The following is a 72,089-nucleotide window of genomic DNA, read 5'->3' on the forward strand; positions in this document are numbered from 1 at the left end:
TGGTATTATGTGAAATACCAATGTGTGCTGTTATGACTCTAACAGTTAGAGTCCAAGAATTCCTCCTTCTTGATATCAATCCATGACTTAGTACTTACTTCATTTTCAAATAATTATCATGTATACTATTTTAGTCGGTTCCCAAATAAGTCTTACTTTTAATAGAACAAAAAACCATCTTACCGAACTCATCCACATTGTGGGCCCCACTACTAATTATTCTACTCACAACCTCTTTCTTCCTATTTCATATTCACATGGAGAATTTCTCAGCCTCAAGGAACTATAATCTTGGACTCAATTAAGGGTGTAAATGTAATTCTTCCATTTAATAGAAGAGAAAGAGAATAATGGTGGACCCCAATCCTGATTATTGTCGGTTGAACTAAAAAAAAAAATGGGTAAATAAAAAGGCAAAGTTCAAAAGTTAAAAAAGGGGTTGAAACAGGAGAGAGAAAACGAAAAGGAGTGAGAAAGAGAAGTGAGATCAAATAGGAGAGAGAATTGGTGGAAATTCAATGGGAAATTAAATTCTTTTGCAGTATTTTATTTAGTGGAAGAAAGAATAAAAATTTGGAAAAAATAATGCAATGAATTGGTGGGAAGAAAAATGAATCTCCAACTTGAATGAATTTGTCAGAAAAAACAACCGAAGTTAGACAAAAAATGACAAGGGGGCGCAAAAATTTGTCCTCCATTTTATTTAACACATTGATTTTATTTTTTTTAAATTGCTTTTTAATTATGAAGGTTTGTACAAAGGAGGGCCCCAACCCTTACTTGAATCTTGAAGGACTAAACTTCTTTGAGGATGATAATTTCTCCATGTAACAACATAAAATTATACATTAACTCTTACTCTCTTAATAAAATTTTGTATTCGTATTCTTTTTTTCTACGATCTATCAAAAAATATTTTATACTGATATTTACTTAAATATGCGTGCTCAAACCCTTATAACTTTTAGATAATTAACAAAAATGTCGTAAAATGGGCGTCTAACCCCTATTCAATATGCAATTAAAATGTCATTGACCAATTCATTCGGTCATTACTTGTAGGTAGACTTGGCAAACGGGTCGTACGGGTCGGGTCAATCAATAATCAGGTCGGGTCAATTTGGGTTTCGGGTTAATGGTAATTCAAGTCAGGTCAATTCGGGTATCGAATCAACTTTGGGTCGGGTTAATTCGGGTATCGGGTCAAGTTCGGATCAACTCCACTTCGGGTCGGGTATGGGTCGGGTCAATTTTGTGTTCGGGTCAATTTCGAGTCTACGTTTTCGGGTCAATTTCGGGTCACAGGTCGGGTCTCAGGTCAAGATTGCCAGCTCTACTTGAAGGAGTAATGACACTATCCTTTTTAGTGACAAACATTATGCAAGAAGGCAAAAATCTACAAGTAAAACAGTTTTCTCTATTCCAAGATTGATTGTGGAGATAGTTATAATCATAGCTAACCAAGTCGCTGATCCACAGTCAAGACAGTGCAATAGAAATAAAGTTTAAAATGCACGAGACGCCAAGGTGCTATTTTCGCATTAATTGCTACTTCATCAATCTTCGCAAAGCATTGAGAATTTGAGGCATTACCATTATGCTATGGTGCATAATAATGGGGAGGTGATACTTGCAGTTGCAGCTGGCAATAAGGAGCCTTCAAAAGTCAGTGTCTGTTCCATTGTATCTTGTATTCATGAATCCGTTTCAGGTTCTCGGGAAGAAGAGAAGGAAGACGGTGCCAGAGAAGATGCTTATGGAGGAAGAGTAGCTCACTTACGCTGAGATACAATGCACTTAAACAAATCCATCTTAAAAGAGCCTTACCAGCTGTTGTAGAGAGAAAAACTCGTAAAGCCAGCTGAGCTAGAACTCATCAACAAAATTTAAGTTAAAAAAAAAAAAAAAAAAAAAAAAAAAAAAAAAAAAAAAACCTACTGCGGATATGGTAGAAACTTTATTGAAGATGAACCAAATTTTCCAGGCAAACCAGTAAGACAAATCTGATAGTCTTCAAATATGAGGGAAAAGAATTATTGAGTTTCAAAGCCAGTAGGCAGTTAACAGGACGAGACATTTGAAAATACAGATCCTATATTTTCATTTTCAAGTAACAAAAGAGATAAAGATGCTTGATTCAGATGAAAAATAAAAAGGAATTTACAACAAAAACTTGTGAACTGGGTATCTCTATGGTGCAAAGTAAAAGTCTCGAGAAACAGGAGTCGGTGCAACGTTCATTCTTGGACTTGAACAGATTCAGCTTGACTAGAGCCAATTGAACCCTGTTTTCTTTCAGCTTGTAGTGAGCGACATAGTGACTCAAGCTTTTCCTTTTGGTTCTTTGTCTTTTCCAATTGTTTCTTCATACGTTCCCGCTGCACAAAGGAAATAACTTCCATTAGTTATTACCAGAAGATGAAAACTTACAGAGTCAAATAAGTAAAAATCAGCATTATGAAGATCATCATCCAAGTTAGTGGGAATAGCAAATTGCAAAGAGCTGCATATAGATGTAGAATGGCAAAGCATTCTACAGTACATCTCGAAGGAAAACGAAACGCAATCCAGGAAATTCCATACTGCAAATGATTTCATTAGCTATAACCAAAAGATGCAAAAGTTCCACAGCAGAATTTCTTAAGGCATTGTATACTGCAAAACATCATTCACAATGCAGTTTCCAGAATTTGGGAAAGAGTGAAATTCAATCCATGCAATTAGTACAGAATAATTTCAAACATGATGTATCAAATTGTTTGACGTAACAGGGAAATTAATTGATATTACATATAATTTTGCTAGGTTTTGCAGGGTTGCAGCTATTATCAAATACAAGTGTTAAACACCCAGGCTATCCAATAAAAGATAAGTCTATAACTAACATGATGTCCAGGATAGATTGAAGGGGATCAAGAATTCAAGATACAAACATAAGCTTTATTTGGGGCCAATAAATCAATGTAAAATATCCTGATCAGCTAACATGGTTATTAAGAAGAGGAATTCTTCCTTTCTTATCAAGTAAGGAATTTGTAGAAAATAATGCATTCTCACAAATTGCATCCAAAAGTTAATTGAAAATTAAACTGGAGTAAGAGACCATGACAATTAAATTTTACTAATTGGATCAGTAGTCAATTTACACACTTTTTTCCAACTTTTATTCAATCGATTATTATGTTATGCTCTATTATTTCCTTTCCGGACGGTTCCTTATAACGATTCATGTTAGCCGAGCCCAAATCATTTTGGGACTACGACTTTGTTGTTGTTGGATCAGTAGTCATTAGAGGGAAAAAAAAACTTATTATCTGGAGATGACAACACAGTTAATTGGATCAGTACACAGTATTAAAGGGGGAAAAATACTTTTTGTTTTTTTTATCAGGAGATGACAAACTGAAACAGAGGTCAAGATCCTCACAGACACCTTCCAAAGATCCAACATCACCCCCTTCACAACCAAACGGATCTATGGTTCTAATTGAATGCATGCAAGTTAAGAGATCCATGGACAAAGATACGGGGCAAATTACCTCTTCGACGAGTTCTATAAGAGTAAAATCTGATTTCTCACATTTGCTCTTCAAGAAGGTATTTTCCTTTTTCAGGTCTTTTGTCAATTTGGACATCTGATTTTAAACACAACAGAAAGCAGGAATCTGATGAGGAAGCCTCATAATCATTAAAAACAAATGTCAATGACGTTATAAGTTCTGACACAGGCCATGGTTTTCAAAATTATATGCAACAGTGAGATTATAGAATTACCTTTTCAATCTCTTGCTTAAATGTTTCAAAAACCTCATTGCTTTTCAGCAGTGCATCCTGCAAAGAAAGTCATTTACTTTCTATCAGATAGAATTAACGTGTTGCACTCTATTAAACAGGGTCTACAAAATTTAAACACTTCTCAACTACATAGATGTCAACAAAACGGGTTTCTTTTTTTTTTCCCATGACATGATAGAGAGTGATACTCACTTGAAACTGTTGAAATTTTTCTCCATCAGCTGTTAATTGTTGACGTAGACTTTTTTCAGTTTCCAAAAGCTGTGATATTTTCTCGGCATATACCTTTATTTGAGCCTGTTCATGTGCCACTTTTTCCTCATTTTGCTCAACTTTCAGTTCAGCAATCTTAAGCTCTAGTGATTTCTGCTTAAGCTGCACAGCAATATTACCAAATGCCACAGGATCAAAGCGAGTTCCAATTACTTTAAAGTTAAGATTTCCACATGATTTCCAATTACAGATCATTAACCATAAAATTTGCCTATATGGTACCTCCTGGGCATATTGTTGTTGACACTGAGTGTAATGATCAGCAAGCTGCTTCAATTTGTCTCTCAGCCTAAATCCCAAGGGCACAAGCAAAGATGCAAATGACAGTCATGATTTCAAATACTAATACAACAGAAGATTCTAACATATATCTATGTTCTAATACACTACCAACATAAAATAGGTCTAAGAAACATGTAAACACTCCATTTGTCCAGAGCAACATATTCTCAATTGAACAGAAGCTTCACCACCCCAAAAAGAAAAAGAGGGCAAAAGCAGTAAGAATTTTTTAAAAGATAAAATAAAAAGTGTAGCCATATTTGATAACCAGAATACAATCCCAGTTTAAAAAGTTTGAATAGGTAAAAAGGAAATTAAGATGCATGGATACAAGAGTCTGACATGCAGTTTTGCAACAAATTCTAAGTCGCAAAATGGGCATAAGGATGAAGAACATTTACTTTTAGATAAGCTATGTTACAATGACACTTATCTGACTCTTACAAAGGAATAGAATTCTCACCCAACAGTTCAGCAATAAACCAAACTCTTCAATCACTTAGGAACACATATTTGTAGAAAAATTTTAAGAAGAGAGGGAAAGATTAGAGAGGGATTTTGTCAAAATTTTTATTACGTGAAGTTGGAGATGTGTCTCTTCTAAGATGAGGAAATCTGAAGTTGCGGACATCTTAAATTGAATAAGTTGATATAGCATTTTACAATGAAAGGGGCAAGGAGATCAAAGGGAAAAAGGAAGTGGGTAGAAACTCAATGCTTAGATATTGTTGTCATTGGGGAATGAAGTAGGACTTAGGAAGTAGGTAATCGAGGTGAAAAGAGAGACCAAAATGCTAATTTTACAATATTTTTAAGAAAAAATTAAGGGACACTAATCAATTTTATTTCTGCATTATTTACATCAATTATCTGCATTGAAATATACTTGTTGATTGACTATAGGATCACATGGTTTTTCAAAACTTACATTTCATTCTCCTTCAGCTGAGAAATGCATTCTCCTTTCTGCTCTTCTAGCCTGACACTCACATCCTGCAACAAGCACATTAAATATCAGATATGATCAGATGGAAGAATAAAAAAGCATCATCAGTTGCACACTTGCACCTCATAGAAGGAAGGCAACAAGTAAATTCCGCCACTAAAAAATTTTAATTGTTGAATAACTCTAAATGATAATCATTAGAGACAAGACTTAATTTTTTTTTTTTTAAAAAAAACGACATTTATTTTACCATCACAGTAAGTAACAAAACGTTCAATAAATCAATAGCCTGTGGATATACCGATATAATCCAGCTTAGGTGATAGAATACAAAAGAAAAACGCACATGCGCTACAACAAATATACTCCTTATCTTTATAAGCATATGAAAAATGCATGATGAGTATCATAGCTGGTGATTTTAAGTCCTTTGGAATAAAATTGATAATCATCTGGCAGCATTTTAAGGATCTATATGGTTTCAAAAAAAAGAAAAAAAAAAGGATCTATATCTACTTCCTATAGGAAAGAAGGGTACATACAGTATTTTGTAAGCATCTCTAATTTTAAAATATATGTACATATAAAGTTACGAGTCCTTTTGGAACTAGTGGAAAATAACTATGGGCTGATCAGGCTGAATCTATTGTAATATATAAAGTGAAAGGGGATTTTGGGTGATAAATTTTATTTTCCCAAAATACCCCACTCACCTTTTTATTTTATTTTTTTCTTTAAAAAAAACTGTCATTTTTTTGATATAACTACCATCTTTTTTTTTTAAAATAAAAAACAAATAATAAATAAAAACTACCATTGTTTTCTAATTTTTTTTTGGGGAAGTACTATTAATTTTTAAACCCACTAATTTTTTGTTTTTTAATTAGAATAAGGTAGATAATTTTTAAAGAAAAAAAAAAAGGAAGAATTGAGCCATATAGATTTCTTATATTGCACACGCAATGTGCGTGTGTCTCTTAGCTTGTACTAATAAAACCCAAGCCCAGAGGTACCTACAACTTAACCCATAAAGCAGCACACGGCTGGGATAGCTACTATTAAAGATCCCAACATTCTTCCAACCACATAATCAGAGATAGCCAAACCATTATGCAAGAGCATAAGTCTCCCAATCTTCCAAGTACAATAGCATAAGACATATCATAGGATATACACTTAATAATTATCTAGGTTTGGAAGTTGTTATATGTATACAGTATGAGCCTGTCCAAGCAGATTGTAGTATTGTACACAGAAAAGCTTTCTTTTCTATTTTTTTTTATTAATTTTAACACAAGACTTTGGGTTCCCAAAGGAGATTGCGTTTTATCAATTTGCATATTGTATCTCTAGGAGTACAGGAGATGACACCATTAAAAGCTCCAATCTAGAGTCTCAAAAAAATTAACATCCCCCACAAATCGAGAGCTCAACCAAATCCTATTTTCCAGATCCTTTCCCTCAGAGTAAAATGTCATGACGATTTGCTTCAGGCAAATTAAAAAAACACATGATGAAATTACACTCTCTCTGACCAAATAAATTGCAATACTGGGTGATTTTTAAAGTTGACAAAGACAAATGTTGCTCTCCTAGTTAAGTGCGCTTTCAAGTTCTTAAACCATAACATACCATTAGTACCATAGTACCAATATTACTAAGGATAAAAAGCAAGGATACGTCAGAAGTTAATTTCAAAAGAGTATGATAGTATAGGACAGATGGGCATGTAGGGGCATACCGTCCATACTTCTGAAGACCACAGCTCCATTAAATGAGCACTGGACTCGCCTAAATAACACAGACCACGTTTTAAGTTGTTTGAGTCTGCAAGCAGCATAAAGCCAAGCCAATAAAAATATATTGGCCAAAGCTGGTGTTTTCCCTTTCTGTCTATGCTCTGTGGCATGCCCCTTGATATTGGTGAGCATGGTTTGTATCTACCAAGGTCTTGTAAGGCAACCTCATTCAGCACCTTCAGGGGAATAACCATACTCTAAAGGAGCTCTCACTTTGGTTGTATCAGCCATGAGTCCAGTACATGAGGTGAAATTATCTAGATTACTTTATTCCCACAATATATTACTACACGGCACTTTTGTTCAAACCAGATTTACCGCATGATTTCCATATAAGCATTGTATGGCGGCAGCTTCTCCTTAAGAGAGTTGGGGGGGGGGGGGGGGGGGGGAGTAGACAAACCACATGGTTTCCATAATCTCATTTTCACATCATCAAGAACTTCAAACAAAACTTCCTCTGTGAACTTGATTATATCTTCCTCTAAAGCTTCTAAATTAATTACTAGAGTACTGGCCACCCTAAGGATTAATTTAGTTAGTTTCAGAGATGGTCTATGTAAGATAGTTGATGTTTCTACTTGGGGTAGTGTTTTTCACCTAGGGCTGATCCATATGAGACTATACATGAGCCTAGTGCCTTAATAAGCAGCATGGGATCACTTTTCCCATGTTCCATCCAGGTGATAGATTTCACTAGGTTCTCCCACTCTTCTCTACATTACTCCCTCAAACCCTATATAATAGACCACTTTTAAAAAGATACTATGTATAATGTATAAAGCCTTAGTACCATGATTATCCTTGACTATTCAAATTCAAATCCATCATGCTTAAAGTTATCCAAGAATTCTTACTTGATGATAACATTAAGGGTGCCTTCTATTCACTTATATGAACTTAAATGAACTAACCTAAACTTATTAGAGCTTATTACAATTTATATTAGTTGTAAATCAAACTTGGATAGCCCTTATTAACCCTTTTCAAAACCTATTGAACTTGTTTTTCATGATAAAACTTGTTTTTTTCTAGAAATAAGTGAAAATAAGATGAAAAAAGAGCCTAAAGATAACAATAATAATACTCCCTTGAAATTTTTCAAAATGAAAATTATCGAATCCAAAAAAAATGTCCGATCCATCTCTAACATCTCTTTTAATTCCATTTGGCACATTTGCCAATGCAAATATTTAGCTTTTAACAGCTCTCTTTTCATATTTGATATTCTTAAAGTACCCATTGAGAAGAATCAAACAAGAAATGACATGACATTGTTATATGTAATTTCGAAAAAATTTAGACGAGTATATTTACTTATAAATAGTGTCTAGATTCCAATCATGAAGAACAAAAAGAGACAGGCATTAGAAAGTAATCAGCTGTAAAGGATAATTGTCAAACCTTTATAGCATCCTCGAACTTGGTAGATAAATCTGATCTCAAATTCTGCCCTTCCTCTGATACTCTTTTAAATTCATCCTGCATATGTACCATCAGTTCTTTAAATAATTATATTACGTCTCATGTTAGAGCAATGTGTGCATACAAGTATCATATTTTTTCAGATCTTAACAGTTTATATCAATCCCACGAGTTAAGAAAGTTAGTGTATAGATTCAGATACACAGAAAGTTAACATATACTTAAAAAAACATTAAAACATAACTTTGGTTTGAAATACATAGTTATTAACACCTTTTGACAGGAAGAGACAAAAAAATAAAATAAAAATTCAAATTTCATAAACACCAATTTCAGGGTACTTTTGGGATGCACATATTCATAATGATTGATGGGGATACTTCTAAAAACTCAAGGAATAACATACCAATATATGCTATACATCTTTACACTATTCACTTATTTTACAATGACAGTTTCTGTTGATTTAAACTGAATCAATAAAAACAGTCGTGGGTTCATGTAAGATTTGTGTCAATGTATTTTGAAATAATTTTTACATATTGATAATTAAAAAATGTTAATTATTGAATGTATGCATTAGCAAGCATGAATAAAAAAAAGCACTCACAAAGTGATTTTATAGCACACCATGGAACGTCTTCTTAGAGTAACAAGTTTAATAATTGGAAAATTTGTCAGAAGAAACCTTTTAAAGCAACTTCTTTGTCAAACAAAAACATTTAAAAATTTTTTTGGCAAGTTAAAATCTCAAATGTAATTTTTTTGTAAGAAACAACCTAGCCCCACTTTCAGACATCGACCAACCTATTTACGGCCTTGACTTGGAGTATGCCGGTCACATGACCTTATATTTTACTATTTCCACCCTTTTCCCTCTCTTTCCTCTCCCACTAATTCCAATCCGTCCAAAACTGGAGCTGGTCCAATACTGATGCATCCTCTTTCAGATGCTCAAAATCAAAATAGAATCGAAATCTTTCCCTTCCTCATTTTGATCCATCTTCGTTTACATAGATGATAGACATGCTCAGGTCCATGATCAATGTACAGTTCAAATACTGCGCTTCTCCAAGTGCACACAAGAAACTCCAAAGGTAGATTCATGCTCTTACAACGATCTCCACCCCCAGCAATCCAGCATAGTACAAGAATTTCCCAATTCTTGAATGCTGCTTCTGATTCAACAATAGGAAGACTATCGTTTACTATCTCCCCAACAACCAGCAAAGCACCAACTTCACCTTGTAGGTCCTCTTTCTTAAAGACAACTTGTTTCTTTGGCTTCCGCTACCTCGCATTAACTCTACTGTGGTACTCACCAATACCAGTCACACTCAAAGGGCAATTCTCAGCCTTAGAGATTGAAATTAGTATAAAAATTGGGGGAAGAAATTCTAATTTTTTGAAAACCTTCAATTCAATGAATTAAGCACAAATTACACAAGAATTTAGACATTTCCTTGGTCGAATTCAGTAGGGAAAGTCTTCAATCGCTAAAACTAACTATCTTAGGGCTAATTTCGATATTCAATTGCAAGTGAATGAGCAAATGGGGAAGAAATTAGAGGGAGCAGGTTTTAATGGTAAGAAGAGGTGAAAATAGAAAGAAAAAAAGGTCACGTGACCTGCACACCCCAAGTCAATGTTGGAAAGTGGGGTAAGGCTGTCACTTACTAAAAAAGTTTACATTAAGGCCTTTAGTTACTAAAAATATATTAAAATGTTTTTCTAACAAAAATTTGCTTTAAAAGGTTTCTTGACAAATTTACCTTAAAATTTTAATAGCCATTATATGATGGAACTGCCTTGATACGAGTCTATGAGCTTGAGGTCATAAGCTAGGTTATTGAAACAAAATGAGCCTTAATAAATGCTTCTGCTCAATTTCCTAAGAAAGTCGTTAAAATGTAATGCTAAATGGAAACAAAATGTAGCCAAAAAAAAAAAACATCTCAATTATACATTTCGCATATAATGTCATATATCATTGCTTAAACACCATTCACATTTCACATCCACAAGATGTATATTGAGAACCAACAGATGGAGGCAAGAAAGTTGTATACCATTAGCATCTTATTTTGACGCTGTAACTCCCTACACAATGACTCAAGCTTGTCTCGAACAGCAATAGCTACAGCAAGAAAATGGTAAATCGATATTTGCATTTCAAGAAAAAATAAAGGACTAGATTTCATATCAAGTGATTTCAAACTCTAATAATAATTTTTTTTTAAAAAAAAAAAAAAAAGGGACTAAACAATAGGAAATCACAGCAATCCACTCAAAATATTGCTACTCATTTCAGTCTGTGGCAACAATTAACAAATGTTTCACTTAAGACAAATAAAAAATGTCCAACTCTTCCTATATGATATTCCACTGCACCTACATGACCTACTTATATTTCCTTCCTTCTTTTCCAAGATTGTATAGTCCAAAGTGTAGGGAAAGTTCATAAGAGAATTGGAAAGATTGGAGCCACAGCCTTAATTGAATAAGCAGACCACACAAACCTATCCCGTCAATAAACAAGTTCCACGGAAAAAAATTGCAGTTGTGGACTTGCATAAGCAACCACAGTGTGTCATGAAAGCAGCATCTTGCAGGTGTAACATCACATTTCTTAGCCATCATTGTGGGAATTGACAAATTGGTATTTCACTTCACCCTTACAATACAAGAATTTGGGAATATAAATTTATAAATATACCTAATACTATACCTTTTGGTACCACATTTTGTTACCTGAAGAGATCTGAATTGCTAAACATTAGTTGATTGTGGTGGCTAGAATACATTTAAGATTTTCGATTATATGAAGATTAGCTATACACCAAACATATTGACTATGATAATGGAGTTTAATGGCTGATGCAGAAACATAAACAGTCCATATAGAATATTGTAGTATGATTCAAAACACAGGAAATGAAATGGCTTTTCAAAGAAAATCAAGTAGGGAATCCTATCAAAAATGGCTTTGGTGCCTTGGTGGAGCAGCCTTGAATTTATTCCCCATATTTACCTGCATCTCTCTCTGTAAGAACTTGTTTATACTTTAAAGTGAACTCCAAAAATTCCTGCTCAGTTTTGAAGGTACGCTTTGAACTTTTACGCTTCCCTTCAGGTGTTTCCTGTAGCAACAACATAAATTAAAATCTACAAGCAATTGTTGAGAAATTACCTATGCTGTACAAGAGATAGAAATGCAGATGAAGACAAGCATAACACATTACATGTAAAATACTTTGCAATGTCTCAAAAAATTGTCCTTCATCTAAAGCTTTATAATTATGATGAAGATTCATATGATACAGCCTCATACACACCACACAAAATAGACCCTTGTTTGGCATAAAACAAAAGGCTTATAATTTCCATCAAAACCCACCACAACATCGTACAGGGGGATGCTAAAGTCAAAAAGAATATATAAGAAAAACCTGCTCTATTGTCTCACACCAGCACACCAGCAATACCTGGTAGCAATCTTGGTATGGATTCTTAAATTTTGAATGAAGGAATGTCACTTGAGATGGAATGATTGAATAAGTGTAGAGGTGAGTCTCCTATTGCTAATGCTAATTCACAAGATTAAGAGAAATGATATTATGAAAAAAGCTCTCGGCTGTTAAACAGAAAGTGAATGATACTGAATATAATGAATGTTGCAGATCTCCAGGGCTAAAAAGTTGGTTACACTTATCAACTAGAAAGCTAGGATTCCTTATCAGTTGATGTGTTATGGCTTAGTGTTATCGTTGTTTGCTCATTTGCAGCAAATATGAACACTGAGGCTGTATATGTATTGGTTTAGCTTATGCCAGTGATGTGAGTCATCTTGTTGGCATTACTTCCTACAAGGTAGGTAACTAGGTTGTTTGGCACAAGTGTAGCTGACCCGAGATTAAAAGTGTGTTATTGATTATTCTTCATGTAATATCTCAAATTTGGCATTAGTTCAAAATTAACAATTATTAAAAATTAAAGAGAGATCCTCAAACTTAACAAAATAGAGCATATCCTGGGTCTGATGCGTTAAATCTAAAAGTAGATGGATAAGGAATTTATTCATAAACAAGTACCAACACCGTCAAAAGGAGAAATTTCTATGCACATGGATGCTGCCACTAAGCTAAACGACTCCTTCCAGGTAGAATATTACCCATATTTGCTTTACATCAAAAGGAGAAGCAGCCGATGAAACAACGAAAAGGAGGTAAGAAGCAGTCTTGATATGCAATACCACTCCAGTCCTAATTTGTTTCCTATTTAAACCCAAGTCAGTAGGCAAGAAATCAAGATGAGGTTCCATTTGGTTCTAGACGAATTAACTAGACCAATTCAAGATGAGGTTCCATGGTGTATGCTGTTCGCAGATGATATCGTTTTGGTGGATGAGACTAAGGATGGGGTTAATGTCAAGTTGGAGCAATGGAGGCAAAGGTTGGAATCTAGAGGGTTTAAGCTAAGTCGGAGTAAGACTGAATATTTGGTATGTCGTTTTGGCACTCAGAGGGGGACAAGCAATGAAGTGGTGAGTTTGGATGGAAAGGATTTGACCATGAGTGAATGTTTTAAGTACCTAGGGTCGATCATCCAGAAGAATGGTGACATTGATCAAGACGTGACCCACAGGATTAAGTCAGGGTGGCTTAAATGGAGAGCGGCCACGGGAGTGCTATGCGACCGCAGCATTCCCTTAAAGTTGAAGGGAAAATTCTACAGGACTGCCATAAGACCAGTGTTGCTCTATGGTACAGAATGTTGGGCTTCTAAGAAAGAGCATATTAAAAAGATGGAGGTTACGGAAATGCGCATGTTAAGGTGGATGTGTGGAAACACTTTAAGAGATAGAATCAGAAATGAGGTTATTCGCAAGAAAGCAGGTGTGGCGGGCATTGTAGATAAATTAAGGGAAAATCGTCTGCGTTGGTTTGGACATGTAAGACGGAGACCCGAGGGTGCACCGGTGCGAAGAGTGGAAGAGTGGGACCATGGAGGGATTAAACGAGGAAGAGGGAGACCAAAGATGACTTGGTTGGAAGGAGTGAGGAAGGATATGAAGTGCATGGATTTACGTGAGGATGAAGTTTTGGATCGTAAGGGATGGAGGAGAAAGATTTATGTTGATGACTACACGGAATAATCAAATTTGGTTCATGTTAGCCGACCCCACTTTTGGGATTAAGGCTTTGATTGATTGATTGATTGATTGATCAGTAGGCAAGAAATCAGTAAATAAGTTCACATCACAAGAGAACCTTACTAGTTCCAAATTTAGCCGCATAAACACATGAGTGTTTGTTAAGCACACTTGGATCATGCTCTCTTAAACTAAGTCAAAGAAAAATTAGGACAAAGGATCAAAGGTGAGTAGAGATGATTGGCAAGCTGCTTCTGTTCTCATAGCTGAGGGCAATTAGATTTGCATCCATGGTTCATATTGCATAAGGAATGCACGTCCCTATGTCACAAATTCAAAGCCCTTCCTATGCCATGCTAGTCCCATTAGGTTGAGGTAGATTATCAGCTAACCTATCCCTTTCGCAGGGAAAATTAGACAAAAGTATATGATAATGAGGTCCAACAAGGAGTGGCCTCACTTCTTGATGCTTCATAAATTTAATAAATATTAAGCATTGCATTTCAGTCTCTATTGTGCATCAGAAACTTCAAATAAAAAGAGAGGGGGGGGGGGGGGGGGGGGGGGGCAGAAATGATCAGGATTTGCTTACATAACACCATTACAACAAAGTGATGTACAATATCTATTAGCAAGTTCATGATAAGCTTAAATACACAATATTTACCTTTCGGTTTTTCAGATTCTCAGATGACTGTGCTTCTTTTGAATTATTTGGTACATCTGATCCCCCTAGATATGCTGAAGAACAACAACACTTGAACTTAAGGCAGATCTATAGAAAAAGAGTTCAATATAAGCCCACTTCACAATAGAAATTGGCATGTGGTTCAGGAACTCACACTTCAAGCTAGCCAGTGTGTGAAGATGCAACAATCAATAAACAGGAGAATATTCATGGGGAAGAAAAGGTAGAACTGACTCCTATATATTCAGGTAATGAACCTAAACACAACTCTCATGCTCCCTTGTGTGACAACTCCTAAGATAATGTCAGTAGTCAGAAAGAAAACATACTACTCTCTCTCAATGCCAGCAGCTTTCCCCCCTTGAGTGAATTTAGGTAAAGTTATGAGTATAAACTTCTATTAAAACTAAGCTTGATTGACTTAACCTTAAATTTATTATTATTTTATTTGAATCATATTATAGCACCAAGGTGAAAGCGAGACAGGGAGTGACACCAAAATACAAAAAGAGGGTAAGGTAAGGGGAAAAAATCTTGGGCTCTTAAGCTTATCGACAAAATTGGGAAAAGTCAAGCAATGCTCACAAGCTAAAATCTTGACTCCAGCTAAACAAAGGCCTCACAAATTAGAACCTAGAACCTTAAAAGGGAAAGTGCACCAATCAAATCTCTAATCAAACCATTTTCAAAACTTCTTATGTTATTATCTTTTAATTTGAACAATATCTCAATTCCAATAATGGTTTCCTTAATAGTTTGAATCCCTTCAAACCAGTTCACTTTTGCAAAAAGGAGCAACAACAAAACAACAAAGCCTTAGTTCCAAAATGATTTGGGGTCGACTAAGATGAAGCGTAATAAGAAACCATTTGCAAAAAATGGAACAAAGAACGGAAAGTGATAAAATGAAAGTAGATGAAAAAACAAGAAAAAAAAGGAAAAAGGAAATAATAATAATAATAATAATAATAATAATAATTAATTTAAAAAAAAATGAGGGCAGTGTAGAGTGAAAACTCAAAAAAAGGATAAGGGATGATGAAACAGAGGAAAAAAACAACTAAAAAGTATTTAAAAAAACCTTGACATAGGAAAATAACCTTGACATAGGAAAATAAGTAAAGTTTGCAAAAACACAATGAGTTAAGATAAAAGAAAAAGACAAAAAGATAAACAAATATTTTAAGTCGTGATGTGTCCTCAGCGCATATTTTCTCCCTCTAATTCACTGTATTCAATGCCATATTTTTCCTCAATCCCCAAATGGCTTATAACACTCCCAATCACCCTTTAAGTTATCTGATGTCTTCCCCTACCCCTCACAATCCCATCATTTTGCTAATCGGAGCCTCATTCAATTCCGTCTTATTTTAATTCCCTTGCTTTCTTCCTTATTATCGAATTCCTCCCTCATCTTATTCTCAATAGATGTAAACCCTACTTGCTTCCTAATTATCTGATTCCTCAACCGCTTTTTTCTTGTATGGTCACAAAACCAACGTAACAAACGCACCTCCGCCGCATTCATCCTATGAACGTGACAATGCCCCATGTCTTCGCACATAATAATAATTAAAAATAAATAAATAATAAAAAATTTGATATTGGAAGACCTGTCAAGGATTTTACTAGTCAATCATCTCATAGTTCAATAGGATTTATAGATATGGGGAAATCCCAATCAACTAGTTTCTCATTGGACCATGTTAATCTTACCATAGTAAATAAAGCATAAGGGCTGCTATCACAGAGACTATTACCCTAAATAGAGGCAGAGAGTTGCACAGATGTAGGCACCTTACTCATCCTATTAGTATTTGCACCATACATTCATCACAAAGGTTAAATTATTATTTATATCTTCCCCCAGAAGGAACAGCAAAAACCATTATGAAACAAGACTGCTCCTTGGTCTGACAAAAGCTCAGAGTAAGTTCAATTAGATTTGCAACACAAAATTTGACAGAATAATTGTTAAGCCTATAGCACTTATAAAAAATCAGCACATAAAAAATTATCAGGTTTCATGACTGTCAACATGTGAGCACAGAAACAAAAGGGGGAAGTTATAAGTGTACACTACAGCCATTGATATAAACATCTTACCATGATTCACTTGTTAACCTTAAGGTTTCATTTTCATAAATGGTTAGGCAATATCTTATGATCATAATATACATGATTTTAAGTGTAGGAAAACATGCAATAATTCCATTTGGTCTGTATATTAGATCATCTACAAAGCCCCATGAAACTAATAGCATCACTAAGAAACTGAGAAAGAACTTCAGGAAGCATAGATAATTACATTTATCAGCGCTTTGGACTTCTGATTGACCTTTATCTTTCTCAGTACTGCCCATTCTTAAACCAGATCCTCCTGAAGCAGAGGTAGATGATTCAGCTTTGATTGCCAAAGTATCTTCTCTCTGCTCAAAGCAGCCATCATCAGAAACATTGGCAGATTCTCCAGAAGCTTCATAACCATCCTTCTCAGACAATGGAACTGGAAATGTGCGAACTTTGGTCACCTTTTCCCCTTTTCCTTCAACTGAAACAAACCCATTTAGTGATGCATCATAGCTAAAATCACTTGAACTATCCGGTTCCGCTGAATTATTCTCTTTGTAGTCGCATAATGATTTCTCCTTTTCATTCAATGGTGTCACAGGAGCTATGGAGTCTGGAGCACTCTCAACAAAACCATCAGGCAAAGAATCCACTTCCGGAAGCTGGTTTGCAGCTGAATCATCCATTTCGCCTGTGACACCCAAAAGCATTAAAAAATTGTTCCGCTCATTAAAAGGTTTCCCCTTCAGAAGTGTATAATAAACACTCAACGAATTATATCTACACAGCCCAACTACCCCAATTTTCTCAGCCAACTAATATAGATTTCTCAAACAAGGGAATTTAAGAAAAGTAAGGGTCTTGGGCCAATGTTTGTTAGGGCAATGCACTATTGATATACCGGAAAGAATTTCATTAATCACTTCAATTAACATTCTAAAAGGAAGCTCTTTAGTAAGCTTGCATTTAACCAATCTACGCGAAAACACACATTCAAAATATCAACTAATCAAAATCACAACTAGGCCCGCCCCTGAGCCAGGGCACAAGGGGCGGCCGCCCTAGACCGACTAAAGGTTCATTTTCATAGTTCCATCCAACAATAAAGTGTTATAAACAACCGCCTGCAACACATTAGCAACCAAATTTGACTCAACAATCAATTTAGGCTCCAAAAATCACATTAAATTCTTCTCGCTTAAGAATATCAACGTAAATAGCACATAGCAAATTTCTAGCAACAAAATCGATCGATATAATATCTCATAAATTGAATAACAATAACCAAAAGTTCAAATTTTCACCTAAGAAGAACCCTAAAATGAGTATGCTGAGAATTAAATTAACGATAAACCCTAGATTGTGATATTGGTATTTAATGATTCAAAAAAGTAAATAATCCAGCTTACCTAAGAAGTTGCTTCAAATGGAGGAAAGAAAGCTCAAAACCCGCTTCAATGGAGAATATAGAGGGGAAGAAGGGGTGCTGCATAAAAAAAAAATGTAAAAAAAAATTTAAAACGTAGGAGGAAGATTAATTGACACGCATGGAGTAATGTTAACCGTCAGATCTAAAGGGTCTGTTTGTTTCATCTTATTTGTAAATTGTACCCGTGCTAAAGCACGAGATCAAAATCGTTGTCATGGTTCGTCAAAAACACAAAATGGAATAAATTGGTATTGAAAAGTGTAAATCTTGAAGGGAGGAGTGTAGAAATGGTTTTATCATCAAATGAACAAACATATACCCTTTGGTATACTTTACACCAGGGTGTATATAACAATCTCTTGGAGGAGTGAATATCTGATTTTAGAGGAATGAGTAGAGTTAGAGCACTTTTCATCTTTTGGTACTGTATGAGTTTCTTTATGTTAAAAAAAATCACATTAAAAAAAATATGAAGGCTAAGAACAAAAGGGGTCTTAGAGCCTGTTCTGTTTAGCTCAATTTCATTTTAGTTTAGTTTAGTTTAGTTCTGTTTAGTTCATTTTAGATCCTAATTTCCTTCTTTCATAAGCAGTTCAGTTCAACTCTAATCAGTTCAGTTCAGTTGTTTTCAGTAAATTGAAACAGGCCCTTAGTCAACTTTTTGTCTAGGCACACATTATTGAGATTAACACTAGACCTAACAATCCTAACCCATACTTGATTACTCGACCCAGATTACCCGACGACTCGGGACAAAATCTTGTCCCGAAATTTAAAATTTACGGGACCCAACCTAAAGTGGAGTTTAATTGTTTCTGACCTAATTACACCAATTATAATACGAGTAACAATGTTATTGTAATAGTAATGACAACTAGGGGTGCTAATCGAGTTGAGCAACTCGAATTGACTCGATTAAAACTTGACTTGAACTCGACTCGTAACTTGTACAAGGACGATTTGAGCAAGCTATATTTCAACTCGATAATATTAAAATAAATAAATCATAGTAAAAAAAATTAATTAAGGGAAATTTTGACTTTTGCTACCATTAAAATACACTACTTTGACTTTCGCTATTCATTTAAAATTTTATTTTATTTTACTACTGCCTAAAAGCAAAAAACATAGGTTTTGCTACCACTTCACATAATTAGTTACTATTTTCGTTCGTTGGGCCCAACCACCCTCACTACCACCCCTCCCTTCTCAACCACCCACACTGTTAGCCCTTCCCCTCCCCGTGCTGGCGCCCAAATGATCCTTCGGCGCCGGCGACCCCACCCCCTCTCGTTTCCCATTCTTGGCTGCCCCATCAAAACTATCGAAACTGAAGCTTTGGAGAAGGAGAAACTCAATTTGGAGTGAGAAAATTTTAATCAAAGGGTATAATCGGTGAATTACAAACTGAGATCGCGTCATTGAAGGCTGAAAACCTCGAGTCAGAGTATTGTAGAGCGGCGAAATCAAACCGAAGAAATCGAAACCAGATTCGAAACTGAAGATAAAGAAGAAGAAGATCCAATTGATTGAAGAATGAAGAACAAAGGAAGAAGAGAGAGGAGAGAGAAAATGGAAGAAAGTAACAAGGGTGTCAAAACTTAAAGTTGAAGTTGAAGTTGTGGATTTCGGGGATTGGGGAGGAATTCTAGGGGGTTTAGGGGTAGCTGAGAATCAAGAAGGGGGTGTGGTCTCCGACGACGGAGATTATTTGGGCACTACCAACCGACACGGGAAGAGGGGAGAGGTGGCTAACAAACAGGGGGATAGTGGTTGAGATTTTTTTAATTTTTTTAAAGTTTTTTCATTTTTATTAATAAAATAAATTATTATTTAAAAAGATAATGACGAAACTCTAACGAATTTTGTTAAGTGTTAGCAAAAGCCATATTTTGTAACTTTTGGAGGTAGCAAACTAAAATAAAATTTAGGTAGCACAAGTCAAAACATAATGTTTTGGTGGTAGCAAAATTCAAAATTTCCTTAATTAGGTAATTCTTTAGAGAAATTTTGTACTTGTGCCCATAATTCACCTCATTTTAAGTTTAAAAGGAAATTAATTAAATAATGATGAAATACTACTGTACAAAGTAGGCAAGATTAATTAAGATTGAACAAATAAAACAATGTAATGGGAAAAGGAGAGCGAAAGGAAGTGGGTGAGAGAGGATCTCAAGAAAGAACTAGCATAAAGTAGTCTTGTTGAGCAAAGAGATTTCGATTCAATTAAAATTGGCGGAACGGAATTCAAATTTCAGATGTATGCTCTATTTGGCCCTAACAGGATAAATGTATTTACACATTATCAAAACATTATAGAACCAGGTCCTGTAAGATATATTTACACATTCTTTGCCATATTTTTGCCAAGAAATCTCCACCAGTCATCCTCTATCATGGTCAGCTTCCCAAAATAAGAAGCTTGCAAATAAATCAGACTAACCCATGGCCTCTGCAGCACCACCACTAAATCAGTTGTCACCCTTAACTACCTGTTTCGGCTAGGGGGGGGGGGGGTGGGAACCTAATTCTAGCAGATTCACTTATAAAACCACATTCTGTTGCAGCATTAATCCATCTATTCTCAATCAGAAATATGAATAGCAAATTTCATCAGGCTAGACTAGTAGACCTTCGAACATACGTCACTGGACCGTTGGACTGTAGCTCCTGCGGGAAAAATTTCCTTGTTTTAGATCAGCCACTGAGTAATTTAGCTTCTTTAGAATTTAATTGTCAGCTGAACGTGGTTCAGATATGCCAAACTAAAAGCATAACAGTCATCTTGCTAAGTTTCTTCCAGCTTTGCGTAGATTTGCAATTGGCAAGCTTGCTCACTCAGGGCATAGACCCAAAATCTACATGTCAGAAAAATAATTAGCCACCCCAAATTAATAATGCACAGGCAGCATGATACAGTTACACTAGGAAGTAAGAAGTGCAAAAGATGGGGGAGGGGAACACTATGATGTGCAAGAGAACAGAAGTGATGGGGGATTGGGAATGTTTCGGTGCTACCAGTCATGTTATATCTAATATAATCTAAAATTTATATCAAGTAATTCTTTAATAACAAAATTTTACTAATGTGCATGGAACAAGCCACCAGTCTAATATACTGAATTTTACAAAAGAGGAACAAAATTGTGTACATTACCTACCTAAAGTCTATCTACCTACCAGAAATTCAAACTCCCAAGATAGAGATGGTTACATTATTTATTAGGAAAGAAGAAGCATGGACTACATTGTAGAATGGAATATAATGACATTGAGACAATTAGAATAAGATCAAAAGGCCTTCTAGACCCAGCCCCTGTTCCAAGGAAAACTAGTAAATGGACTTCAAAGATAGACATTTTACCAAACTCTAATCTCTCGAATAATGCAAATTCAATGCCAAGCCTTCTATCACTTAATTATACTAAAATACAAAGAAAAACTACTAAAAACAAACACCAAAATAAAGAAATCTTAACAAATTACAAAATTAGAAAACCTGAATAATTACAGCATGCCTTACAACTAAACAATATACCAAAAACTAATAAAAAAACCTAATTACTACCTCCGTTTCATATTATTTGCAACTTGAAAAAAATAGATGCAACACATGATTTGCAACAATTTTTTTTCCCCCTTTTAGGTTGTCATTTATCTCTATCTTTTTTCTCGTCACATGCATCCATATTTTTCTCTCTCCATTTTACTCTGACATGCCTAGGAGTCTGTAGAGTCCTCCAAAGTTGCAAATAATATGAAACAGAGGTAGTATTAATTACAACGGATAAGCAGCATAATAATATAAAACCAGCGGTAAAGGATCAGATTTGGGGACCTCAAAGATTGAAGCAGAGATGATTAGAACAAAAGGCAGCAACACTACAGCAAGAAGCATGATTAGGAAGCAGAGATGACAACGTGCTGTCAATTTGGTCATCAGCTAAACGAACAGTGGATCTGAAACTTAGGAGGCAGAGGCAGAGGGGAAAACAACCAGACCTCACTGAAACAAAACAGATGATGAACTCACTGCTCCAAGTCTCCAACTAAATAAGAGAAGAAACAACTGAGACTAGGCTACATTGGCGATCGATGAAAAATGAAGGCTTGAAAAGACATCACTCGTCGGATAGGGTTAGAGTCTTAGAGATGGACATCACTGGTAGAAAAGGAACAAAGATAGGAAGAGTTAGGTGATGCTATAGAGTTTTGATTACCTAGAAAGAGGTGTGGGCATATCAATTAAGCCTGCAAGAAAGGAAAAGGGCTATGTGATGACGGCTGAGGGGAATGATGACTAGACACATGGTTTCGTTATAGATTTCAAGCTGGGATTTTTTTTGAGAGAAGTCAGAGCTTCTCCCTCTAGAAAAGAACCAAAGTTGAGAGCTTTTGCTTAAGTTGTTTCATCTAATTCAACATGGCAAAACGAGCTAAAAAAAACTCATACCAGTAAGCATGGTTCACAAATTTCCTTTCCCTCGGTTATAGTAGGTATCTCAAAAAAATCCAATCATAGATCAGCACTATATTTAAAAGCAATAATAGAGTATATGCTACTACTATTATTTCTCAAGGGAGAAATGTAGTACCTCCATTTGGATCCAGTTGCCACATAGTTATTTCAGATTACACTACATATTGACAATAATTTTGACATAACTGTAATATTCACAAGGCATTTAGAATAAGTTTTCTCCATTAAACATACCATTGAGTTTTTAGGCAAGTATCTACCACAAATTCATAATGGCCATACTACATACCTGATATGCAGGAGAACACACCCAACTTGACCCATGTGATCTTCCAGCAATGTTAGACAATAATAGCCCTCGTCTTCATTCAACTGACAACAATTCTTCACAGATAATCAAAATTGTGAAAGGTGAAAATCAGCCGTTTCCTAAAAAGCATGATTAAATTGGCTCTGCAAGGTAAACCCCTCCAAGGTTAAAAAGGACAACCACCATAGAAATGGAAAGCCAATTCAATAAATAGCCTCCCACAATGGTCCCATGGAAGGTCTATTACACGTCTGAGTGTGCTACTACTATTTACATTGATTGGATGTGAGGTTCTTAGATGTTTGTATACAAGGCCGTCTTCTTTGAGATCTTTGCTGGCGAGGGAATGTGAAAGGACCATCAGACCTTTTTCTACCAGCAGCAACATCAGATCCACATCCAGATTCACAATGAGTCCTTTGAAGTAAAGAATCTGGAAAGGTTTATTTTAAAACTTTATAATCTACAACAATGAATATCGATAACAAATGGCAGAAACATATTAAAGAATATACATGTTTACATTAAATTAAAAAAAATATAAAAATGGTAATGTTATCCTGGACATTTAAAGTAACATGGAAGCATGTGAAGAAATACATCTCAAATAGCACCACATACTAAGTAGAAGTAATCAAGATTGCAACCCTTCAGATCTTACTCCATGCAGTTTTATCTTTTACAGAATTACAGTAAATATTCAAGCCACATCAAAAACCTCACAGATTGCTAAAGACCATCTAAGGGGAGCCAGTGATAAGGCTATCTCCGCTGATATACACTCCATTAATTTTATCTTCCTTTACATATTACACTTTCCCCAGCTAACTTTTTTAATACACTCACCTCATGAACTATCCCCCCCCCCCCCCCCCCAAAAAAAAAAAAAAAAAAAAGAAAAGAAAAGAAAAAGAAAACTCCAAAGGGAATCCTGCTTGGCAATTGTTACTGTGCTTTGAAAACATGCCTGTGCAGATATGATGTCACGGAGAAGATAGATTATCATCTATCAAAAACAACAACGCAAGAAAGACTGCAATCCTCGTAACTATCACGCCTGATGAACATATATCTCAGGAGGAAAAAAAATCTACAATCACTTGCTTGAATGGGTTAAAGCCCTTAAAGGCACAGTAAAAGTGTAGATGTTGTAGACTACAGGTACCGCCGTACCTCCTTGGTATTACATGAAAAAACAACCTAATTTGCTGATGGGACTAGTCAAAACAACAATCCACAAATTGAGCATTGATAGATTAAAAACAAAACCACCTTTTTTCAGTTGCTTGCATACTTTTAAAATGAAAATTGATCGTGGGGCAATATTGTCAGAATAGGAAATACAAATGGGAAGAAGCCGTCTTCATTATCAGATATCTAATTCACAACGTTATCATGAATTGTTAAAGATACTATTCCAAATCTTCAAAAGTCTAGCTGTTCCATATGAGTTCGTTACAAGTCTTGAATGTTGTCAAAGGATCCTTTCCATGTGGAGGAGATCTTCAACTATATTGATCTAGCCTAATTGCTCTCTTTTTTTATGGAGACACAACAAATTGACAATTACATACAACAAATTGACTAGCACGTGTCAATGTACAATTTTGACCATATGTATATGGAATGATAATAATTATTAAAAAAATAAATAAATAATTCAGAATATACATTGAGACTAACCCAACAATGTATTTCACAATAACATTTGATTTTTATAAATTAGTAATAAACATAGTCAAAGTTAATATATAAATAGTGTTATGTCAAATTATTGGTAGTATTTAGGAACGGAAGTAGTAATATCTATTCAGAGTGCCCACTAGACCACACAAAATCGCAATCCGTTTTTTACAGCTTGTTCTAAAATTGCAGCATGGTTTGGATTTTTCATCAACCTGTGGTTAGCGTTTAAGGTGCAGCTTTCAAAACAAAAAAATCACACCACACCGCAAAGTGCAACTTAATGCAGTTTGTGGTCTGCAAATCACAAACCACTACTATAATTTAATTTTAACAAAACGAAAATGTATACGTTTAAAATATATCACGCAATACAATACAGTTATTAGAATGTTAAATTCCAAACTGCAGTTTTACGGTTTGATAAGGTTTGTGAACCATACTGCACCAAACTGGACCGTGAACACCAACTAGGCATATAGATGCACTAAAGTTATCTAAAAAGGTTATTTTATACTCATCCTTCTGCATAGAGCATCAACGATTTCTTACAAATGACACTCGTCAAATAAGCAATTGAATGGCAAAAAAATAGAAAAAAATAAATAAATAAAAGCTCGACATGAAAAAAAAAAAAAAGAAAGCATGCAGCATCTGAAAAGAATTGCCTTATTGCAATTTAAATTAAAAGAAATATAAATAAAAACCTTGGAGTAAGACATTCCTACCCCCTCATAATATTTAGCTTCAAAAGAAAGCGAAGCAACATTTAAACTGGAATGTATACCTTCTTTGAACCTAAACTGGTTTTGCAAATCCAGCCCATTTTCGCCAGCAGATTCCTGATGAGCCTCCACATTGCTGCTGGAACTCTCATTTCCATTAGCCCCTGTTTTCAAAGAAATCCAATCCTCACCAGGACTGCTATTTAAAACTGGCAGCTCATTTCCGGAAACAATTGGATCTGGAAGGATAACTTCTAGAGGGATGTCCGCATTAGCAGAGGCAAATTGATGGTCAAATGAGTTGTGGGGATCATATGAGGCGATCACATGGGGAACAGGATCCATAGTGGAACCAGAGTTTAGCACACAATTAACAGGTCCTGAGTAGGCAGCAGGATTGGGCTCATTAAGCAAAGCTCCAGAAGTACCAAAGAAATCAAATCCAGAACCTCCTGGCAAACTATTGGGTGTAGGGGACTGAGAAATCAGAAAATCACCAGGATTCACATTGAAAATACCATGGCCCTCATCAGAACCAACAGGATATGAGCTGAGATCTTTTTCAGGCACAGGAATCGAGTATTCTTCATTTTTAGCATGAACCACAGGAAAAGTTTCAGGATAAACCAGACTAACATCATCATCTTCTGAATCGCTGAGAATAATAACATCAGCACATGCATTAGGAAGATTACAATTTTGGCCATTGGATTCATATATTTGGCCAAAGTTAGGCAGGCTTGAGCTAACTTCAGGTTCATTCATATCAGATACACCATCTTGATTGATACTCGGGTCTCCATCATCTTTCAGATCTCCTGTGGTAGTGCTGCTCATTGTAATAATATTCTGGTCAATATTTTCAGCTTCGTCACTCCCTTGTCCAACAGCATGCCAGTTGGCAACATTATTTGGCATGCCTGGATTTGAAGTATTGCACTCTGACACATATTCCCTCGCAGTTTGTGACAGGTTGGACACCTGCACCAAACCATCTGGGCCGTGCCACTGAGCAAGATCCCCAACTTCACGGGCATTCTTTACCCGCCAAGAACCATCAGGCTTCATGTCAATCTCAGTTAACTCTTCTCCACAGCTTCGCATCTAGAGTTCACAAAAAATAGGGTCAAGAATATATATGATGACAATAGAAACAGGATACCTCATGACCAGGGAATACCTTCTTTAGAATAAGATTGAAGAAAGGGTCAACAATAATATCTTCAAGGCAGTAGTTCTTCAAACATATAGGGCATTGCCACTGCAAAAAATAGAAACAGTTTATACATGCATCATTTTTATCGGTAACAAGCAGTCAATTTGTAAATTAAGTATAAATCTTGCCTTCCTAGAGCGTTCATTTAGTCCCACAAAAGTTTCAAGATCAAAGCAACCCATGTGTGCACAAGCTCTGAATCTTCCAGCAGTCCTCATTCTAGAGCCGCTCATCTGTGTTTCATGACCAAATCAACCCCCAACCATAAGAAATAAAACATAAATAAAGATAAAGATACAAACAACGCTTAAAAAGTCACTGTTCTTATAAAGGCAGAATGCCATAACCAGTTGAAAAAGAAAACAAAACATAGTGAGACACTATTTAGCTTCAAAAATACCATCAACATTATCTTGTCACCGCTCAGGAAATGATTTTCAGTTTTTCCTCATTTTTTGTTTTAATTATTATTATGTCATTCTTGTTGGGCAGAGGGGTTAGTGTTTGTACTATTCAGGTGATTTATAGAGCTTGATTGAATAGGTGAATAGTGCCTACTTCACAACTGCTAAGACAAAAAAAGTCAGTAAATATCGAACGTTGTAATCCAGAGCTACATAATAAACATGGATGAAAATGAAAATGAAAATGAAAATGAAAAGAATGTGGCATAGAACTCATTAATAGCATCACTGAAGAATAGCAAATAAGCAACAAAGTTGACTAAAACAAGTCCATGAAAGTTCCACCTTAAAGCTAAATATTGTAAGTCCTAGCTTCAAAGATCTTTGACTGTGATTTGAATAGCAACATGGGCAAATTTTTTCAAAAGAAAACAACACAAAAAAATACTGAAATCTAAACAACTCCAACCATTTCTAAATTTCAAATTGTTAACAAGACTATGTGATCCATATATAATGCCCACGTAATCCACATATATAGTGAATATATTCTTCAGATTTCTTATCAATAAATTAATCTTAAAATTATCAATACTAGGATTTTGTCTTTGAAAAATCAGTGAGGTGGTTACCGGAGATAGCCCCAGCTTTCCAAAATCATAGCTCTTGTTTGGTAATCCATTATTAAAACAAATTTGCTTTAATCTAATTAAAAAGTACATTACTCTTTCATCGATAAATTGAAGTCTGAGCATATAACTCCAATGTTTACATTTAGACAGATGAAGGCCTCAGAATCACGATCTTAAAGTTAGCCAAAGCCCAAAAATTCCACAAATCAAGCCAGGTAGCAACCCACGATTCTATACCCTTTCACACACCACAGCGTATCATGATCTGGGTAAAAATTGACACATTGATCTGCATTATGGTGCTCCGCAATAATTTAATTCAATTTATAAAATTTCAGTACTAATGCAGGACTTAACAAACCCTCATCTGTCAAGAAAATAAAATTGGAGGGCTAATTTACAACCAGGTTCAAGTCAAAAACAATCAACCAGCAAGCAAAAAGCAAGAAAACAAGAAATATGAGCTGATAAACTTTTCTTAATAATAAATTGCTTTTCTTTCTTTTTTTATTTGAACAATTATTTTTCTCTAGGAAGATCCATTTGATGATTTTGTTTGTCAATTTCTATTCTCATCTAACCAAATGGTATCAGGCTGTCAATTGACATATCTGTGAAATTAATGAGATTAGAAGTTAATCAAAGACTGCTATGTATCTACCAACTATCCCTAAACTTCAAACAAATTTTATGCCATGTCGTAGAAACCATCAACCTTATGAAGCAAAAATGGAATAAAGGTGAGGAAAAAGTATTTCCACATGGTTTTCCATAAATCTTAAATAAACTTGTGACAAGATACTGACTGGTGTGCTTTGGTAGACAATGACGAAGAAGGGTATACACGTAAATATATGTACACAGTAAAACATAAGTATAGAGATCTGAGAACAAATGTCAGTAGCGAAAAGTTTCCAGATTAAAATTGGACTGCAAGATCTTTCTGCTTTACAGCTATTTTAAATGAAGTAAGATGACGATGATATTGTATTTGGAACAGCAGGGGTTAGCACTAAATTGTGGCAGCAGAGACAAAAATTAGAATCTAACGGATTTAGGCTAAGATGTAATAAAACTAAAAATATGAAGTGCCATTCTAGTGATGTAAGGTAGCCAAGAGAGGATGTAGTGATATTAGATGGAAGGATCGAAGGATAGCTACGAATCAAAGTTACCCAAAAAATACACGTTTGGAGTATCTTGGATCAATAGAACAAAAAAATGGAGATTAAGACTGAGATGTAACTAGCAAGGGTTATAATACAACCATATCGTGCCATTAAAGTATGAGGATAAATTCTAAAGGATAGCCATCAGACCCCTGCTATTAAATGGATCAAATTAGGTAAAGAAGATGGGTGAAACATAGATATGATTGTTATGAGAGATGTATGGGAAAACATGGAGGGATAAAATTAGAAACAAAGATATTCAGAGGAATTGCTGAAATTGAGGGAAAGATAAGAAAGAACCGGCTATGTTGGCTTTAGCATGTGAGACATCATCGACCAAAAGAAGAAACCATAAGGAAGTAGAGTTTTGAAATGATAGGATATTTAAAAAAAAAGCCAAGATAAACGAAAGATGACTTGGATGGAGGAGTTTAAAATGACATAAAATGGGCATGAAAAAGCATGTAACACTAGATAGAAGTTGAACAGAGGAAGAGGATCTTAGTGGATAATCACGGGAGATAGTTGTTTGGTTCATGCAACCAAACCATACTATAAAAAATAAGGCTTTGGTCTTCTGATCCAGAATCGGACCAGACCGTACCAGACCGATCGATTCCGGTTCAGTCCCCAGTCCTTAAAAACAAGGGTCTCTGGGTAAAAAAACTGGAATTTATTAGTCCAGACCAAAAGCCTGATTTATATGCAAATTTTTTTTATCAGCCTTAATGTTTATCTAACCCTAATAAATCCATTCACTTTCACCATAGCTGCCCACAAACTTCTTATTTCCCCTTTCTCTCTTTCACTCTCACTCTCACTCACACTCTAACTCTCACTCACTGCCTCACCGGTCACCAAAGACCGTCGAAAACTTGGGCCAGATGCCATTGCCACCACTCACCGTCGACCAGTGGCAACCACAATGTCTGGGTCAATTTCTTCCTTCACCTTCCTTTATCTTCAACCTCCATACCACCACCGCTCTTCAGCTTCTTCACATCCTGAACTTCCCGTCGTACTGGATGAATTCAATAAGCTTTAGAGAAGCAGAAATCTGCAGAGATTTAGCAATGGAAACTGTAGCACAATGAACCTTCTCATCATAAATTTGTGACCACTCCTGTACAACTTCTTATGTCCTCCTTTTTGGGCTTTTTTGTTTTTTTTTTTTTTTTACGATTATATGAATATATGTTTTTTAAACTTTCGATTCACAAATCAACATATTGTATTTTCTGAATTTTATTTTGAATAATACTTGTGTTTTGTCATTATCAATAGCTATATACTAAAAGACACACCAACAATGACACGTGTCATCTCTTGGATTCTTGGTGTGTCCTTAGTATATATTTTTTTTTTTTTAGGAAAAAATTCCTATTTAAAAAACAAATTAAATCTTTCTACGTATAAGTAATAATAACATACAAAGTATAATAGAAGATTTGATACAACTTTTTTTTTTTTTTTGAGGGAAAAGATTTGATACAACTTTCCAAAAAAAAAAAAAAAAAAAAAAACATATTGACAACTATAACTTGAGCAAAAAAAATAAAAATAATATTCAACATAATTTGTGACATATGGACTTTTTTTTAGAAAAGACATTATGTATTACATACATTTATTAAAATAAGATTATATATTATTTTCTTGATTTTTTTTTTAATTACTTAATAGAAGCTACAAGCTTAAATAATGAAATGTGAATATCAAATCAACAAATGACACTTTTGTCATTTCCTTGAAAAATTTATGATTAGAATTTCCATCCATTAATACTCTATGGATACTTCAATAAGATTTGTCAAGAACGACACATGTTGATTATTTTTAGTGTGATTTTTCCCGTCATTTTTGTTGTTCAATTGGTATGAATATAACATACAAAAGTCAAAAAATTTAATATAGTTTCAATTTTAAAACAGTTAATGAAAATTACTGTGCATTGTACGGGAACTAACCTAGTATGTTGCTAAGTTTTATTTATAAAGTTCAAAGCATATTGTTTATGTTGATTTTATATGTTGTTTGGAGTTTTAATTTATATAATGAATTTTCAGATTCATATAACTTTGGATTTGATGATTTGGAAGCTTAAATAGTCAGGTAGGTTCATCTTGGGTACGGAGTAGCAAGGACAGCAAAGGAAAAAAAAAATGGCAAAGCCCTTTCCATCATATCCAAAACCGGACCAGAACGGATTTTTCAGATTTGGACCGGAACCAGCCAAAAATCATCTGGCAGTCTACACCCTGCAAAAAGGGATCAATTACAGTTCCAGTCCAAAAAGGTTATGGTCCGGTCCGGTTTTGGACCGGTGCACAATATAAGCTATTGCCATCATGTACATTACTACCAGTATATTCATCTGACAAATTCTTTGATTTTGGGCCAAAACTGAAGTGTTGAACACGTCAATGAGATTGAAATCTGGAGTACTTGACATGAGTTTTACAGAAAAAACCAAATAGCACTTCTTTACCTAGATAAAGAATAGAAATTATCATGTCCAGTAACAACCTTTACTCAAAGATTTTCAATTTTCCATTAGAACACAACGAACCTGGTATATTTCAGCCTTAAATACAATACAACTTGTTTACACCTGTAAAGCTTAACCGAATGCCACCTACATACCAAGACTACTAATTTACCAAAAAGTTCTTGACCCATATTTTCTTAAGCCAATACTCGAAAGTATGTTATCTTGGAGATAGAATGGCTTTTTTCAATTTAATACTCCCTCCGTCCCATAATATAGTTCCTGTTTTCCTATTTTGGAGAACCAAAATGTTGTTCCTGTTTCTATTTTTGGATAGTATGTGAATACCATTATACCCTCACTTTTTTAACTTTATTCATTGTACTTCCTAATTTACCCTTGAATTTTGCACATGCCTTGTACTTTTTTCCTTCTCTCTCTAACTTTTGCCTATGATTGTACTTTTCACTTTAATTAATGTACTTCATCTGCTTTCTCCTTTTATTTCTTATATACCGTGAAAAAATACAAACAAGAAATATATTATGGGACGGAGGAAGTATTAATTAATATTATGGATAGACCACTGGTGCTCTGTTAATGTATAGAACGAAGTAAAAATGAAACATGCAGAGTGTAAGTTGAAATATATCATCAAGTTATCCAACGACAACCACAAATGTCCATGCGATTGATCTTTTTTCAAATGACTCGGTGTATTGTAGCATAAACAAATATTTTCCAATTTCATTACAGAAGACAACAAATAACCTGTTACAGAGTTTTTCGAATGACTCTTTTGGCTTTGCTTTTCTACAGTAGAAATTCTGAGGGAATGAGGTATTATCTCTCCATAATTCAAAATCTATTATAATAATCATGCATCCATCGAAATTTTACTCAACAGCAAGGAAAAACAGCTGAATGATATATTGGAGTAAATAATGCCAGGAATATTCGTTTAAAAAAGATTAACTTACAGGACAGCGGAGATTAACAGGGATTGAATCAGCAATGACCTCCAAATCACTATCACTGTCGTCATTGCCAGTCGTAATACCACCACCAATGCAGCGCTGAACCCGAGCAAGTGCATCCACAAATGATTCACCATCAGATTCCTTGGGAATTATGCTTAGCACCTAGATAAACCATATATACAATGAGTTGATGGTACAACAGAAAAATTAAGTGCATAGTCCAGGCATTCCTGCACTTCGTAGCAGCTAAAATGTACAAGCTGATTTCAAGACCTCATGCAAACAATAAAAAAAATTGAAACATAAAAGATAAGCAACTAGTACAAATTAATGCATTAGCACAAATGGACAATGTTCATACACCAATAAACTAAAGCTAAATACTACTACTTATTCCATCCCATAATGTTTGCCAGGAGATCAATGTTCAATAGTCCCATAAAGGTTTAAGGTAATTCCTCCTTTTTTTAGAAGTACCATTTTGGCATTTGACAGTTCGACACTATTACATAATTCAATCTGACCACCATTGGTTACTAATATGTAAAGAGAAACAAAGTTTAGTTTTTTTTTTTTTTTTTTTTTTTTACATTCGTCTCAATGTATAATTTCAAAATATCAACTTTTTATGCTTTTTTACAACTCCCTTCGTGTTTAAATAAATGAAACATTCCCCTTTTTAATAACTTCTCTCTAATTTAAATAATATTCTCTCTATTTTTAATAATATTCTACTAAATAATGGTCCCCACAAAACCCCTTACTCTCTTCTCTCTCCTCAACTTATATCCCACTACCTATTATTTTAATAAATCCGACTAACCTTCCTAAAACTCCGTGAAAGTCAAAACGTTTCATTTATTTAAACACGGAGGGAGTACTTGACACCTAACAATATTAAGGGTAAAAAAATGTGCACTGGAAAACATGCACTCAAAATGGAAAAACTAAAAAAAAAAGTTTCTTCAAACACTAAGGCTATGTACAAAGCTGGTCTCATCTGACTATTTTCTAATCTGATAATGATTTCCCCCTAAATACAATACAACTTATTTCATAACTAAAACAATTGGATTAATATGCAATGGTATTATAATACTAACAAGTCTTTTAGAGGCATGAGTATCAGTAAGTATTATATAAAGCTTCAAATGAGAATCCAAATTGTAGAAAGAACAGGAGGGAAAAAATAACTATGGACTCTCAGCATGTAATTTATTGGTCAACTGCAAAAATAATTCAGTATAAACATACACATTACATCAGTGAACCAGAACAATAAAATAAAGAAAAAGGAAACAATCGTCAACAATTGCTCAAGCTAACAAGGTCAGCATCAATAATCAGTCGCAAAATACCCATTATAATAGATGTAATCATCAAATGCTTTTTTTAACCCATCATATTAAAATGTAAGATTAATAAAATAAAAACAAAATAAAAAAGAATCTTATCAATTCTTCCTGACAAATTGCTAATTCATCATTTTAATAAAGCACACAAAGTAGAATAGAAAAAAAGAGCATTAGTTCAACAATGTGATAATAAATTAAAGAAAATTCAGACCCAAATTAAAGCAATCAGATTCAACTTTATGGTTTTCCATGATAAGAAAAAAAATGACTTATATTGGCATGGGGAGTGGGAAGGACCAGGGAGCTATAAGAGTTTACAAGCATTGGGAGGAGAAGGGGCTAGGAAACGGCGGTGTAGGGGTGCAGGAAAGCCAGGAAAGGCATTGAATAGGAGGAGCAAAGATGAGAGAGAAAGAGAGGAATTAACATTTTTATAAATAAAGGTAACTGGTACTGTTGGATTGTTTTAAGAAGAAATCCTTAAAATTACTCCGTAGTGATTAGAATTTTTCAGAGATAAGCAGTAGTTGGGATTAATATGAGAAGACCGCATATAGTGGGGTTTTCAGAGTTATTTCTTCGCCCCCCAAAAAATCCTCCTATTCTGTCCCTGTCTTATATACTTAATAAAGAAAGGCATTGGAACAATGGTGGCAGCATGCTACTGCTGAAAAATCAAAATACTAACTTTCCACAAATAGCTCGAAGCCGCCAACCAAGGGGCGAGAAGGAGATGTACAAACCTACAACGCTTTACTAGAATTCCAGGAAACACATATCAGGTACCATATATAGTTGTACAGATCAAATTATCCAAGTAGGCAAGCCTTGAAATAGAAATTTGAAGACAAGCACAACCCCGAAAGAGAAATTTACAAACCCAACCCCAGCTCCATCCCTTCATCCTTCATTCCCTACACCGCACACTGTCAAAATTTCCTCTATTAAAATACCTTGAACAAGCATCACCCATCCATTTTCCCTTCATCCTTCACTCCCTAAACCTGCATACTGTCAAGTTTCCCCCTAATAAATTACCTTGGACAAGCACCACCCATCCATTTCAACCATGATATTAGTATCTTCGTCAAATCTAACATCTAAGGCATGAAAAGAAAATCTAGACATTACTTCAACAGACAAAATAGCAACTTCTCAACAATTAACTCTTACCTTTTTCATGTCAAGTAATATGGAGTAATTGGTAAAGGCAAGGCTTAGAAAGATTCAACATTTCTCAAAGGGTATCTTAATTCAAATAAACTTAATGAGACTAATATTACAGCATGCAAGTCCTAAAACTGAGAGGCCTTTGCCACCCAGCCAAGCTACCAATGGTAATTATAACAAGAAACCATAGTATGTACCTCATAGAAAGGGGGAGACAAAGAGAGAAGGGCGATTTAACCTTAAAAGAGAGAGAGAGAGAGAGGGAGAGAGAGAGAGAGAGAGAGAGAGGGAGAGAGAGAGAGAGAGAGAGAGAGAGAGAGAGAGAGAGAGAGAGAGAGAGAGAGAGAAGATTCAAACTGACAAATCAAACGAGGGGAAGATACCTGCTCAAGCGTGCGCCTTCTCACAAGTTTGACACCAAAACAAAAAGTACGGGCATCGGTGCCAGATAAAGATATCTTGTTAACTCCTTCCACAATGTACAATGTAATCTGCAAAAATTTAATATTCAGTGTGTTTCACACAAGCAAATGCATGAAATATAAAGTGAATATGACAAGTAAAAGACATTCAATGATGAAATATGCTATTTAAGTATATTATCCCCAAGGTGTTCCACCTTCTGTTGTATTAGCTAAGGCCTGGGGTTTGGTACCTGATATTCTCGTGTTAGATAAGTAAGGAAATAAAAATTACAAAGGGACAAGATGCCCTAAAATCCTCAAGCAAAAAAATAAAATTATAAATGGATAGAAATGAAAAGGCGGGGACGCGGGGCCCACTAATGGAGTTATTCAACGGGTTCCCTTTATAGGTGGTTCTAGTCTAAGTTTTTGTATCTATAAGGTAATTATGTTTAGAAAAAAGTTATATAAAGTAGTTGTATTCATACGAACCTAATTAAAGGTAGTTTTCGCCAAAAAAAAATAAATTAAAAAAAAGAGTTTATGAAGATGGTACATAGGTCTAGTTTGCATTCAAATCCAATTCCTTCTCAAATAGGAATGACTTGAGAGTCCCTCCAACAAGGGTGCGGTAAGGCAAGCGGTATTTGGCATGGCTAGAAGTAAGGCAAAATGGATCTTCCAAAACTGTTAAATGTGACTAATAGCCTTTAAACAGAGCATTCTGAAACTGGGATCGCTGATAAGAGAATGAATTCCAATCCCATCACTCCTGTTCCGAACAATGATCATTTACTCAGATTTGGGACCCTTCAATACGCTTCTCGCTTAAGCCTTTAAGAATGTCACAAAAGTATTGGTCAATAATTAGAGCAGGTAATTCCCCTCAAGATTTTGCAGTTCCGTAGTACTTCTACTTAGGCAAAGCAGATCAATGACATAGCTAATAAATCCCATTAAAAGTGAACAAGGGTGTAGTGTTCAGATAAGAATTTGAGAAGGCTCACTATGGAGTAAGTTGGGTTTTAAAATGTGCTAATTGAAAGGAGTATATTCAGTGGGGACATAAGATGGGGATTATTTTCTTATAAGTTGTTTTTCAATATTGGCATAAGGAGCCCCTAAAGAGTGGTTAACTTTATCTTAAGGATTAAAGAAGGGAGAACTTTGATATTCTTATCAATCTTAGTTGCTGACATGCTTAGTAGATTTTTTGAGAGGGGTGTGCAAGTAGGGGCAACTGAATGACTTGGGTAGTGGGAGAAAGTTAAGTTCTCTTTTGCATTAAGGGGATGATAATATGCTACATGCCGCATTCACAATCGTCTTGACACTGGACCATGCGACTTGCATTTTTACCTATCTATCAGCAAGGGTGTAGCGTGGAAATGCTTATGAGCATGTACCAACACAAGCCGACATCTGATTTACAAGGCCTACCTTGACTATTGACGACAAGAGTGCAGGTGTGCAGGATTGGCAGATAATGGCTGAGTGGCCCAAAGACGGCACAAATAGGACCGAATCACTGATAATATGAGATGCTATATTACATGCGATGACACTAAAGCTCTACCAGCAATTCAAGTGTTAAAGCAAAGGCAACAACTTTGGATAGGAAGCTTGGATTCATTTATCACTATTCCCTAGAGAGCTTTACATTGGACTTACATAATCAAAGGTTACATAATGATTGCTTTAAAAAACTAGAAAACTTAATGTATGTCCTAGAAAACATAAAACAACAAAAGGGGTTAGAATCAAACACTACATGTAGTCACTGATTTATAAAGTACAAGTATATACGGACATACTCACGAATTATAGATTTTTGAAATGCCTTTGAGAGGATATGGATTTACTTATGTCATTTATTAATGAAAATGAACCTTGGAGAATCTCTTGCATGAGCAGGGTTTCAAATCCGATGTCCCACTCTAGCACCCAAACCCCCTTCTTTTTTGGAATTGCTAGTCAAATGTAGACCACACTCAAAATTCAGAGTATACTTCAAACACATTAGAGGAATAGAAGGGGGTTTATCTCTTAGGTGGTATTGTGGAAATGTTATCTAGTATCCCCACTCCACTTCTCTTTTCGAAATTCCTTTTTTGAAGATAAAAATATACCTAAATCGAATAAATAAAAAGGTGCATTGTCCCACAATATATATGGAAAAGGTACCAAAAAAACTCACTTTTGCACCATCATCACGTCCATTAGCTCCTAACTGCTGTGAAGCAGCTCTACTCACAGTCCTGACAGGGATACCTGATGATAAATATAACCGACCAATAAGAAAACAAGCGGCAAGATTTAATGAAGCTGTAGAAGTAAGCATTGATCAATATGGGATGAACATCATATTGACAGATAAGGTGAATCAGTTACAAATGGCATCATAATAAATAACTTCTCACTTAGCAAGCAACTTCTCAGTTTGCACATATTAACATACCATTAACCTGCAGATCTGCATATAGCGGCCACTGCATCCGAAATGGAACACCATCATTAAAGAGCATGCACCAAGCCTGCAAAACAAATTAGTACACTTCAAGAGTTATTGAATGATAAAATTTCATGTGCTCACAACAGCCAGAGTGTAGAAGAATAACCTGAACATCATATTCAGCCTTCTGCAACAATTCCCTATCCGCCTTTGTTAATTTGAAGTTCTTCTCCACGGTTACATGTGGGTTTGTACTGAATAACACAGAGAAGTAAATTAATGCAGAAACAAACTGTTATCACAAAAAGGAAAACCTTACCTGAAAAATAGCTACCATATAAAGAGTACGTAACAAACAAAAAATGCTTCTGCAATTAAACCAAAAAGATATTTCCATATAGAATCACGTTTGACCATTACTTTTGTCTCTGGCACTCTAAATGCATAGGTAGCTGTGTGAGGCTGAGGGGTGGATTTTATGATTTTTATAACAAAAAGTTCTCTGCAGTGTAGTACTGTAGCCTTCAAAACCTCTTTCCAACAAAATAAATAATCCAGCTCTTCTCACAGTTTTCTTGAAAAAAACAAGTGAAAGATCAAATCTCAAGGCACGATACTCAAGTTTCTGCTAATGTCAACTCTGATTTAGATCTCATAACAAACTATCAAAACACATCCCCCCCCCCCCCAATGGGCAGATTCTAAAACCAATACCGCTCAGTACTTCACCTCATCTATCTAAACTATATGTTTCCTCTTGCTAGTCAATAAGTATAACATAATCCTTGCATAAACAATTCATAATAAGCCATGATAATGAATATCTCAACCAAAGAACCAATGGGGTGCTCATAAATGGTCAAAGAACTCTCACAGATGGGAGAAACAAATAGTATCACTCATAAAAAGTAAACAGGACATGCCTGTTTCGAATATAAGCTAATAGCTAAAATAACAGCCAAAAAGCAATCCAGCCCGAACCCACCACAATAGATCAAGATACTAACACACAAGTATGTGTGTATACATGCTGACATACATAAATATACAGACACACACATATACAAAGACATACACACAAACCTACGTGGCTACGTGCGTAAATATGTGTACATGTCTGACTTGTGTCTAGTCTGTCTACACACATTGACATAATAATTTACTATAATGAGCCTATAATCCTCTTGATATACTCATGCTATGTTCTCTCATAAAAGAGCATAGTTAAAATGCTTAGATAATACAACAATATTGTTTGTATCATAGAATGCTGAGAAACAGTGCATACCCATCAACAGGAAGTGTGGAAGATGATAGCTTGACAGGATACAGAGGATGTGCCATAGTTGCCCAAAAGCTGCAAACATGTCATAGTTGACCATAAGAAAGAGCATCCCAAAAAATAGAGTTAATACAAAAAAATGGGGGGAAAGAATAGGAGGGGGAGAACAGAACCCACATTTATGTCTTATTTTCCATTAAACCATTCACTTAATTTTTAAGGTGAGATAATAAACTTGTTTCAAAACACAACTATGTAGTTGCCAGGTTCTGTCAACAGGGTTAACCGAACCAAAATTCCTTGTTCTGCCCAATGGCTTCCAACATCCAGATTAAGTCACGGATGATGATAAATTAAAGTAATTGCTATCTAATGCCTTTATTTTGTTTAACGGAGTCTCATAGTCCATCAAATTGCATCAATATCATGCCATTGGATATCAGGCATTTCAGCTCCCTTTGGGGTTCATGTTCAGCTCATGTTTGTTCAAGAGTTTGCATCAGAATATATTATGTCACACTAAATTTTCCTTTAGTTAGAGGAATACAGCTGTCACGTGTAGCAAATAGTGAATCAACAATTTATCAAATTAACTCATATACTACGTGATTAGCCACTCATTTAGAAGACATCTTATCAGGATCAGCAGCCTCATAGCCCAATTATGGACTTAGACAAAACTGAATACCATTATTTTTAAAATAAGGGAGCACATTTTTATGGCTAATTCTAAAGACTAAAGATACAACTTAAAATAACAATTAAGCTCATTTACGAATCCACTGAAACAAAAAAGGGAGCTTAACATAGTACACATTTTAAAATAAAATATCCAAACATTAACTTTATATATCCAATAAATGACTGATAACGTAAAATTGCGTCTAGCAACAGCTATCCCAAATCAACTCCCAGTCAAATCTCGTTTTGATTACTTCTATACTACTAAAGATTCTGACTAATGTCTTTCAAACAGTGTTTGCAATGCTACAGATATAAGCCAAAAGGCCCAAAACAAACAGCATAATACAAAACAGAAAATTGAGCATAGAGGGAAGAAAAATTGTACATACGGATCAGCACGTTTCACTCGACATATTTCACATAAAAACTGAATAGGCATGGAAATCTTCTCTGTTGGCTTCTCAGGAATGATCACACAGCTGCTATGTTGCCATACATTGCAATCTGGATCCTCACACTGCATTGGCAACTATGTTAGTAAAAGATAGTTCACAGAAGATTTGTTTGTATAAAAGATATAGGTAAAAGCAAAATACAAGCGCAAAAGGGTTTTAAGTAAAAAGAACTAGAACTTGGCTCCTGCTGAGTGCTGAGAATTAATAGTGCAGATATGTAGCATCATTTAGGAAATAGAGTGTCAATTAAATATTCCAGTGTTGAGGTGCAATTAATGCAATTGATTTGGAAACAGCAAAGAAAATTGGAAGGGCAGCAGCCAAAAGAAAGTTACTAAAGAGGATCTCCTAAAGTAGAAAGATCAGTCTTTCTGGCAGAAGCAGTTTTTGTGCAGAAACAAAAGCTATTCACCTCCTTGTACTTATTCCTTCTTAAGCGATGGAAAATAATTTTCATTGTTGTTTTTAATACAATAATATCTATGATAACAAACAATCCTCAACAACAGTAAGATTTTAAAGAATTGATACAGAAATCTTCTACCAATACCCCCAATGGACAAACTTGCATTCAGCTACAAAAAGCAGGCATAATTTTGACCATGAACTATATAAATTAATGATAAGGGATGTTTACAGGGATCATTATATCCAAAGAAGTTCTAGGGCGTGTTTGGTGAGACACTGATGACTCTACAGGATATGGATTAATGCACTTCTCTTGTCCTTAAATTTTTGTTGAACTAGCACATACAATTTTAACAATAATGCCAATTGGGCAATTGGATTTCAAAATTTTCAGCCTTTTGAGCACAAAAGACAATAGGGATTAAACATACTCTGACAAATGGAAAATTATTCAAGCCAGTCTGACCATCACCAATACTCTAAAAAAATAAATTCAAAATAAAATAAAATAAATAAATAAATAAATAAAACCCAACCAACCAACCACCAGCAATACAAACAAGAACACTAAGAGAAAAGACCGAAATGGCCTAATCTCCTCCTAACCCAAAAAATACATTACATGGGGGCTGCAGTTTAGGCCTTTGGGGAGGTCATCTCATTGTACTTGTCCATGGGTTTTCTCACTTTCAGTGTTAAACATACTCTGTCAGATATGCGTTTGAGTCTGTCCCTAGGCCAATGATGTGCCAAGAAAGAACTATAAAGGCATAGATATCTTAAGTGGGGAACCTCATTCTTCTGATAATTCATGTGAAGGGAAGAAGCCAGTAAATCTTTGCAGGCAAATCTTCTTGCTGCTTGCAACTTCAACTTTTCCTTTTTCCAATTGTTGTATACCCACATACTTGAAGTAAAGTCTTGAGTTCATGGATTAAAAATAAATAAATAAATAAATGATAAGACTAAGGGAAACAAAAAAAAAATCATTTTTGACCTTCATTTTGTTAAGATAAAGACCGACCACAATGAAGTCCCAGCAATGATATTAGTTGAGTAATATTGTTACAAATAACTAGATTCAATTGCTTTATGTAACACATTTGGTTTTGCCGAACCCAATCAAATGTGGATAACTGAGTACTCAACAACGAGTTTTAAATTTTTAATCCACCCAACTAAACATTAAAGGAGCACATACTGGGGACACAATTAAGAGGAACAAAATTGGCACTGAAACGTTTTGCCGATTGATGATAGTGTCATGATCATCCTTTTCCAGGTCCCACATCAAAGTATCCAGAAATTAGAATAATAGCTGCAATATGTGAAGGCTACTGACCAATCAACATTATAAATTTATAGTAGTATTTTAGGGATTACATTCAGAATGGGAATTACAGGGTAACCAACATTTATAATTTAAACAAATCAGAAACAGGCATAAAAATTTACCTGAACCAATGCACCACTTCCAGGAACATCACTGCCACAAGGACAACGAATTTTCTTTTCAAACTCATTTAAATCTTCAGCTTCCTCTTTAGGTTGCGTTCTGCTGCTACCTGAACAATTTTGTTTTTTTGCACTTGAGCCATTACTTCCGGATTCATGCATCTTTCTGGACTCCAAAGACAGCACAAATTTAATTAAAAAAATCCAAAAGGAGTTAAAAACACAGTAAGACAGTGCAAATCCACAAATACATAATCAAGGATAGGGACAAGTAAAAGAGTTTCTTAAACTATCTCTAAGCACTCAGGACTTTCACATAGTTCATGATCACCCTCCTAACATGAGTATCTTATGAAACCCTGGCAGAGATTATGACCTATGTATCTCATGAAATATGGCACACATGGTTTATTGCACCTCAACTCATGTGACAGAGACCCTATTTTTTCCCTTGCTTGATCAAGACAAAAAAAAAAAGGTCGATTACTCTATCATCTTCTCTTGAACAAGATCAGAGGCAGACAGGCATTAATGTTGCCTCAGCTATCACCTATCAGGCAACAGAATGCTCAGGAGTGAGTTAAAACATGCATGCATGTGAACATACAGTTATTTCTATCTTGAAAGTCCCAAAAGATACCTCATTCTCAACAATATATTAGGACATTAGGTTGCAACTTCCAAAAAATGTTATCTAATAAGTAACAACAAACTGAAAAGGTGCACAGTGTTTATAATCAGGATTAACATCCAATTCATGATTTTAAAAAAAAATAAAAAAAAAAAGAAGAAGAAAGAGGCAATTCACTACTTCCAAGTGCAGACATAACGGTAGGAATAGACAGTAAAGCAATATATAAATAGCTTTTATACAATAGAGGATCTATGGAGAGCCTTTTTCCTCATTGCAAGGAGCTTGTTAAATTCTATAAACAATTAAACACAACAAGGGAAGTAGTTCACCTGTATGCATCTTCAATTATTTCCACCAATCCTTCCTTCCCATTGACATTATTCTTGAAGAGACCTGGAGCTGTAAACAAATAGCTGGTGTAAAACAATACATCCAATGAAACAAACATGACCACATGCAGAGATACAAACTTGTGTAAGAGAAAAGAAGGTAACTGCACTAGATAAAATAAATCTGGAAATAGATACAAGAAAAGATTCAAAGAATCAAGAAAGATGCATCTCATGGACTAAATTCCATTCAAAATTTATTAGCAATTGACAAGAAAAAAAAACGAACTACCGTAGAAATTACACAACTATATAAGACAACATGAGTAATATAAAGGTTGAAAACTAGAAACTCACTGCCTTCATCATAAAGCAAGGCCAAAATTCTGTCCACAAGATCCTGCGTACAAGAATAATAGACAGGAAATGTTTTCTAAAGATCAGGAATTAAAAGAGAGACAGAAAAGGTAGTTGGAATAACATTGCATTCGATTCTGTCCAAAAACCATTCAACATTTGGTATATCCAAAGTCAAATATTAAATCAAGCAAGTATTACCTGCTTCCTCCCTTGCTTTGGAAGGCCTACTTGAGTAAGAACATCCTTTAACTCTATTAACCGGAATTGTAACAACTTGTCCTACAAATGCAAAAGGGCATTAACATAATGCACGGCTACTTCTTTATTTAAAAAATAAATAAATAAACTATTTAGTCTCTTAAGATATCTCACACTTATGAACGTCACAGGACGCTCAGAGAAGATGAATTATATAATGGTCGATAAAACAGAATTCAAGATAATAGGAAATTCATATCTTGACTACAAAAGAGAAAGGAATACTAAATTCCTCAATACTCAATATCATACCTCAAAAATATGGCAATCGCAAAAAAATATACTTCCTCCGTTTCTTTTTAGTTGACACGTTTCTTTAGTCATGTTTGCCAATGTACAAATTCAACCATTAATATCTTTAATTATCGATAACAAAAATTATGAAAAGTTGATATTTTGAAAATATATATTGTGACGAATCTAACAAGATCCCACATGACTATATTTTTCATTACGTATAAAGCACAAAACACAGTCAAAAGGGGAGTGTGTGAAGAGTGCTAAAGTCAAAACGTGTCAACTAATAAAAAACGGAGGTAGTAATAAACACAAGCCTATTACTTGTTGCATTTAAGAAAAATCTGCAGTTCCATTGATGACTTACTATCCAAAAACCTTCCTGCAGGACTCATTGTTTTCCGCTCTTTTTTTCATATGTTGTTCGTAAGGAATAGTAAGAGAAATCTTTCTAATGTGGAGCTTTTATCAACTCAGAGTCAATTTTAGTTTCAAACATGACTCTCGTTGCACACACTATCACCTTAAAGTTAAGATGTCATAGGACTTTCTGCTTATATATACTAACTTCTTTTCGAATGATGAACAAACATGAAGTATGTTGAAACTAGGAACAGCTAATGTTCATATGGGAAGACTATGTAAAAATCTCATGCCGTTTCCTACAGCTTGACTTCTTTATTGTTTTCAAGATCCAATTAAGCCGTCCCAAGTTGACATCTTATCATACCATCCTGTCCTCTAACATGAAAAATCACCCCTTAGCTAATATCATGCCAGAACAATACTTACAAATTTAGCCTCACATTTACAAGTCACAATATAAAATATAGAATTCCATGTGTTCTAATCTCAGGATTACTAATGCAACACCGTGATACCCTCTGTTTGTACAAATTTATCATTGTTCACCTAAATAAGTATGTCCTACATTCTTTTTAAATTGTAATGTTTGGGTTTTCACACTTGAAAATGCACGTTTTACAACATTAATAAAGTTAATTATACTTTAGTAAATATTATAAAAAGTTAATATTTTGAAAATATATATCAAGACGAATCGAGCAAGGCCTCTCATGATTATGTTTCCTTTAAATCAAAAGAGACAATCAAACAAATGTGTGTGAACGGTGTAAAATCTCCCAACGTTCCAATTAAAAAAGAACAGAGGAAGTAAATAAATTATAAAAATCAAGACTCACAAGAATCAGACCATCAAGCGCCACTTGAGTCACTAAATAGGATTCTATCTTCCACAACTTAAAACTAAGCCAATGCTTAAATCTGGAGAAACATTCAAGACCAACTTAGACATTAAAATCTATCATATGATTCTTAAGGTACGTATATTTGGAATGGATATGATTTGTTGAATTTGATCCAGTGACAAAGGTATATGGCTGAGATAAACTTGAGTATGGAGCCTAACTGCCTAAGCTCTTCATCCCTCCCAAAATCCCCTGAATCTCTTACCCATCCCTCCCTCATAGATTGATACCTCCCCTTCCCTCTCTCTTCCCTCTGCCAACCTTCTTTCTCACCCAACTATCTTTATTTTTAGTTTGATATTAATACTAAAATGGTAATTTTTTAAAGCATTTGGATAAGGGGGTTCACATTTTATGATTAAGATAACCAAAAAACTATACACTTCTCATTTTCGTACTATCTTATCAACTATTTGGACCAAATTCCCCCTAAGTTCATACTAATTTTCCTGACAAGAAGAATTCAAGAAGTGGAAAAAGGAAAACTTAATCAATATACTATGAGACTGGCATGTAAGGTCCACAAGTTCTACATTTGTATGAAAATCAAGGTAAGTGCTAACAATATATCTTTTGTAATCAAACTACGGACGATTAATAAGTAAACTCTAAATTTTATTCACCTACTCTAGAAGGTCACTTTAATGTTACCTCACAGCTGAAATATAGACAAACACATCCCATTACAGATTTATGAACTCTAGCAAGCTAACACAATACAATGCGCAAATAATAAAGCCTTTTTCCATTAGTATTCTAGCCTAAACCCAAACTTGGATCACCATCGTTTCGAACAACAACAATTCAACGTGCAATAAGGAAACGAACGAAACCAATACATTAAACTCAAAAGCACAACTCGTTAAACTGGAGAATTTCTACACCTTGCAAAAAAAAAAAAAATTAAAATAAAAATTATTCAGTTTTATAATACCTTGCAAGCAGTGATCAATTCCTCATCCATCTCCATACACCAACTCAGAAACGATCACCTTTATCAAAATTGATCGATAGAAAAACCCTTCCAACACACTGGGTTGAAAATAATTCACAGGACTCGAAATTGCAGCTGGGTAAAAAAAAACGATAAAACAATCAAAGAAGAATCAAAATTAAACAATCGTAATCAATGAAATTTTAATAAATTCCAAATTTTGAAACACCAATTTAACAAATGCTCAATCACTCAAAGTAATCAATCAAAAAGTGAAAATTAACACACATTGCATGAAAAATTGGAGCAAATAATCCAAAAAAAATAAATACAGAATTAAAGGGAATTACTCGAATTGAAGAACCAAGAAAACCGCAGAAATAGAAAGTTACGGAAACCCACAAAACTCAATTTGATTGTTACAGAATTAAAAAAACCCTTTTCTTGGGGTTTTCTGCTTCTCAATTTTTGCGGGTTTTTTTTTTTTTTTTTTTTTTGGGTGAATTTATATATGAATGGGAGTGAGTACTAGGTTTTTGAAGGAGTGAGTAAAACAGGTAGAGTTTTCTGGGTTGTCAGCTGAATAACTGAGTTGATGAAAAGGGTAGTTTTTCAAAGGGTTTTTTTTTTTTGAAAGGGTTTGTTTGCCTTGTGTCCTTCAAAAACTAACCAAATAGACTCGATTTTGAATAGCACCACTTTGTGCATAATGGTTGACTTCTTGGAACTTTTGGGAGGGAAGAGTTGATCATAGAACATAAGGGAGAAATTCTTGATGTCTACCTACTTGAGTCCAAGTTGGACTCTACCAAGGGTTAAAAAAAAATAAATTAAAAAGGCTTGCTAAAAAACAAATTAGCTAGAAAAGTAGTGTAAAAATAAAAGTGCTGGATAAGAGAATGGGCCCCTTTGTACCATTAGTTTTCATCCCAAAATTTTCACAGAATCATGGCGGGTGAATTTTTTCCCAAAATTTTTCCTCTCAAATTAATGGAGTTACCCCCTTTACTTTGCCTGCCCCCTCAAACACAAAGCAAGCATTTTGAACAACACAGAAAATTGAAGCTGCATGGATTTGTAAAAGGCCCAAATTTTGCTAGGAACCCTAATTTTGTGACTAATTAATTCACGTAATTTGAGTGAGCTTCAACTTGAAGACGGTGTGGAGCAAATCTGTAGGTGTTAGAGCGAAATGGATTATTGTAATTCTAATGAGATGATTGAGATAAGTAATGATTTTGATTTGTTTAATTTTGGGCAATATTTATTAATTGGAGATATTGGGGTTGCTGTTCTTGAGAAGTTGGTTAATTATTTGTTCATTGTGGTTGTTTATAAGAAATTGAAGAATATGGGTTACAATTGGGGTTGTTTGATGTTGAGAAATTGAATAATACTGAATTTTGTGAACTTACTTTATATTTGATTAGGGGAACTGTAATGTTAAACGATTGTTAGTTGTTCTGTTAAGCCATTTTGGGGAAATATATTGATTAAGTATTGATATAATAATGTGAATTGATTTGTATTAATTCATCTTTAAGTTTAGTGAATTATGTGTTTGAAGACATTTGGTGTTCTGTTATTGTATTGTAGCTGTGCCATATACTGTATTGTTGCTGTGTTTTATTATGAGTAGTGACGAACTTGTTAATTTCTAATTTAGGAGTATCATGTTGATGGGGCCAGATGCGAAACCTGTAGCTCAGATAGTTGTTCAAATAGTGATGACAGTGCACAATTTGATTTGAATGATGATCTGACTGTTGATTTTGTGGAGGGTTTTGACTTGAATAAGGACCCTCCTGCTAAATGTAGCATTCCCGGGGAGGGTGTTGAGTTGAATGACAACTGTGGTGTGGGTTTACAAAGTGCAAGTTTAGGGTGTTCAGGATCAAGTAGATGTTTAGAGGCACCTTCATTACCTCATCCTGAAGTAGGAATGGAGTTTAGTACTTGGGATGACTTGAATAATTATTATCGTAGATATGGGGAGCAAGAGGGATTTGGGGTTGTGTGTATAGGTGGGTGAAAGAATGCTGTGAAGATTGGGTCATTTAGCACTTATGTTTGGAAGTGTGAGTGCTACGGTATGACAACATATAGGAGGAGGGTTGATGGGAAAAGGGTTGTGGTTTATGATGACCCATCTAAGAAGAAGAAGAGTAAAAAATGTAATTGTCCAGTTATGATCTATGGGCATGGCAACAATGAAGGTGTGTGGCACATCAAGAAAACTATTAATGAGCACAATCACATGGTGAGTCTTGAGTTGTCAAGGCACATTGCAATGTATAAAAAGCAAAAAATTACCAAGCATTTGGAGCATAGGATCGAAACTGACCATGCATCTGGCGCCCCGATAGGGCAGATTTTCAACATTTGGCGGGCCAAAGACACGGTGTTGAGAATGTGGGATTCACGAAAAAAGATATTAATAATTTGGTGAATAGAAAGAGGAGGTTAAAGTTAAAAAATGGTGATGCCAAAATGGTGATGCCTCTGCTATGTTGGAGTACTTTGATAGAATGACTGCCGATAATCAAAAAAATTTCATATGCATCAGCTTGATAACAAGGGGATATTGAAAGACATCATGTGGGTTGATGCTCGGAGTAGGGAGGTGTAACACCCCCAATTTACTAACAAATAATAAATAAGAATTAAAGGAAAAATAAACAACCTTTGAATAAAATTGCGGAAGCATATACCTAAATCGGAGGTATTACTGCCACACTCGACAACCTGTCAAGTGTTAAGGCTTAAAAAATCCCAAAAATTATGATGAGTCTATTTTATATATATTTTATTCCCCGTCCCACGGTCATATTTGTGCTTATTTGAGCTCTTTGGAGCTATTTTTATTACTAATATACGTTTTCTAGTATTTTTGTAGAGTTGGTATTATTTTGTAGGAATTTGCAGAATTATGACGATTCCCGAGCTCATTGAACCACTACAAAGATATTGGAGTTGGATCGTATTTTATGACCAAATATTTTTAGCCCAAGACCAAGTTAAAGGAATTTAATTCGGTGATTAAGGGCTCTATTAAGTAAAGAGGTCCAAAGTTTCAATGTTATATTATTATCATGGACCAATCAAGTGTTGCGGACCAAGTATGAAGGAAAGAAGTAATGGCCCAAAGAAAACGAAGACATGAGGCTCATTTCGGAGCTCTAGCTGACCCGATCGAGCGAGGCCTGGCCCAGTCAGGCGGATATATTAAGCAGGTTATTTTAGAGATTGGGCCTGTAAATCATTGGGCCTTACTCCGAATTCGTGCGTCTTGATTTTGTTAGGATTTGGTTGATAGGAGTTTGAGTGTTAGTGGGATTAGCCATCATTCCTTATAAAAGGATGGAGTAGGAGTACGTAAGGGAGGGAGTTTTAGTTAGATTTATTTGTTTTGTTTTTCATTAGTATTAGTTTTAGTTTTATTAATTTGTTTTAGTTTTAGTTTTCTTTTCTCTTTCTCTCTCTAACTCTTTTCTCTCTCTTTCCTCTTAATTAAACTCTTAGAATTGTCTCTCTCTTGTTTCTCTCTCGACACTCTTGGTTTATGCAATTTCATACTTCCTTCTTTTGGTACTATCTCTTCTCTATTTTATTACTTATTTTCTTTGCTTTAATCTTAATCATGTTTTCTTTAATTGCTTTGATTAGTTTAGATTTTAATATGCGTGAGTAGTTTAATTCTAGGGTTTTTGGGGATCCATAATTAATATGAAGGGATAATTTGTTATTATTGATTGTTGATATTGCATGATAATTTCTTATTGAATTGTTTTAACGCTTTACAATTTAGATTATGAATCGAGCAGATGTGATTGATTGTAAAAGTAAAGCAATGTTGAATTGATGAATCGATCAGATGTTAATTTGATATTAAAGGTTATTTTCAATAGGAACTTAGATCTAATAAATTGCGAGAGCCTGTTAGATCTATGTTGATTAATAAATTGCGAGAGCCTGTTAAACATGTTATCTGTGCAATGTTAATTGTTGATTGTTATGTTTTTATCCCGGAATATTAATTATTGGTGAACTATGACCCTGGGCCTTTTATTATTGATTTCTCCCTACTCTTGATCTCCTTAATTTAGTTCCCTTAACAACAACAATTTTGGTTACTTGATAATCTAGATTATATTAATTAATTAGGAATAGAAAGACTTGTTTTCCTGTGGATTCGACCCTACTTCCCTATCTACATTAGTTAGAGGACTTAGGTAATACTTTTGATTAGGTGATACGACTTTAGCCTGTCAAATTACAACCCAATAAACTAGGTGAGCTATTTATACAACTTTATAGACTCGTTGTAGCATACTAATCGAAACACTTGATCTCCTTTAGCTACGATCACTTGATCAACCTGTTACAAACTTGACTGCTCACCATTAAGGACAAATTCCAAAATAGATCGTCGCAGGGCCACCATAAGAAAAAGACATGGCAGCAAACACAAGTAGCACAACAAAACAATACACACGTCAGCAAAAAGCTGAGTAATCACCACTTACCAAGATATTATGAATAATAATAAAATAACTAATATAGTAGCTCACTTAAAAATGTAGTTCAAAACTACATTACACATTGTACTCTGAAAAAAAAACTTTTATCAACTCAACCTCGAATACTAATACGATCTTTTACTCAATTAACTCATATATCTCATAAGTGTGTCACGCTCTTTGTTTTATACCTAGCCTTGGACATGAGTAATTCGAATAACAAACCAACAAATATAAAAACTTGAATACTCTCAATAACCAGAAAACACCTTGAACCAGACCACATACGGGTCAATTCCCACTAGAGGGGACCATTGAAAAATAAATAATAAAGATTGTACCTCATTCTTAACTCATGATTATCATCCTCTTACCAACATGCCAAGGACTAAGGTATATAACGCCGAACCTCAAACCAAGAACAAAGTAATAATAATGCTCAACCTTTTGATCTCATACGTCGATCAAATAATCATTCACAATTAATAATTTATATCTCAACAATGGCACAAATTCCCAAATAACATAACAATTCAATTCATAAATATCTCAACTTTTAGGGAAATAATACTAATAACCCAAATATAATCAAATCTCAACCCAAAAATAATACTCCGCATTAGCAACCCTAAACCTCAATAAAACAATACTCCCTGTAGCAACAACATTAAAACCCTAGAAATAATCAATCAATGCGACAATTAAATCATATAATACCACACACTAATCATATACATATAAATCATGATCATATATAATCCACAAATTATAAAATTTACACATAACAATACGAAGTATAATTAATACTAACAATTTATAATCAAACAAATCGGAAAAATTAATTAAGGTCGTGTGATTACATATAATAAATAATACAATCAAATTAATCAAACATCATCAAAGAAGTTCGTGTGATTACCGTTCGGCTAAAAAAAATAAAACAAAGGGCTGCCGAACTTGTGAATTGTTGATAGCGATCCAAGACATCACGCATAGTGCTCCAAATTAATTAGCAAAGATCCAAATTTTGATCTCATATATATAGTGATAATTACCCATAATTAAAGGGGTGGAGGTATTTGGTGAATTGATTTTCACAAAACATCAAAATAAACAATATAATAAAAACCCATCAAAGCCAAGACACGGCTGCACATATGGCCATATAAATAAATATATAGGGTTTAAGATAACTTATATAGGATAACAAAAATAGAGTATAAAATAAAATTCATAAAATAGTTTAAAATATCTTATTTTAGTCACAAAATATATTTGATAAAATCTTAAAATTCGGGCAAAACAGGAGGCGTATCAGTATTTTAGAGATGTTGTTTGCTTTGATTCAACGTACTTAACAAACCAATACAAATTTCCCTTTTCAAACTTTGTTGGGATCAATCACCATGGTTAGACCATCTTACTGGGGTGTGCTTTGGTCTCACATGAGAATGCGGAGATGTTTGAGTGGCTATTCAAGACTTGGGTTTCTTGCATGATAAGAGGAAAGCCCCTGACAGCTATCATGACAGATCAAGATGCCTCGATGAGGAAGGCAATAACAACTATTTTCCCAATGACACAAACACGCCATAGGTGGTGTATGTGGCACATCATGAAGAAGTTTGGTCAGAAATTGGGTGCTCTTACTAATTACCAAGATGTGAAAGATGCATTGCAGCATGTCATCTACATCAGCATTACTCCAGAGGAGTTTGTAGAATCGTGGTGGGTGGTGAATAAATTCAAGCTTCAAGAGTATGATTGCTACGAGTGGCTGGAAGGTGAGTATTTTGTGTACTCTAATATCATGTAAATAGTTGAATATTTGTGTTATTGTTGGGGCTGATGTATGCTTGATGAATTTGTATCCTTTGTGATGATGTTTAAATGTTAGGCCCTAATGTAGATGTTTTCTGCCCGAGAACACATTGCTTATATTTTTTAAATGCAAGTTTGTTACTTGAAATTCAGTATAGGCTGCAGTGGTGATTGTGATTGAAGTTGTGCTTTTTGTCTATGAATTTCTGACTAGTTAACTACATATATACTTACTTTGTTTCCTTTTAATTGACACGTTTTATTTTAGCATTATTGCTTGTCATGTTAGACTTGTTTGGTTATAGTGTTCATTATAAAGTTCATGACATCAAATGTTGATGATTAATTTATAACATTACATCAGAGAGTATTGAGAAAGATTTGTATTTATATTGTATAATAGGTAGAGAGTTTTGGTACTCTAAGTTTGGTATGTGAAAAAATCACAGAATGAGACAAGTATTTCTGTCTCAGATAGTCAGATTCCTGTATTTTTGTGGCCTGCTGCTGAATTGTTACCGTGATTGTATAATAGGTAGAGAGTATTAGGTTCCTGTGATTCATTTGGCCTGCTGCTGAATTGTTGCTGTTATTGTTGTGCTCCATGTGTTGTTATTGCTATTATTGTTGAGACCCATGCCTTCTTAATTGCTGAAGTGCCATTTTTTTTTTGTTTTTTGTTTTTTTTTATGTGGTGGAGGCCTATACGAGGAGCGAGAGATGTGGATTCCTGCATATGTTAAAGGTGTATTTTGGGCAGGAATGCAGACAACTCAACGTGTTGAGAGCATAAATAGCTTTTTGATGGTTATATTAACAAGCACACCCGACTATGTGAGTTTGCTCCTAATTTTACTGTAAGGGGATGGAAAGCAGAGCTAATGATGAGAAGGAAGCGGATGTTAACTGTGCTTGTTTTGTTAGGCCTCTGATATCAGAATTTGTGTTGGAACGTAAATTTCAGAAGCTTTATACGGATGCGAAGTTTGTAGAGGTACAGAACCAGTGCAACCGTGTCGCATATTTGACCCTTGTGTCAAAGAAATCGGGTCACATAACGAGGAGGAGTATGTGTTCTTAGACCGTGTATGGATTTATTGCAAGAAAAAGTGGAAGGAGACTCCCCTCAAAGGTCGGATGAAGGACTATACTGTTTTGTTCAACATAGAGAGAAAAGAGGCGTACTGTGACTGTCGACACTTTGAATGTCATGGAATTATTTGTAGGCATATAATTAAGGTCTTAGAACATACTTGACAGGTGGAGAAAGGATATTAGTAGGAAACACACTCTTGTTAAAGTTGCCTATCACGATGCGTCAAAAACAAATGAGGTGCGAAGATATGATAAGTTGATGTTAGACCTTGAACCTGTTGTACTGCGTGCTTCATCATCGTGTAGACACCCATTTGTGTCTCCCCAAAACCAAACCCAGTGATGAATGCCTTTCACGTCGAACCATTATCGAATTAGGTGAAAGTGGTTGAAAGTCAAGTGTTGCGGTTTAGTTTTAATTAAAGTTCTCTTCTCTCTGTTTTTGAAAATGACTTTATTTATTTGAAAATATCCAAACCAATTTAGTTTGGTCCATAATTAAGGTCCAATAATAGTGTAGATGGATGGGGCTCGAAAAGACCTTTCCAACGATATAATAAAAAGCCCAATTCCGATGAATATTGAGGAAGTTATGGCCAAAATACTAAACTGGGTCTGGTTAATTATTTAAATACGGCCCAATGATCTAGAGGAGGGCCCAATGTTAATTATTATTCCTAAAATCATTAGGATTAATTATAATTTTCTAGAAGTTTCTTGAAAGTTCTTTTTAATTCTAATATTATTAGTTTTAATAATTAATTATTTTAAAATAGACTTTTATTTGGAGTAAAATATCGTTTTATTATCTTAAAAATACGTATTTTATCTTCTGTACGGATTCCGTAGATCAAGTTGATTAAAGATCGGATTCCGCGTGAAGAAAACGCGCTAATACAGGTTGTCGCCAAATGACAAGTCTGTCGCCGCGCGACAGGCTCTGTCGCGTCGCGACAGAGTCGATTCCTGGCGACAGCGTGTAGTTTTATTCCTTATCAAATTCTATGATTTTCCGGACTATTTTCATTATAAATAGGGTCCGAATCCTTGTTTTCAGAATCAACAATTCTCTTTCAACTTTCAACAATTCTCTATCAACTCTCATCAATTCTATCAATCAATTCTCATTAACTCTTCCTTAATTCTCTCTATTCTCTCTTGAGCAATATATGCTTTCTTTCTCTCTATTTCTAAACTACCTTTTTATAAACAATATTCCGCATTCACAAGACTTAGAGTCTCTTAGCCAAGTTCGAAGTTGCCTTCGCGCTAGACGTGCAAGGTTTGATAATTTCTGAGGGTTTGGTCCAAAACTAGTCAAAACTTTATTTAATTTGATTTTAATTTAATTCTTTAATAATTCTTTATTATTTTCATTGAAGTTTACTAACTTGTGTATTTTGTTATTAGAAAGAGGTACGGGGCTTCAAAGTATGTAATCTTATTACTCTCTTTCAATGTAGAAAGCATGTTTAGATTTGCTTATTATTGTTTATAATTCCTAGTATCATGTTAGGATGTTGTTATTGCTTTCTAGTATCATGTTTAGGGTGACTTTATCCTTTCTAATATCATGTTAGTACCATGTTAGGTTTAAAGCTTTGATCTTTATCGTTTAGTGACATGCTAGGGTTTGTTATTAATCTTATTAGTATCATGCCTAGGATCTTGCTATTATTATTAAGCTTTATTATGCCTTATCATGCTATTATCATCGTTATTGTTAATTTGATTATTATTTATGTTGCTTGATATATTTTATTGTTATTGCTTGATCACACCTTTTATGCAGGTTTAAAGGGAATTTGTACTTGAAATCACGCTTAATAAGATAATTAATAATTTGGTTTAGGCTAATGTGATTTTAACTCAAGTGATCGCCAATAATAGTCTTATTTGTGCATTAATTTCAACCAACATAGATAAACAGGTTAGGTTTAATATAATGTTTGTATGTTATTCGAAAAGCGCGCATGAATACGAGCAGAACAAAGTAGAGGCCTATTTTAAAGGGCGGGTCCTTTCTTTTGTAGATTGGATTCGTACCCTCATCCCCGGACCCTGTTTGGTTCAAGACCTTATGGAGTTGATGGTCCTTCTGGATTGTCTTTTGGGTTTACAAGTTCCTAAAACTTGTTGGCGACTCTTTTTGCTCTTTGTCTTTCCCTTTGGAACGCCACCGTACTTTAGTGTATGATCACAGTGGGGTTCAAGTTTGGGGTTATCGTAATGCTTGAAATATTCCCTACAGTTTTTGGCGACTCCACTGGGGAGGATTTCTATTTATATTCCTGAAATTTATTTAATTTTGGCAATTATTTAGAATGAGCGGATGAGACTTGAAAAATTCTAAGTATTTCATGTGCGTGATTTGATTAACATTATTGTCATATGCATTAAAAGGTCCTCATGGGAGCACCCCATGAGTCAATCCATAGGAATTTTACACGTAGGAAATTTGAGAAATATCTTTCATGACTAGAATCGAAAAGATGATGCGAAATCTGGAAAATTCGAAGAACACAGAAACTTGCCAAGGCATGTAGGAACTAGCGTCTAGAAAACAGGGCTTGTCGCCCGTAAAAAGTTTCTGTCGCTTGGCGGCAGAAGCTTTTTTGCGGCGACAGTCCCTGTAGTCTGGCGCCAAGTTCTTCCAATACCGAGCCAGGGGTCTGCCTTCTTGCTTTGACCATTTCTAGCATTGTTGGCTTGATTTTACTTATTGATTGAGTCTTTTTCTCACTTTTCTAAATCCATATGTGTTCTACATATGGAAATAACCCTCTGGGGGTTCCTGCTTCACCTGCCCAATGGAATATCCCACTATCATGTGCAAAGTTCAGATTTGGGTACGTGCAAAGTTTGTGAATCCACCAAACCATGGAGTCGAGTTCGATTTCATCACGAACTCGCGGAATCCTGTCCATTCGCTCCAACCCTCCCGGTAGGCTTGTGTGCAATGCATATGGATTCATAACCATGGACCTTTTTGACTTAACCCATATCCTTGAACTTTAGAGAACTAGAGCCATGGTTAGGTTGCAAACTCATCATATTGTGACTATGTGAACTACTTGTGTATCCTTGTTTGTGCATAGCTTATATGTGACTAAACTAACCGTTTGGTTTGACTTGTGTTTGTAAATAAGACTAAATAAACTAACCAATGACTAAAGGACTTTGTTTAATTAATTAATTAATTAATTTGAACTAATAAACAAGCCTAAAATCGAGTCATAGTTCCTTTTAGTCAACCCGGATTTTTATTCCCGTATACTGCACATGCGTCAACTTGTTTTGGTCATAGTCGGAGTTCTAAGAAAAACCACGAGTCGTACAACCTATGGATCTGTAGCCCCGAGTTTTATCTTTAATTTGGCGTTGGTTTCGTCCCAATCAGACTCACAGATTAAAAGTTATGACTAAAATACGACAGCCTGTCTTGTTTAATGCATATATGTGAAGTCTTAATTTAGTCTTTGCTTAAGTCTAGTCACATAGTCTAGCCACATGGTCATGAAACAAGTCTTAACATGTCACCTACACTCATTAGTCTTAGCACACACTTTGTACATGTCACCATGACCATGTCTTAGGTTCATGCATGAGTCGTTTTTCCGTCATTTGAGTTGGGGGTCCATTCTATTCCTAATTCTTCCATATTTCTCCATCTCCATCATTTTCCCACTCATTACATTCTTTCCCCATGCATATCATACCTCTCACTCTTCCATAATCTTTTCCCATCTATTGCATGTTGAATAAAGCTTGAGTCAAAATAATTGGTATGAAACTTATCCCTAATTTCCCTTCCTACAGTACTTGGTCAAGGAGAGAAGGGCGTTTAATCAAGGACAACACCTTTGTTCAAGTTTTACTTTTTGACAAACCAATCGGTAGGAAAAAGAAAGCTAAGAAGGCAATGGCTAGTCAAGAAGAACTTAATGAGGTCAAGGGACAGGTAGCCAACCTGACTGAGATGTTACAAAACTTATCACTACAAATAAGTAATCCTGAAAAAAAGAAACAAATGGACCTAATCCAGGAAAGCTTGGGCAAGCTGTCCAACGATTTTAGATTCCAAGAGATTAGCTCCCAAGGGGTCTCGGTGGATAAGGACCTTCTCCCACAGAAGTTCAATCCCAATGACATCCCTAATTTTAAGGCTATGGATAACCCTTATTTTCATTTAAGAGCTTTTGAAACTATAATGAACATTAAGGGGATAGAGAGGAAAGCATTTCACTCTGTATTTTCATTATCTTTAGAAGCTGTATGTCAACAGTGGTACTTTTCACTTGATAAAGAAAAGACCTCTAGTTGGGAATCTATTGTAAGTGCTTTCATTGAAAGGTATAAATGTAATATACAAATTGAAACCGACCATAGACAGCTTGAGATGCTAAGACAAAAAGAAAATGAAAGTTTCACTTCCTTTTTCAACAAGTGGAGGGAAACTTCTGCTAATATGATTGAAGTCCCTACTGAGAAGGAGTCTGTGAGGTTGTTTATCAAGAATTTACAAGAGAAGTATTCGAAGCATTTGAGATATCAACACAACTTGAACACTTTCAAGGCAGTCTATGACATAAGCATTGAGATTGAAGATGACCTTGCAAAACAAAAAGCTACTAACAATAGTAACCAAAGTGGCTGGAAAGGAAAGAAGAACGACAATCCTTCTTCTTCTGAAAACACCCACTCTAGTAACAATGTTAGTACCTTTGACCTCAATGAAGTCTTAGCCATGAATAACCAAGAATCTAAGAAAGAATTAAGGAAAGAATTCACTCCTATTGGGATGAGCTATGATGTTGCCTTCGATCGACTCCATAATAAGGGGCTCATTACTCCCATTGGACCTATTCAAGATCCCGCACCTGAAAAGAGATTGCCTAGTTGGAATCCAGATGCACATTGTAAGTACCATCAAGGTAGGGGTCATACTACTGAGAGCTGTTGGAAGCTAAAGGAGGCCATCCAATATTTGATCGACAATAACAAGCTTCCTATACCTCCAGTCGGCAAGAAGACCGGGTGATGATAAAGCACAAGACAAGAGGCGAGCTTCAACGACAAGATTTCGTGACCTCTTTTTTCTATTTCTTTTTTTATTCCTTTCCCCAATAAAGTCTAGCATAGGCACCTTTCATTTTCTCCTAGTTTTTACTTTGTAGGACTTTCATTTACTTTTTTCCTCTTTATAAAATGAGCATTTTATCTTCTTGCATATGATCATTACATTGCATTATTCAAAAAAAAAAAAAAAATATATCGCCGAATTAAGCACAGGGTATACCAATGATTTGAGGCACCCCTTGTAGCCATGTCATATCATCTTCACCCTTTAAATATATAATCCTTTTTTTTTGATAAACCACTTTGAGCCTCATCTAACGATAGACCTCTCATTTTTTCAACCCACATCTACCTAACCTTGGGATGGGATGGTGTGTAACTTATGCAATTTACAAATATGAAAAGCTTGAGCGATCTCAAAAGAATAAAATAAAAATAAGTAAATGAATAAATGCGTACAAAAGGGCAAGTGTTCCAATGTCTATGATATAAAAATATCTTTGATAAGAACATGTCTCAGATTGCGTCTCTTATCAAGTGCTCGGTACCGTGCCTGAGAAACATGAATGCCAAGTGAGTGATAGACCGCATGATCGGGATTGCCCACACTTATAAAAATAAAAAAAATGCAAAAGCAAAAAAAAAGAAGAGCAAAAACAAAAAAAATAAAAGAGAGCTCAAAAAATGAGAAACCTCAAGCAAAAAATTACAAAGATTCAAAAGCAAGGTTGCACACCTTGGGGGCTTATCTAGGGTCTTGAGCCTTTATCCCCTTCTTCTCTAACCTTTAGCCTAACCACGTTACAACCCTTAAAAAGACCTTTTTGAGGTATACACACACACTTGTGCGAGGTTCGGCTAGAGCTACGTTTGGCCTGATTCCTAACGGATACGTAGGCAACCTCATATTGAGGTGCGGCCATAATAAAAATGCATTCATTTTCACATTCACACACTTACACCATGATCATATCAAGGGATTTCCAATGCTCATCCCTATTTACTTAGAGCTAGACTTGGGGGCTTGATCCTTACATCATTAGCCTACCTAGCCTAAGAGTCATCATTATTTGACTCTTATCAAATAATACTTTTCCATACACTTAGCCTTTGCAGCCTAACTTTAGTGTCACTTTCACACACATCACAGATACATGGCCAAAGATACTTCCCTTAGGAACCTTTTGTCATGAAATCTTAACATAATGTTGAAGCATGCTTTGTCATATCACACATCACTCATCACTTATAATCATCATTGTATCAAAGTATGAAGTGCTTAGCCTCCATGCCTAAGTTACCTAAATATTTTCATAATCGAGTCAACTAAGATAGTTTAGGAGGAATTAATCCTTGCACCTTGAGGGATAGTATCAAATGCATATACTTGATCAAGCTCATTCAACATGCACCATTAAACACTTCGATTCTTTTTCGCGTCTTTCTTTTTCGGGAGAAAGTCGGTACTCTCCACAAAAATGACGGAAAATTTTTGCTTTTTTTGCATTTTCGAGTCGCACATCACACACGAGTCATGTACATTGAGTCATGTTGTGTCATATCACATCGAGTGGAGTCTAACACATGTGTCAAACGATTTGAGTTAAGTCATGTCAAATCAATGAGTCAAGCAGCACTAAGCCTTAGGTCAACCCTAAGATAATAAAAGATGAGCAAAGTCCTATAGTCTGAAAAATAGATGCAGGTACATTCCAGTGAGCAAGAATATTCCCGGATTTTTTCGAAAAAACCGCGAATATAGATATATGAGATTCTTCCAAGATGAGAGAAGTTTGAGCAAAATTTCCAAAAGATTTGAGCAGATTTGGTCGTAAGGAAACGACCAAATTGAAAGTTCGGAACGAAACCAAGCAATGAACAGCAGCAGCAGCGGTAGAAATGAGAAAGAAGAAGAAGACGGGTTTTAAAACCCCGATTCTGTCGCCAAACGACAGAATTGTCGCGTGGCGACAGATGCAAATGCTCGCGACAGGTGTCTCCGGCCAACGCTGGAGCGGCGACAGAATGCTGGGCCCCTCTTTATGACTTTGTGGGTCTATTTTAGTAGTTTGGGTTCCTTGGTACGCCAGTTAGCCCCTATAAGCAATTTAACATGATTTAGTAATCGGCTCGATTGCAATCACAATAAGTGATCGACTTGACAAAAGATCGTCTCACTTACCTTAAAGCGCCTAAGTATTGGCTCATCGCAAGCACCAAAGTAACAGTTCACAACGATTTCCTAGGATGGAAGATGATTTGAAGGTTCAAGAAGACGAAGCCTTCAACAGGGGGCTTTAAGATTAAAAAGAGTCTATTGCTTGGATTTGAGAAGGGCGGTTTGAGATGAAGCGACCTTCAATAGCTTTCACTATGATTGGGGAGGTTATTATTTGAGAAGAACGATTCAAGATGAAGCGGTCTTTGATAGCTTTCGCTAAGATTGTGAAGGTTATCACTTGATTTGAGAAGATAGCACGAGATGGGCGATCTTCGACAATGCCCACTAAGATTGTGGAAGTTGTCACCAAGATTTGAGAAGATAGCACAAGATGGGCGATCTTCGACAATGTCCGCTAAGATTGTGGAAGTTGTCACCTAGATTTGAGAAGAGCGGTTCGTGATGAGGCGGTCTTCGACGACATTCACTCAGATTGTGGAACTTGTCACCTATATTTGAGAAGAGCGGTTCGTGATGAGGCGGTCTTCGACGACATTCGCTATGATTGGGAAGGTTGTCACCATGATTCAAGGAAAAACTCGAGATGTAGCAGCAATAATAGACAGCGTTCCCTAGGATGTGGAGTGTTGTCTCAAATTTTGAAGATGGCGAAATATGGTCACCTTCGACGGTCCCTCAAGATAAAGAAGAGATTGTCTATAGCGGCGATGCACTGCCGTGGCGACATACTGCCACACCCTGAAGATGACGACATACAGTTATTTTCGACGATGTTCCCGAAGTACTGTGGAGGATTGTCACCAAGAATATTGAAGACGACGACATACGGTTATTTTCAATGATGGCGTTCACGAAATACTGTGGAGGTTGTCACAAACAACAGATGAAGCGACAAAATGGTTACGTTCAGAGACGCGTGCTCGATGGTGCAAGATACGCGTTTCTTAACTCTTTTATCTGTTTAACTAATGATTGTTTTACAGGTATCGGCGTTATTAGAATGATTTGGAATCGCAAAACGTTCTGAATCATTCTCCGTCCCTATCGATACTTTGACTCTCGTTTTCCGAAACATAAGTTTCTTCAAACTCAGTCAAAGTGGGGGCTTCTGTAGACACCCATTTGTGTCTCCCCAAAACCAAACCCAGTGATGAATGCCTTTCACGTCGAACCATTATCGAATTAGGTGAAAGTGGTTGAAAGTCAAGTGTTGCGGTTTAGTTTTAATTAAAGTTCTCTTCTCTCTGTTTTTGAAAATGACTTTATTTATTTGAAAATAGCCAAAACAATTTAGTTTGGTCCATAATTAAGGTCCAATAATAGTGTAGATGGATGGGGCTCGAAAAGACCTTTCCAACGACATATTATAAGCCCAATTCCGATGAATATTGAGGAAGTTATGGCCAAAATACTAAACTGGGTCTGGTTAATTATTTAAATACGGCCCAATGATCTAGAGGAGGGCCCAATGTTAATTATTATTCCTAAAATCATTAGGATTAATTATAATTTTCTAGAAGTTTCTTGAAAGTTCTTTTTAATTCTAATATTATTAGTTTTAATAATTAATTATTTTAAAATAGACTTTTATTTGGAGTAAAATATCGTTTTATTATCTTAAAAATACGTATTTTATCTTCTGTACGGATTCCGTAGATCAAGTTGATTAAAGATCGGATTCCGCGTGAAGAAAACGCGCTAATACAGGTTGTCGCCAAATGACAAGTCTGTCGCCGCGCGACAGGCTCTGTCGCGTCGCGACAGAGTCGATTCCTGGCGACAGCGTGTAGTTTTATTCCTTATCAAATTCTATGATTTTCCGGACTATTTTCATTATAAATAGGGTCCGAATCCTTGTTTTCAGAATCAACAATTCTCTTTCAACTTTCAACAATTCTCTATCAACTCTCATCAATTCTATCAATCAATTCTCATTAACTCTTCCTTAATTCTCTCTATTCTCTCTTGAGCAATATATGCTTTCTTTCTCTCTATTTCTAAACTACCTTTTTATAAACAATATTCCGCATTCACAAGACTTAGAGTCTCTTAGCCAAGTTCGAAGTTGCCTTCGCGCTAGACGTGCAAGGTTTGATAATTTCTGAGGGTTTGGTCCAAAACTAGTCAAAACTTTATTTAATTTGATTTTAATTTAATTCTTTAATAATTCTTTATTATTTTCATTGAAGTTTACTAACTTGTGTATTTTGTTATTAGAAAGAGGTACGGGGCTTCAAAGTATGTAATCTTATTACTCTCTTTCAATGTAGAAAGCATGTTTAGATTTGCTTATTATTGTTTATAATTCCTAGTATCATGTTAGGATGTTGTTATTGCTTTCTAGTATCATGTTTAGGGTGACTTTATCCTTTCTAATATCATGTTAGTACCATGTTAGGTTTAAAGCTTTGATCTTTATCGTTTAGTGACATGCTAGGGTTTGTTATTAATCTTATTAGTATCATGCCTAGGATCTTGCTATTATTATTAAGCTTTATTATGCCTTATCATGCTATTATCATCGTTATTGTTAATTTGATTATTATTTATGTTGCTTGATATATTTTATTGTTATTGCTTGATCACACCTTTTATGCAGGTTTAAAGGGAATTTGTACTTGAAATCACGCTTAATAAGATAATTAATAATTTGGTTTAGGCTAATGTGATTTTAACTCAAGTGATCGCCAATAATAGTCTTATTTGTGCATTAATTTCAACCAACATAGATAAACAGGTTAGGTTTAATATAATGTTTGTATGTTATTCGAAAAGCGCGCATGAATACGAGCAGAACAAAGTAGAGGCCTATTTTAAAGGGCGGGTCCTTTCTTTTGTAGATTGGATTCGTACCCTCATCCCCGGACCCTGTTTGGTTCAAGACCTTATGGAGTTGATGGTCCTTCTGGATTGTCTTTTGGGTTTACAAGTTCCTAAAACTTGTTGGCGACTCTTTTTGCTCTTTGTCTTTCCCTTTGGAACGCCACCGTACTTTAGTGTATGATCACAGTGGGGTTCAAGTTTGGGGTTATCGTAATGCTTGAAATATTCCCTACACATCGGATGAAGCTATTGAAGTCTTTATGGACTTGATTCAGCTAATAAGCATAAAGGTTGATGAACTATGTGTGGTGGTAGAAGGGTCAGGCCAAGGTTCTGGTGGTGATGAAAGACCTAGTTGTGATCTTGAGGTAGTGAAACATGCTACGCCTCCAACTCCCAAAACCCCAAGCTCTGTTAATAAAGCAAGTGTTGCAGGTTCCGTAGACACACCAAATTCTACATGTGTCAAAGATCCTGAACCTCGGGGTAATAATAAGAAGGGGAGACCTTGAGCGACACGGTTCATTTCCCCTGTAGAAAAGGCGAAGGCCAAGGTTCCGAAGACATGTGGTAAGAAGAAATAGGCCGAGGGGCATGACAAAGATTTAGATTATGCTCATGGTTCTATCCAACATCCCTCCGAGTTCCTGCAACATCCTTTGGAGTTTCAACAACAAGTAAGGTTTTGTAATTTTAGTTTCTGATGTTAGGTCACGCCTGTACTTGATTCCTAATTAATAATTGTACACGACAAATTATTATGTGTAGGTTCGTTTCCCAAATGTTGTAGCTGATCATCACAATCCCATTTCTAATTTTAGGGGGGACATGTTACACCGCCAAAACCATAACAATAGTCAGGTATATTGTCATGTAATATGATGGTCTCTAAATTTTGCGTTGTGTTATACTAAAAAAGAATAACCATATGTTTATAGGTGAACCATGGATTTTATGCTGGCGAGCCTTCGGTGTATTCCGGAAGTGGGAGTGGGCCTTCAGAGGTTAACAGAAGGGTATTAGCTGGTGGGATTCATATGAGTCAGCAAACCGATGCAGTTGGTTACTTCACCAACAATATGTATCACAGTCAACTGCATTTTGGGGGTGGCCATTATGTCAACCCTGGCTATGTGCCAAACACGACCATACAGCATACGCAAACGCATATGCACATTCCTCATTCTAATGTTTAAATGAATGATAATTGATTAATGACATTGTGGTACAGTACTTATAATTTTCATTTTACAGTATGTTAGTAGTGACATGTTATAGTTGTTTACCATTTACATCCTTGGATAGTATGCAACAAAAATACCAACCTGGGGTTGGATGGTATGTTAGTTGATTCCGTAGTTCAAATTTCAACTATCATTATTCTAAAAACGATAATTAAGAATAACAGCATGTATCTCACGAATATTTTTATTTACTAATTTCAAATTCCATTTGAATTTCCAAATAAATAGAGTCATTTCTATATCCTCACACATTAACTGTTGATGGCATTAAAAGCAACATATTCGAAATAGTTCCATTAAATGAAGACTTAAAGTGAGGATTGCTTTTCCTTAAAAAAATAAATACATACAATTGCATTGTTAATGCATTTGTGGGTCTATAGCTACCAAATAGGAGTTATGTTGATACAATTATGAGCACCAACTTGGGGTAAAGTAAAACCAACATAATATCCTAGTACACTTAAGATGGTATAGTTAAGATGTTAGTTGGTGTTATCCCTATCCTAGTATGACAACGACTGGTACCCAGATATTAGCGAACCATAAAAAATGACTTATTCTTGATCACCCATTTCCGTACATAACATTAATAGCGTACCACCAACTTGAAGTTAACCAAAGTGCCTATGAATAAATTCATTCTCATTCATTCTACCTAAGGATTGTACTTGCAACCCTAAACAAAACAACACTCCCAAAGCTTCAAGTAACTCCCAAGGAACAAACTTGCTTTTGCTAAATTTTTTTACAAATTACATATTTCCATATGGAAAACAAACCCAACAATCATAGTGCCTCTTCCTCTTCCCACAAAAGAACCACAAGAAGCATGACCCGTCGATACACATACGCCGAAAACGGAAAAGCGAAAGTGGAAGACTTTGATATATGCAGGGAACTTAAAGAACCCGGAGAAAGGGATGTGAAGGATTCCATAAGCGTGATTGCTCTCGAGAAACGATCAAAGAGTCTAATTCGACCATTTCAACTTGCCGTTTATAGTGGTAAAGGTTCAGGTGCTATATGCGGATTAAGGTTTCATCCCGATTATCCTTACTTAACACTATTACAACTAGGGCCACCAAGAGAGTTCAAAAAGGATGCATATTGCTTCTTATTTTTCCTACTAGATGTCTTCAAAATGGTTTTTATTTTTGATGTGGTGAAGTTGAAAAAAATCTTGTCAAAATGCATGAAAAACAAACGTGCATACTATTGGATGGGAAAATTCTTTGCCTTGTTTAAGCCATTAGAAGCTTGGTTGGAAGATGTTCATGAACAACTTGAGAAGAATGTGCCGGAGTCAGGGATATAGGGTATTATTATTTTAGGTCGCAAGTTTTCCGGAGAAAATGGAGTGGATCTTCACATTGCTGAGAAAGATCAACATCACATGTGAGTGGGTGAACTTCTCCCACGAGAATTTGAGGTACGAGCTTCAAGACGACGAAGAAAACTTCCTCACGTTCAAAAACATGATGATGGAGGCGAACAGGTTAGATGTTATGGAAAACATGGATATTTTATTGACCAATCCATACATGACCGATCTCCAATTACAAGAACCAAATGGATTTAGCGGGGAAGAAGCTTGCGAACCAGCTCTTTTGGGATATGGATTTAAGTTCTGACTCGAAGTAAACCACCACAAACATGACAGACACGGATGGTAGTGAAGAGATATGACGCAGTATGGTTTTCATGATTCAGCTGGTATCATTACAGTAAGAAATTTAGTCTTGTTAGTACCTTAATGAAAATTCCATTAATTGTCTTGATGGTATCTACCTGGTTGCTTAAAATACCATCTATTATGTTGATAGTATCATAAATACTATCATGGGCCATTTTGTTAACTTGTTGTTCTAAATATTCAGTGTGTGTTCTTAAAAAAAAAATTATTCGATGTGTGTAGTTCGTTAGGGTAGTTTAGGAGAAGCATCGCGTGTAGTTTATTTAGCTTTAGTTGCGTAATTTATGTTGATGTGGTCTTAGGTATTAGGTATTACGTACGTGTGTAGAAGTGGTGCTGCAACGTTTTAAATTGACTATGTATCAACTCTCTTGCTATGGTTGATTGGTGTAGTTAAGTAGTATAATTAGCTTTGTTAGTATATTCACATATTTTCCATGTAGGTATTTCCTTATTACTTATAACATTTTGCTCGTAATTTTAAAATACTTGTGAAATAATAATATACATTAATCATCAAACTTACATAACCAAGATACCATACCCTCTTTAGTAAATTAATCAATACTAACTAAAGCCAGAGTGGTGTTTATAATCAATACCATTGAACATCAGGATGGTATTCTAAGCAACCAGGTACACACCATCAAAATAGTAGATGGTATTACAATGGTACCAATATTTGTCTAAAATTTTTTAACCCATAACATAAAATTACTCCAAATTAACGGAAATAACATTGACTATTACACGTCATTAAACTAAGATAACAACCGGAAGTAACATTAACAAGTGCACTTGATGAACCAAGCTAACATTAGAAACGTACTCTAGCGAACTTCTTGCATCCCCGTCAGTGACTCAACCTAACATAAAAAATACGTTTGTTTTAGTACGTATATATGTAAAATAAAATTTACAAATTAGTTTATATGGTGTCTCACCTATTTCATTCTGAAGTCGATACTAAATATGTCGAAATTATTACTACCTCCGTTACAGGTTATGTGCAACGATTTGACATAAAGCAGAGAAGGAAAATGTCTAATTGTTGCACATAACCTGTAATGGAGGTAGTAAGTCGAGTGGAGCCAGCAAAACGGGGGATTAGTCTACTATCCCACATCAAAACAGCACCTCCAGTGCATCCTCGTGGTGAAAAATCTGAAACTCTGTAACCCCCTGGAAGCTCAGATACTATCCTTACCAACATGGTTCTACTAACTTGAGACTCAATTATAACCCAAACCCGTGGCTACAAGTTGTTGTGAAGGGCTTTGAAATGTGGTATGAAAGAAGGACGATCTACAACAAAGGCGATCCAATGTAGCGCTACTGTGCCCTTAAGAATGTAGCTATAGTCGTTCGATTCATACGTTCGACACTCGGAGTGGATGTCTACCACTTGATATTTTCCTTTACGAAACCAAAACCACTTGGAGGTCAGTTGAAAGCATAAGTAGTGTACAAATGAGTCCACACGCATCACATGGAGGGAGTCAGCGTATAAGGCGACGAACAAAGAGGCAAGGAACTCCGGGAAGCTGTATATGACAGGATTTTCGACATTTAGATCCGGAGTTGGATCTATAACAGCAAGGAGTTCATCGGGTAACATCTTTGGGGAGTTTTCTTCCTTCAATTTGGACGATGACCACTCCATAAAATTCCAAAAAGCAAGATGCAAGTTTGGATGATCTTGTGGGTAAGGGAGATGTGCCACAAGAGGCCTTTCACCGCCAGGTTTTGCCATCCATTGGGGCTCAAACCCATCTCTATCATACTCCTGTGACCGGATGCCTTTTTTGACATACTCAGATGAGATCGCTCTCCCTAGTTGGTAATCGATGCCATCGTTGTAATAATACATGTCGTTATAGTCAACTTCTGGCTTCGTCGTGGAATGTTGGGGTTTGAAGTATATCATAGCTCGTGGATGATACTTGATGTTTTGACCACCTACAAGTTCATTCATAGAGGCTTGTGAGGTGATGGGTTTGTTTTTACCACAGTGGCCAAATACTCTTCTTAACATTGTGTCAAAGCTTGAATGATGATAAGTAGTTGGGTTTTTATGATCTGTTCAGCAGCGTCTACTCCCGTCGAATGTATAGTTGTATCTGTTACTTAAAGAAGATTTACACAAAAACATTTCATATATTGGTTATTGGATGGTATCATGTGCTGCTTAAATGATACTATCGTACCATTAATTGGTATAGTAGTACGTACCTTCGGACCTATACTTTCCTAACATCTCTTGGTATATACTACGTACCTTCGAAGGTAAACATTTGACATTGTGTTTCACAGCTATGATGCGTAACGTGCTCAACTTTCCCTGGTACATTGATGTTAGCTCAGCCTACAAAGTAGCCTTTTCAGGGAAATCATAATTTCGTATCTGTCCAAATCTTTTATGGTTGAACATTTGAGTACCCTAACATTTTGTTTGCAAATAATACCATTACAGTTATCAGTTTTACCAACTGTATGTTGCCTAGTCAGTATTTCGTATTGTTCACTGTAATACCAACCTTATGTCAATGCACCTGGACATGAAATGAATTAGAAATTTTTGGGAGGGAATTTTCCCGCCCTCCCCCTATTAATTTCTTTCCTGATGAAAGTTTGAAATTGGTTCATTGTAAAGGTAGTATCTGATGAATTGTAAAGGGGCTTTGCCAATTAAACCACATACAACTTATTAAAAAAAAATTGGCCTTCATATTTTCCTCCTCGTGAAAATGTCTAGGGTTTCCGCCTCCGAAAGCACTGGGGTAAGGACGCATACTCATGCGCAACAATAGACACCGGTGTCGTGGGTGGAGATGATAACTTGTCCTAATTGCAAGTCTATGTTGGTGGAAATTCGTGTTTTATACACCACTACTAACCCGGGCCATTTATACCACAAGTGTCGCCACTGTTCGTTGTTTAAGTGGGTTGAAGAAGATAGCATAATCCGATCAGAAAACATGGTTCCGAGGAAGCTTGTATGGTTAGGCGTGGACAAGATGGCTTGAACTATTTCAGAAATAAATCTTGATATTAGGATGATAAAGAAAAATGATCACGGTGTTCGTCATTGTTTTTTTAATTTATGTACTAACTCATGTGTACTATTAATAAACTGGATTGTATTCATCTGCTACTATGTAACATCGTACTCCAATATAATATGAAACATGTTTCAACTAATTTAATTTATATTACTATCAAACATTAATAAACATGTTTCTACTAATTATTACAATCATATTAAATTAAAAGAGTTTCTACTAATATAATCTAGGATTACAATCATAGATCCCACCTATTACTATCATAATTTAATTTAAAATTTAAGATTACAAATTTTTGGAAGTCTTTTTTTATTTTACTGGATAGCCTAACAATTTTCTAAGAGACCTTCTACTTGTTGGTGATGCACCACGAGGTCCCTGCAAAGCATGACAAATAGCATTCAGCTACACAAGATGATACCAATTCAGCCTTGACAGTACCAACAAACCTATGTTGGTAACAATATAACACCAGTAAGCAATGTATTAAAAATAAAAGAAACAAATCACTTACGTGGAACGACAGATTAACAACGTACTGAACCATCCCGAGTTCATCTGGATGTTTGAGTGGATGGGTCGTTGGGTTAACTTCACCTTTGCACTAAAACACAACCACACCTCCCGGTGAAGCTATGGGACCAAACACCTCCATTTCGTAAGTCATGGGGAGTGCCAGTCTAATTAGTAGCAGATCTTCGTGCCTTGTTACGACTCTCCGTAACTACCATTATGGAAGGTTGGTGACGTTGGTGAATTTTGTAGAAATGCCGGACGAAACAAGGGCGGTTTATTCCTCTCGCATTCCAGCATACTATCTTTTTTACCTTTCGGTATGATAGGAGCAGAGCTGTAGTATGGAGATGTGGGAGCGGCTTTTATTTTGTGAACGTGAAAACGCAGTTGACGTTTTGCGAAATATGAGTAATATACTTGGACATGAAACACCACAGCCACAGTGGCCAACTCCATGACATGAATGGAATCAGTGAATGAACCAACAAAGACTAGAGAGGTCTTTGTTGGTATGGCATATGTGGGAAATTCAGCAAATTGGTATTGTGGTTTGGGATCAAAAATAGGTAATAAATTTTCAGGGATAATCCCAACTCCCTCATCTAAGTTTTGCAATTCCCACTCAAGATAATCCCATCAACCCCTATGCATACCATAAGAATCGCATAACAAAGGTAAGTGAATAGGGATGATTCTATGATCAGCTGACGGTAGGAGCATGAACCTTCCTGGAAAAGGCTCCTAATACACCCCAAATAAGAACAAAGAAACCCTGATCTCAACTTCTCCTAAAGCAGCACCAACTTCAATATCATCGTACTTTTTGTAATATAACGACTTGTCTATATTAAACTCGGCCTCACAAGTCTGAAGAGGCTTCAGGTACATAACATTGGTAAGGAATACGTGCAGATGGTGATAATTGGGTTGATTTAAGTGTAGTACAAATATTTGGTGAATTTTCATTTGAAAAATTTAATTAAATAAATTCAATTACATCTAACAAGTTTACACACCCTCCTTCACCTCTTATTTATACTCATTGAAGTAGCATTAAATTGAATTCTAATGACTACATTCATTTATAATTAAATACAATGTAATTGTGAACAACCGTGTTCATTCATGCTCCTAATATAAAAATACACAAGTATACCAACAAAACCTTAAATAGGACCCGGACATTACTACATGTTACCAACGTGAACTTATAAACTATATCTCTTGTATGTCTACAATACCAACGAAACAACAAATAATGACCAATATATCTGATCAACTAGTCTTTAATCTGAACAAATTACATTGATTGCATGTTGAAGTTAATAATAGTACCTACATCGTATTCTAACTTACGGAATCATTACTAGAATACGACGATGCATTTGCCGTATACTAGTAAGGTTTTTTTTTATTGAATACATATTTTTGATTTGCCCTACATCGTATTCTAACTCACGGAATCATTTAAAGAAATAAAGATACCATATTTTCAAACAAACAATTAAGTTCTCCTTTAATGCCATGTAGTTCACATTATGGTATAATAAAAGTACCATCTATGGCCTGGATGGTATGCACTACTTTCCCCCTGAGCATTATATATGGCCTGGATGGTATCCACTGCATTATATAAGTAGTTCACATGATGGTAAAATAAAAGTATCATATATGGCCTGGGATGGTATGCACTACTCTCCCCTTCAACATTATATATGGCCTTGGTATCCACTGCATTATATAAGTAGTTGGTATAACAAAAGTACCATCTATGGCCTGGATGGTATCCACTAAATTATATACTACACATTTAATAGTCAACTAATTTCCCCTTTAGCATTATATATACATTCATACCACTACTTGGGAACAAGCCCTATCAAATAAGTATTTTAGTAATACCGACAAGTTTTCAGATAATACCTACATAACATCACCATTAACAACCAGTTTCTAACTTAAGTACTTCAAATAATTTCTAACTCTAGTACTCTAGTACCCATTTCAATACACTTAATTCAGATCCCATTTAAAGACAAGTAGTGAGCAAAATACGCAAAGTTTGTTCCCAAAAAATTTACATACAACCTCCAACTACATCCAACTACATCCCTTTGGTGCCTTTGGTAAGGGCATCAAGTTCATGTTGTCGCTCATTGTAAATAGATCTGAGATTTTCAATAAGCAGCTGCATCCGACCATATTTAACGTCACCTCCTTCCTGGTGCAAAAATCATAGGTGATTTTTAAATGAAGACAATTCATTTAATAATTGGATGTATAATTGCATATACGGGGTAGGAGACTAACCATCTTCCACCTAGTCTGAAATCGATCCACACTCGCCTTGATGCACGCTAGCATGACCGCCCCACTGGGGAACATCAAAATTGGTAACAGTAAATACCTCAGAC

The 72,089-nt window shown here is 35.4% G+C and overlaps 2 protein-coding genes across 3 annotated transcripts; both read right to left on the reverse strand.

The window, feature by feature from the left end:
• Nucleotides 1–1,938: 1,938 nt before the first annotated feature.
• LOC145593165 (uncharacterized) lies at nt 1,939–17,967 on the reverse strand. Of its 2 annotated transcripts, none has more exons than XM_081649671.1 (12): nt 17,840–17,967; nt 16,699–17,121; nt 14,340–14,413; nt 11,552–11,660; nt 10,590–10,657; nt 8,500–8,577; nt 5,279–5,343; nt 4,291–4,357; nt 3,988–4,170; nt 3,775–3,831; nt 3,540–3,635; nt 1,939–2,378 (listed from the first exon to the last, which is right to left on the reverse strand). In XM_081649671.1, the coding sequence occupies exons 2-12, from the start codon at nt 17,114–17,116 to the stop codon at nt 2,238–2,240; spliced, it is 1,356 nt and encodes a 451-aa protein (XP_081505797.1). In that variant the 5' UTR covers nt 17,117–17,121; nt 17,840–17,967; the 3' UTR covers nt 1,939–2,237. The 2 variants fall into 2 exon arrangements, with proteins under 2 accessions (XP_081505797.1, XP_081505796.1); XM_081649670.1 differs by having other exon boundaries at nt 16,669–17,121.
• Nucleotides 17,968–20,058: 2,091 nt separating this feature from the next.
• LOC145591551 (E3 SUMO-protein ligase SIZ1-like) lies at nt 20,059–46,241 on the reverse strand. Its single transcript, XM_081648039.1, has 18 exons — nt 45,985–46,241; nt 45,635–45,769; nt 43,136–43,216; nt 42,935–42,977; nt 42,578–42,647; nt 41,615–41,780; nt 39,686–39,813; nt 38,619–38,687; nt 37,497–37,584; nt 37,337–37,412; nt 37,076–37,149; nt 34,858–34,965; nt 31,950–32,111; nt 26,402–26,506; nt 26,238–26,318; nt 25,120–26,161; nt 22,629–23,082; nt 20,059–20,717 (listed from the first exon to the last, which is right to left on the reverse strand). Exons 2-17 carry the CDS (start codon nt 45,668–45,670, stop codon nt 22,916–22,918), a joined length of 2,496 nt encoding a protein of 831 aa, XP_081504165.1. The 5' UTR covers nt 45,671–45,769; nt 45,985–46,241; the 3' UTR covers nt 20,059–20,717; nt 22,629–22,915.
• Nucleotides 46,242–72,089: the final 25,848 nt, after the last annotated feature.

Source organism: Chenopodium album, chromosome 18 (assembly GCF_948465745.1).
Source record: "Chenopodium album chromosome 18, dcCheAlbu1.1, whole genome shotgun sequence".
Classification (NCBI taxonomy): Eukaryota; Viridiplantae; Streptophyta; class Magnoliopsida; order Caryophyllales; family Amaranthaceae; genus Chenopodium; species Chenopodium album.

Bases quoted from the DNA above. Each gene is read 5' to 3' on its own strand.
- LOC145593165 (XM_081649670.1), bottom strand. From the start codon at position 17,116: ATGGATGATTCAGCTGCAAACCAGCTTCCGGAAGTGGATTCTTTGCCT. The intron at 5,344-8,499 runs GTTTGACAATTA...TGCTTGTTGCAG, and splicing joins AGTTCGAGGATGCTATAAAG to GATGTGAGTGTCAGGCTAGA. The intron at 4,358-5,278 runs GTAAGTTTTGAA...CTTGGGATTTAG, and splicing joins CAGCTGAAGGAGAATGAAAT to GCTGAGAGACAAATTGAAGC.
- LOC145591551 (XM_081648039.1), bottom strand. From the start codon at position 45,670: ATGGAGATGGATGAGGAATTGATCACTGCTTGCAAG. The intron at 42,978-43,135 runs GTAATACTTGCT...TCTTGTACGCAG, and splicing joins CAAAGCAAGGGAGGAAGCAG to GATCTTGTGGACAGAATTTT. The intron at 39,814-41,614 runs GTAAATTTTTAT...TTGCCAATGCAG, and splicing joins GAAGTGGTGCATTGGTTCAG to TGTGAGGATCCAGATTGCAA.